We start from the raw sequence: 72,089 nt of genomic DNA on the forward strand, positions 1-72,089 counted from the left end.
TTATGCCACGCATGTGACACTTCATTTACAGTGGAGCATTTTTTAATAGAATGTTCCGATTTTAAACACATTCGTGATAACTACTTTCGAGTCCAGGATATGAAAACTCTTTTCAGTTCCTTGGACCCAAAGGCATTATTCAACTATTGGAAAGATGTCTTTAATCACAACTTACCCTCTTTGACGTTATATTTATTACATTGTCCATATACTCTATTCGTTATCTCTTTTATCATTTCAATCCCCTTTTTATTTTCATTATCTACACATACAATGCGATTGCTTTTAAACATTGTTTATTTTTAAAAGCAGTCGCATTGTATGTGTAGATAATTAAACTCTGATTTTATCTGTTTGTTTGTTAAAAAATATATATATACATCATCATGGCCCTAAATGACCACACCCGTCGATGGGCCGTAAAACCCAAACAAACATTTACTTGTGACTCATAATTAGTAGATACATGTATGCATATTGCTATACAGGGAATAAACACAAACTTTGCTTTGTTACCTCCATGGCATATGTCTTCAGACTGCGAGTGGATCGAGTTCAAACCAACTATACTTTGTTATATTTCAATGGGTTTTATCGCACGAGTCATCAACACTGCAACGATCATTTCACTTCCGAGTGATAAGCATCATGTGTTCATTTGACATACATTTTAACAACGACATGACCCAGCCATTTAGCCTGATTAAAATCATGTTGACAACCATTTTATAGAATTTGTCTTCGAATAAATGAAAAGAATACCTATTATCGTGTCCAAATGTAAACTGCATTACTTATGTCCTCCAATAAGCCCGAAGGAACATGAACAGTAAATATCGGACTTGAGGAAGTTTGTTCATAAACAGTGAATATGCAAGGTTCTATACACAATAATCAAACGTTCAGTTATCTATTTCTTAAAATATCAGTTTAATTTGTATCACATTAAATCGAAATTGGTTTAATGAGGAATAGAAACGTTTTTGTACATTGCCTATGCTACCGATGACAGGAACATAAACTTGCATGGTGAAAGCTCAGTTCAGACTTTGATACACAAATGTGCTCTTTCTGTGCATATTTAGTACATGCAGAGACATATGCATATATTGAATGGAAAATGATGACGTATACATCGAAATACACTTAACACATATTTTGTCCTTCTACTCCAAAATATTATAAACACGAGAAAGCTTATCACTTACTGCTTAAACAATATGACCTGAACATCACTTGTCAAAGATTCTATACCATTAAGTATGCATTTTATTGACTACATCGTATTTTTTGTGTAATCTTTATTTTTTACATTCAGTTTTACATGTCTATAATGTCTACAGAACATGTCCATGGTGGAATGTGTTGCCTTATTACCACCAAGGTCTTAACAGTTGGAAAAGGAGCCATTGAGCCTGTAGGTCCTGCCCCAACCCCACATTGTGAATACCAGTGTACAGTTGGTGTTTTGCACTAGTGTTGTTTGTGTATGACTCTTGCGTGTGACAATATTGTTTATGCAACACCTGCGTTTGTGTATAATAACATAATTGTTTGAGTGCAATACCAGTATAGTTTACATTAAGCGTTGCAAAATGTCTGTTCGTGTATGATGCTTACGTTCGGCTTAATTTTACTACGTGTACATTCTCACATAAGTATATTCGTTGTGAAATGACTTACACAATTTTAAGCACATAAAATGACTTAGCTTATACAAGTTTTGTTTGTGTTTCTTATGACTGTTAAGTTTACAACAAATGTTTTCTGAATAGGACTAGTTCATTAAAACAACAACTCAATATTTAGTTATATTTTATTTGAAATTCCTCTTAGCTTCACCTGGTCCAAACTACATTTACTAGCTAGGTTGTTTCAATTGTCGACTTCTGTTGAAGAACAGTGCTTTAAACGCTTTTAAATTGTCAGAAAAAAAAAACCGTTTAACGCACTTCTCTACAACACAGGACGGTGTTGTAGAGAAGTGCGTTAAACGGTTTTTTTTTCTGAACTACTCCGAAACATACCACTAGATTAAGCTTGACATGTCCTTAGGTGGATGGTGATTTAAACTGAGCAAACCATGAAGGATGTCGTGTGAGGACAGAAGGCAGAGGGCTGCAGGTAGGCAAACTGAAATTCAGCACAGACTCACTGAACCTCTTGTCTATAAGCTATACTATTTTATATTTATTTTCTAATCTAAAAAATGTACGTTCAAAAGCATGCAATGAATAAATGGAAACAAGAGGGCCAAGGGCCTTAACGTTCACCTACGTAAATCTATAAGTACACTGGTAACTCAATTTCATTGTTGAGATGTGATATGGAAATCGAAACATAAACAAAGTGAAATGCAATAGTTGTCATGTCACCAAAGGGACGAACTTTAAAAACCATTTACATAATTTTTTTTTTGCTATTGAGAAATATGATATCCTTTTTTGCCAACCCCTTGGATAGGTCAGGATCTGAATTTCTGATACTATTTTATTTCAATTTCATTATTACTATTCCAACCAAGTTTGAAAAATATCTTGCTGTAAATGGACAAAATATAGTCAGACATGTTATTTACCTATATAAACTAAGGAGAACAGATGAGCAATTTTATAAAATGCACCTAAGGTTATTGTATTTCCACACATTACAAAAACCTTGTGCGTCTGAATGGCGGGATGTTTTTTTTTTAATATCAGCGATTTTGCCTTTATATGGACGTAACAGCCCTCCTCCCATGGGCCTACTGTGTGTTCCCCACATCAGCAGCTAGGCATTAGGGTTAATTTAAATAACAGGCAGACAGCTGGCCATGTGGTAATGACCTGTCCCTTGCTTAAGGTATAAACAACATTAGTGTCCGTTATAAAGGTTGTTAGGGCAGCATGACCACCCGCTGACAGATGCATTTCTTTCAATATGATATCTATATGCCTGATAATCTAGGCAGTGATAATGCATTGACCATTTACCTGTGGTCACTTTGGATTCTGATGTGCTGTACCTGATCAAGTTCTTATTCTGTGATTTTAAGGCAATTAAGTCCATATCAATTAATCCAGTTCATTGTCTATCCATCACGTACAGCTGTATACAGGTAAATCAGTTCAAGGTAAAAACCTACAGGTAAGATACTTTGGCTGTCCCTCGATCAGGAAATGACAGCCCCAGGCACAATTTCATTTCATAACAGTGCCTTAACCAAGTTTAACTAATATTTAACTTGGAATTCCTAATTTAATAAAGTAAAAAAGGCCCTTTTTAAGATATTTAACTTCTCACGTTAAATGATGATTTGTTTGAAAACTAATCTAATTTTTTTTAAATAATCTATCATGAGTTCTGTTATCAGAGAGCAAGGTTGAATACTAACGTAACAAACTTTTCATATCAGATTATTGAAAATGATGATAAGTTTCATTAAACATTTAAAAAAAACATTATGAAGATAACTTTATTGTCATCATGTGACTGATTTCCTGAGAAAATAGAGTGTGATTCATTGTTGTCTATAGCAGAGACGTATATATTACAATACGTCTCGGTCTATAGTAAGTTTGTTAACGGAGTGCCCTCTCTGTGTGTGGTAATTATAAAGGTGTCAACATTCAGTCAAGCAATTCTGGGCTAGTGTACCTATGAACTTACATGGTTCAATGGAAAAGATAATTGACCTTTTACAGCTGACCAATTAGTACCACTTAGCGCCTTTAGCAAGTTACACAGTGGACAGTATATATCAGAGGCTGGGATTAACCTGGCCTAGGGTATATTTGGAAATATTATATTAACGACAACAAGATTTATTAATTAAAGAAAGAAAGGTTTATTGATATTTTTAGAGAAGAATGTGCAGAAAAAATAGAATATTCTCAAAAGATTTTTTTTATGGATATATTTACGATCATTTTGTTCTACAAAACTACCTGCGTAAACCCATACAAAAAGAATATTTGAAAGAAATAAAAAAAACTCCTCATAACTTAAAATTAGAAAAAGGCGATATCAAAACATTGAATCGTCGAGTGTGTATGATGTTGAAGACCATGTCATTCTGATTTGCGAGCAATTGTTTTGAAAACTTATTATATTAAAAAGCCAAGTATATTTAAATTGAAAGGATTATTGAGTGTGAAAAATACAAAAGAAATTAGGGAAATATATAAAATTTGCAAATTCGAGAGAAACCTTATTATCATATATAGGTATAGTTTCACATGTAATTGTGTTGTGAGTGTGTGTAATGTTGTGTAATGTTGTGTAATGTTATTTTGTATTTTGCACAGTTAATATCAGAAATTTTGTTACTTTGTAACTGGTGAGTCGAACGACTCAAAGTAATAAAGAACTTGAACATGAATCAGGCGATGAGGCTACGTATATGTATGACAAAGTATGAAATATTGTAGCACTTACACATGTATTGTGTATTGAGCACAAACAAAGAAAATGTTATGTAGTTTTGCCACTCATCTATTGTGGTGTTGTCTATAAAAACTCTGACAACGGTCAGAGACGTATACATTAAAGCAAATATTTTCACTTGATTTTGTGTGCGCTACCATTCCCCATCACCAGTTTCACGAAAAATTACTTACACTGTAATTATGGAGACACATTAACTTGAAATTTCAGGAAAATGCCATCATCTTCCCTCAACGCCATACCGTTTTCATGTGGAATTAGAGACAAGAGATTGTGAGCATCCTCACATAGATATCCATGTATACCCCCCCCCTCCCCCAAGTGAAAAAAGTTATAAATGAGTGATAAATGTATATATTAAATAAACCCCTCCCCCTACCCACACCCTTTTACTTTGCTCTACTCTACCATGACTAATTGCCCCTGGACCCTGATCAGGAAGCTATCGCCCAAAGCCCACACCCTCCTTGATCCACGCATGTTTAGGTACAAACGTACATGTACAAACGGAGAAATACATATTGTAGATATATTGAAGTTTGACTTGGTCTCAGTCCCTAAGTTATCTGACATAAGACCCCTATACCCTCTGTAGTACACACCCCTCAGGCAGACAGTCATAGTTTCTCCTGTACCAGGATTCAGACAGGTAAGATTTACCTGTAGAAAAGTCAGTGTAGATACCTACATTTTTATGATCGATAAAGAAAACCTATATTCTTATTAATACTAGAGGTACATATCATGAATGTAAAAATTACATATATTTAGTACATATTATTTTTATTATTCATAATAGTTTTCTACATTCACGAGCTTGCCTTTCAAACTGAAAAAATATATATAATAACTCCCGTAACAATATACACGTACAATGTATACTTAAACAGGAATCAATTACATTTTCATAATAAAAACATGATGTATAACAAAAAAACGTGTTTATCTGTGAATGAAATTTAATAAATAGACATGGTATAACCTGTATACATTTCAAATCTCCGATGCATGTATTTGCATGTACTTATAAGTAAGCACATTATCGGTCTCCAAATCCTACGAAAAATCTAAAAGTGTATGGAAGTATTAAATTAAAGACGATATAAAAAAAATAGAAATAGAGGTACTGGATCCTTAACACAGGAGTCTGAAATTATATCATTTTTTATCATTATCATTAGGCTTATTAATTTTTACGTTTCTCGTTAAAAAACCCGTAACAAGTTTACTTACTGTCAATATTAATTAGTCTTTTGTTCGGTAAGCAGGTGTAAATACTTCTGACCATAACTGATTATTATCTGTGTGTCGCGTTGATCTGTTAGCGTACGTCAGGTCTTTGTGATGGATATATTACATGTACCAAAATTTGATCGACCTTTATCTTTATAAATCACGAGACATTTCTGTTTGTTTCACACTCATCCATTATGCAAACGAAATGGCAAAATTTAAATCATTCTTATGTGCTGATCCCCGTAGCCTACAGTGTGTCACGAAGCATATTAGGATGGTAAGTGGGTATTTCTATATTTTATATTATCTTTATTTCGTTCCGCTATTCACGGGTAAGCTATAATAGAAAGTTGGACTGACCACGTAAGTAATGTTCACACACAGTCATTAGCCATTGTTGCGGTAAGACGTGTGTCATTTTGAGAAGGCCGAAAAACCAGACAGAGTCATCGTGACCACCTATGAAACAGGGTAAGTGTTAACTCTGATCATCCTACTATTCTATGTATACTTTTATATTTGTACTTTCATATTTCGTCGGGTATTAGATCATTTAGAGTGTGCATGCATTGTATAGGTAGGCTAGGTACGGGTGCGCGTCACTCATGCGTATAATGTTTACGAGTATGTAGTTCACCGCTAAGGCGTGTGTACGTATGTTACAGAGTAAGATACCATAATAAGTAACTTGTATGTGTTAATTAAGTTATATAAAGCTGATCGTTATGATTTATCATGCTAGTACTACTTATAGTATTTCAAGTGGTCATGCTTTGTAACATTAATCAGTCATTTCATACCTTGTCAGTGTTATTAAGGCATACTTCGTGGTATTGTTCAATATGCATATGGAGACATAGATAATTTACAATATATGTATGTACATATGTTTTAGGCATGCACACATAGCCATCATTAATATATATATATAGTTTTATAGCATAATGGTTTATTTTCTATGTATAGTGTTATACCAGATATCATGATATAGTTTGAACATATTAGATAAAGTGTGCTAGTTTTGGAAGAGTGTGTGTACAAGTATTATTATTATTATTATTCGTGTACATCTGTACTTTACAGATGTCTGGTTCCAACTCGGAGATAAATGGCCTAAGGTGGATTGTGGATAAGACAACCAACTAAACATTGGTTCCACATTGTGAATTTACTCGCCAGACTGCCTACAACATTGGTGCGCCAGAAAGCACGTAGGGGTCGGAGTGACAACACTTATGGGACAGAAAGCTGGTATGATGCTGCGGCTACAGCTTATGTCATTCCTCGTCATCAGCAGATGATATCGGGTGGAATACGGGAAGTCCGGGAAGTTGAATGGTGCTGTCGTCATTTAGACAGATATTGTTTTCTACTGGGACCAGAATTGAACAGTAATTCAGTGAGACACCGGAAGGAGATACAGAACAGAGAAAGGCCATGAACTTTATATATATATATCTTATAGTTTCATTGTAGATATTCATCTGTATGAATGAGTGAATGAGGTGTATGTATAATCATATGTATGTGTATAGTGTATTACTTTGTAAATAAACTGTATATATGTATATTCCTTGTCTGTTGAGCTACACCACCGTTCTCCTACACTNCCCATCTCATCAACCTTCCATTGGTCGTCTTGGAACGCTGAAGATAAATGAGTGGTTGATGGTCTGTTTCGAGGACGAATTCTTTGCCGTACAAATACTGCTCGAATTTTTGAATAGCCCATACTATAGCCAGACATTCCTTTTCTACCACTGCATAAGCTCGTTCTCTAGGCAGTAACCCTCTGCTAGCATATGCCACTGGTAGTTTCTCGTCCATTCCTACTTGCAGCAACACCGCTCCGATCCCGGTATCGGACGCATCAGTCCTGAGTATGAAGTCTTGACTCAGGTCTGGTAACTTCAGAATCGGCTTGGCCGTCAACACTTTCTTCAGAGTGACGAATGCCTTCTCATGACACTCTCTCCATTCTAGCTTATTAGGAAGTCCCTTCCTCGTCAACTCTCTAAGTGGAACCGCAATGACAGCGAAGTTTGCGATAAACTTCCTGTAGAAGCCTACTACTCCTAAGAAATATCTTGTATTTAAGTGAGAGAGAAGCACACACGCATATATATATATATATATACAAATATAACCTAGTCGAGGTTAAACGAAATAATAACCCTCCTTTATACCACTGTAAACCACGAAACAATTTGATGTAGAACCATTGACAAAGCTCTCAGCAACAACCCAGGACGGGTTGCGCAACATTATCATGACCTCGCAATAGAAGTCCTGTGAGCTTGATCCACTGCCTACAGACCTATTAAAGCAATGTCTTGAAGCACTGCTTCCTTTGATTACCGCAATCATGAACAAATCATTGGTTGAGTCAAAGGTTCCATTATGTTTCAAGAAGGCACATGTCAGACCATTGTTAAAACAGCCTGGAATGGACATGGAGGAGTTGAAAAACTACCGCCCAGTTTCAAATCTGTCTTTTCTGTCTAAGATCTTGGAGAAGGTTGTGTCCCGGCGTTTAGAGGTTCATCTCCATGCAAACAGTCTCCATGACAACATGCAATCGGCCTACCACATGGGACACTCTACTGAGACGGCCCTCCTACGTGTACATATTGATATAGCTTCAGCATTGGATAACAAGTGCAGAGCGGTGCTTGTCATGCTGGACTTGTCAGCTGCATTTGACGTCATCGACCATGGCATACATTATAAACGTCTGGAATACTCTTATGAAGTGACTGATACCGCACTATGCTGGATACAGTCATACCTGAGTGAACGACGACAGTGTGTTGCCGTCGGTGCTGCCACCTCACATGACAAAGTACTAGATTTCGGGGTTACTCAAGGGTCGGTGTTAGGACCACGAAAATAGTGTATGTACTCCAGACCGATTTGAGAGATTTGCCGATGACACACACATTTACATGGTCATAAAACCACAAGACAGTTGGAATGCAGTCTCAGAAAGTCTGAAAGCTTGTCTGACAGATATCAGTATCTGGATGAACGCCAACATGCTTAAACTTAATCAGGAAAAGACGGAACTAATCGTCTTTTCCCCAAAGTGTCAGCAAACAATGGCTCTCCAGCTCAAGGTTGGTGCCAGAACTATTGAGACTGTTCCAGCTGTTAAAAACCTAGGGGTATACTTTGACAGTTCTCTGAACATGGAGAAACAAGTGAACGCTATTGCCAAATCCTGTTACTACCAGATCAGGAACATCGGCTGTATTCGGCAGTTTCTAACTGCAGATGCATGCAAGATTTTGGTGCATTCACTTGTTACCTCTCGGTTGGATTATGGTAACGCCCTGCTCTGTGGTATATCTGACAAACTAACTAGTCGTCTGCAGAGGGTTCAGAACACTGCAGCACGGCTAGTTACTCGTACTCGAAAGAGAGAGCACATCACACCTGCGCTTTATTCGTTGCACTGGTTACCTGTACGATACAGGTCGCAGTACAAAATTCTGGTATACACATACAAGGCACTGAATGGAACAGCTCCTCAGTACCTACAGGAACTTGTTACCCTGTATCAGCCGTCAAGATCACTGCGGTCGGAGTCAGAATATTTGTTGTGTGTCCCAAAATCTCGTACTGTGACCTACGGAAACAGATGCTTTGGGAGGGTTTCGGCTACGTTGTGGAATAGCTTACCATCTGCTATTAGGAAGTCAAATACACTGGCCAAGTTCAAGAGGGACATAAAAACTCACCTCTTCACGTCTGCATTTTAGAATCTTTGCAAAGACGTCATGTAAATACCACCCTTTTATTTGTTCAATTATGTGCACATTTCTTGTTAAATGTATGAACGTGATTGCAAGCCTTTGTTGTTTGTTTTAACAATTATAACCATTACTATTATCCATATGTTGTAAAGCGCCTTAGAGTAATTTTTCAAATTATATAGGGCGCTATATAAATGTTGTATATTATTATTATTATTATTAAGGTTAATACTTCAGTAGAGTTACCTCTGCAAACGGTGGTATATTGTCAGTGTTATCAAATGACACAATTCCATCCGATTATATTTGCAATGAAGTATCTGCCTTTCTATAGCACATCGAAGTCAGATATTATATATCACTTTAGCTTGTTTATATGAACGAAAAAGTGCGTTGTTTTATGTTCCAACAGGAAGTTTTACCACAGGTTATAATCAAAACTAGTCTTTACAGCAGAGTAAACAAACACATGTAAACTAATGTGTACAGGAATGCTTGATTGGTGAGTATTGTATGTATGTGTATAGGGGTATGTAGCATCATGTAACTATCGGGTACCGTAGCCTTCTGTACGTGACATATCCTACTAGATCATCTGCTAAATATACATTTAAGAGACTTCCTTTCCCCGTGAACGAATGCAAACGTTATCGTTTTCTGTCCACGTTTATGAACTCTATCTCTATTGAGTTTCAAAACTAAATCAAGCAATATCATTAATATTTTATAATTATACACTATTGTTGATACAAAGCGCTATAGTATATGAAAGACATTTGTTTAGATACGTATGCAACCACAACATATTGGCTGTAATACAGCTTTTAAGGATAGCAAAGTAAGTAATATATTAGGAAAAGGAATTATTGATTACTTTATTGCAATAGGAAAATCATATCAGCATTCCTATTCACAATTAGTATAAAGAAATAAAATAGGCCTCATACTTATATTAAATTAAAGGAAAATGCTCACACATTTTATTCAAATCCAGAGGTACGTCCACTTACGTTCTCTGCACTCCTGACAATTTAGCGCATTGACAAAAACCTATGGCACGTGGTTGGATATTTAATTAGTTTCAGGTAACCAATTACTAGAAAAATGCATGTCCTTTGAAAGTTTAAGAGGAGAAAAACCCGACCTTAAGACCGGCAAATGTAACAGCGACGCTGCGCGTGATTCTGTTGATGTACATTAAGATTCAGAGTATGGAGGCACGGTAGTCTAGTGGAAGGACGCCGGGCTCGTGACCGAAGAGGTGCGTGTTCGAGTCACGGCACGGCACTGTGTTGTATCTTTGTGCAAGATACTTTACTCCGCTTGTTCCAGTCTACTCAGCTGTAAATGAGTACGTGGTTGGGCAGCGCTAGAATTGTTGAATGCTAGCTGTTTGCGCCGAAATATCAGCTCCGGCTGCATGCTCGCCATGGAGTTGAGAAAGATATTGACTGGTTGCAGAGGCCCTATAACCACGGATACTAATGTGTGAACCGCTTTGAGACGACTCACGAACTAAGTTGTGATAAAGCGGTATATAAGAACCTCAAAATATATATTAGCCTACTCGTATCATCTACACAGTGTCGCGTTAAAAATCCTTCATTTCTGTCATGACCTATTCCAGGGACACAGAGAACGTAGGAGAAGATAGTTCCCGGGAGTTTGACGATGCGTCTTAGACTGAAATCGTTGATATGGTAACGGAAAAGCTAAATCGATACTAAAGAATGTTCAAAGCTTGAAAGGTTGATTTATATGGATTACCATGTATTTTTCTGTAGAAAAAGGTAAATTCAAGTATATTTCTTTTTTACATTTATCTTAGTGATGTTTTATTAAGTGTGTGTGTGTGTGTGTGTGTGTGTGTGTGTGTGTGTGCGTTCGTGTAGGTGTGTTGCATGTATGCAGGATGAATCAACTACTCCTGTGTAACTGAGACATGCCCTTTATTTTAAGGATCAGACCATTTTACTGTATTATTATTATGGTATTATTCTCATATGTATTGAGCCAAAATCATAGAGAGTATCATTTAATATGATTAAGCCTATATATGACAATGTCACTGTTAACAATTTTCAGCTAGATGCTAGTTTGTTTTGTCAATATTTCATTATTTTCAGCTGAAGTTTTCAACAATAGGTCGGATTATGTAAAAAAATCAAATAATTACGTGTAGGTTTGTCACTTATCCTCTTTTATTCCTATTGGCCCCATTCCCTCTTGACGAAGGGGGTCAAACCCACCATGTATTCAAACCTCAGCCCCTTGGCATATAGTGTTCTATGTTTATTACACTTTTGCCAGTGAAATATCGCATTCTATCGACTTCATAAAGCTTATATATTTTACACTCTAACAAAATAGCATAAGATAACGGTATCCTCTATTCGCTTCATTCAAAGGCAACGATTTGTTATCATATTCAAATGAAGCGATGGTAGAATAAGTGGTTGTTATGTAAAATGTTTGGTACACACACTTAAGTATTTACATAAATATACAATTAATAACATTTTTATATGCAAACATTGCAAAAATTAGCAGAAAACGTCGGAATTGCGTTGAGTATCAATTTCAAAATGGCGCGCAGCTTTCTTTTCAAGCGTGATTTCCGTTCTTTTTTAATGCATTACATTTGTTATGTTTTATGCTTTAAAAATGTAATAAACAACATAGTTGATGGTGTCTTTAGCAATAACAAATATATTTCACTCGTGTGGCCAATACTTTGATATGTTTCGCTCGAGCTGCGCATTCTTGAAAAATACCAAAATATTAGCCACACTCATGAAATATATTTTGTTATCACTGAAGACACCGTTAAATAGCCTCTACATATGTTCGGTTTTAAATTCCGTTAAAATTTCTCCATATTGATTAATTTATTTCCCTATATTTGGCCTATCCTAATCTGTTCTATCTGTGGTTTGGGGTATACAAAAATGTGTTTCCTTTGCCTATAAAAGTAATAAAGTCACTGTATTACAACAGTAGGAGAAAGATTCCATAAGATGTTTTCTCTATAATTCCTTAGTTGGCCCATCTCTCTGCCCCGCTACTAGTTAGATTGATCATTGTCTCACGTGTGTAAAACAAAGTCAATAAATATTAAAGGTTTACTTAAAACTGTTAAAATCTATTTCATAACACAACATAAAATACAAAAAAGTAAACTTTTGATGTAGCCTATATCACATGCATTTGCTTTATCCGAAACTAATTAATCAAGTATTTGACAAACTAAAGTTAACTACCAAGCCTTTTTGAAAGAGGTATGGCTATTTTACGAAGGGAACTGCAATTACTGAAGCCACATTTTTGTGATAACATTTTTTTTTGTTAATGACAATGTACTGGCAAAATTGTGTCTTATAAAGCAAGCGTGTTCTTATAAAGTTTTCACAAAAGATGGTTATGCAATGCCAATCCAAAATGCATCTATGTTGGACGCGTAAATAAATTAACTTTTTCATCTAAATTTATTTGTCATGTGCATTCATATACGTCCTCGATACATTATAAATACAAACATCGGCAGCAGGCTTACTGGTATATCTAACACAAGACATTATTGTTTGACTGTTAGAACAGTCCCACTTGATAATTGTTTACGTTATTAAGGCTAATGTAAACAAAGCCAAAAGGAACAACAATGATGATGATAAAAAAATGTCCCTCATTTCACACATTGGAATAGAATAAATCCCTGTGGGATCATATGACGACTATTAATCTGGTTTATGCATGTATTTTTTTCATCAGCCGGATATCTGTGAGGAATGTCATGCTATTCAGCAGAGGTGTTGCCTTAGAGAAAAGGAGCGTTCACGATCGGAAAATCGAAATACTTTTTGCTGGAAAGAACAAGGCGTGTTCAAGTGTGCTCTATCGTTTCTTAGAGTAATTATATAATTTGATGTGCATATAATTATGAGGTTGGCGTCACAGAAGCTCAAGCTAGTTATGTTTAGATAAAAGGTGTTATTTCATTTTAAATAAACGGCACATTCAATAGCATTTCTTTTTATATACAGCCCATGATTTAAAATATATCCTGTACTTTATTATGTTAATCATCTTTCAATTATGACATAAGCCAGCCCCCAAAATGGCAGCACTGTAAACAAATCTAAACATACTTTCGCAGGATACTGTTTTGTAATTTGTATTTATATTAAGCATTAATTATGGCTAAATATAACATAAAATATACACAGAAATATAAAAAAAGACATAATCAGCTTCACGACGACTTAATATAGTAAACAAAATGAACTTGATATTAAATGAATGATGAATATCACTTAGTTGTAGAGTGTTGCTGCATGAGAATACACAAATATGTCTGACTCATGGGACCTATGACCTATTGGCTAGGGATGGGGATTAGTAGGTTAGCTACATGAACAAGAACCCGAGTAATATATCATAGTAGACTGACTGATTTTCTCAGTGTTTGTAGTATATATATACTTGGCTATTTTAATGACGTTATGATTATCACGTTAAGGAACCTCTAGCATGGCTCTGGGGTAAACACTTACACACAAGTATAGGATATTTACGTTTGCACTTTCTGTTTTAAATCATCAAACCTTAAATTATAATTTCCTGATTACATGAACAGCCCAACATGTACAATCAGTCATCTCGAAAGAAAATGCCAATAACAAGTTAGTTTTACTTATGAAGTTATTTAGAATGTCCAAGGTACCAGCAATAATACCGAATGTGCTAATGGAATGCAAAAGAAAAACAGGAATCGTTCTGTACAATTTGATGTTTAGATAATGTTACTTACAAGCGACTCCTGGCTGTCTCGTTGTGACGTCTCAGGTTGTAGCGCCAAAAATGTTTCAAGGTTGTCTGAAAAAATAAATAAATATGTCTTTAGATATAATTTATGCAATACGAACAATATCATTTACACTATGTTTTGTCATGTTTTGTTAAGCACTTCGCGTTATATTTGTTTCCGAGCTTCAAATTAGTCTTACTATCAGTAGAAGCTAAATACCATAACATGAATGGATATAAAAAGTATAATGGGTATTGTTTTGTCATGTGCGAAATTATATTTCTTCGAAAATATTTAGTCTGACATAAACAACATAAACAAAAAATGAAAATGATTTTGGATTAACCAATGTCAATGTAATATGGAATGTTCAGTTACATGTTTATGAATTGTATTCATCGATACTCCATAGTGAACGCTTAATTATGATACGTACCACATTGAAAATACATAAGGAGATAGTACCAACTAAACTTCCGTTAATACTTAAGAGTATAATGAAAACGTCAACCTCATTTCTCAGAAAATGTTTTCCTTATGAGATCATGATGTCCATAAAACATGTTCATCAACCTGCATCATTATTCAAATGGTCTTTTAAAGGTTTTGTTTTAATTCACATACATTACCATTCATTACATTTAATATCACACAACAACTACACGCATGATTGACCACTATCAAAATTGGAAGTTAGAAGTTTAGACAATAGCATAGGTTGCATAGTTTTAAAATTCAACACAAACGTGGAATCTCCATATCCATATTTCAATATGAGGAAATACATGACATAATAAGCTAGTATTTTGGGGTCAAGAACTGCGAACTAGCGTTTTTTTTTATAATAAACTTTATTTTTTTTACAACAATTATGAAACAAGTTATTTCAACTTATATTAACTACTCTTGTCGGCCTGGATGTTAGAGCGCGGGATCTTAGTGCGGATGGAAACTGGAGTACCCGGAGAAACCCCACGTAGTTGGGCAGGTGACCCCAAACCTTTTCACGTTTGATCGGGGAATCGAACCACGGTCGCCTTGGTGAAAGGCAAGTGAGCGTTTTACTGCGCCACCCGACCACCAGGAGTTTTTTTGTCTCTATTATTAGGTTTTACACTGCTATCATTCTTGAATGGTTAACCTGATAGATTTACCAAACTCTGAAAGCGAATTCACTTCTGGACTTAAATCGCCGTTTACCACGTTTGCAGCTTGAACATTATAATTTGTCGGTGTAAAATAAGAGGAACATCCTGATGTTGGGGTTGTCGTAGAATCACTTAAACTAAATGTTGCATTTTTTAGTTTGAAACAACTGGGAGCTACTGTTTCTAAAGCCCAGTGATATTTCAACTTAAAAGAACTTGTAGTGTAGGATTTTATCGATTTAAAAGTTGTCTAAACCTTTGTTGACTTTCAGATTATTTTTTGACTAAGTTTGTGACTATCCATACGAACAGTTGTAGAGAGTCGAAGTCTTCAAGCTAGTTTGGTGTATCCTCTTGTGATGTTTATTATACAGATATGGGAAACGAATACAATTAGTTCGAATACAATTGACACAAAACAACTAATTTAAAACCCAGTCATGGTCGTCAAACGTTTCAAAGTATAAAATGTAGACTGATGTAGTTTGAGAGCGACTATGATTGGTCTTCTTAATTGGGTAAGAGGATTTTTAACCTTTGATATGCATCATCATAGAACACATTTCACGGTTCTCCTTTCGAAATAAATCCATGTTTTCTGTGACAAATCTTCCATTTTCTGAACCCCTGCAGGTCGGGGTCACTTGGGGACACAAAAACCACCAAAAACAATCTGCTACACCCATTGCAACATTTTGGATCTTTATCTTCTTTCTACTTTTATTTCCTAGCACCTTGCTTGGCAATACCTCACTGCTGGCGGTAATGTCGAGCGTTCGCCGAGGCGAGGACAGCTATTGGTTCTGTCTCCAGGCTAGGACATACCATTGTCGTTAAAAATGGTAGTTGTTATTCCCTGCTTAACGTTCAGCATTTGGATTAATGGAAATAACTGTCTCATATGGCGGAATGCTGTGCTGGGAGCCTTCGGTATAGTATTTCAGTGAGATATCACTATAAAGACGGTATCATATCCGCGCTATCACAAGGGGGCAAATACACCAACATACCATGTGTATAGCACACATACATACATTACACGCTGACACAACACACATGGAGTAACGTCCTTACAAAATCTTAGCTATTAATAGGGCGTCAAACTAAATATAACCAAACCAAACCCCATTTTCTTAAATCAGTTTCATTCATGCTAAATTGATAACGTATTTTTAAAGATACTGTGATATGTATCCATGCAACCGACATATGTGTTAATTTTTTCTCACTTCTGACCAACTTGTCCAGAAAAGTGATATATTTGTTTATGTGCGGACATACTTGACAGATTCAAAACAACCTTAGATTGTGGTTTGTCTAATATGTAGTTTATCATGCTCGTTATATCATGCGTATCTGGTTGTACGCTATGTCGTATTTTTCAATACAATTTTACATTTTTTTTGAGATTTGATTTTTTTTCCAGACAGTAGCTTAACGTTATCATTTTCAATCTGACATTTTGTTGAGAGTTGTGCATATTGTGAAACATCTTACATTGACTATTTCCACTTTAAGACAACATTTAGTCAACTAATACCTATATAATTGTGTCTTTTGTATACATGCGGCAGTGTTACGCATCCGGTGGATAGATATATACCAGATACTATATTGCACATTGATGTGTACTAATCTGTATGTGTTGCTCTATACCTAACTGCATAGAAAGTGTAAAGATACCAATCATATATCAACTATTCAATAGCGAGACATGAAAAGACAGATATTCGTGCTGCCAGGATTAGCTATGAGGTTTAACTCCTCCATTCGGAATTTATGCATAAGTGTTATTTAAGGGAAACGATTAAGATTCATTGCGTGACACGAAGTTCTATTTTGGCCGAGGAACCATCTATGTTATAAAGGAGGAGTGTTACACCCATTATATTTACATGGTTGAGATCTTAACAGTTTCAATTGTATGACCCGCGGAATAATTTATAAAGAGCGCGGCTAGACCAAATGGCGAGCCATAGTAGCATGATTGTGTTTGTGCAATCATGTTGTATTTAATTTACTTAGGTATTTAGGTCATATATGTAATAAGGTATGCCAAATTACCATCAAAATTAAATTGTTTAAAAAACTGTTTGATCAACTCAGATCGCTTTTCGCTTTTGATACCTTGATGCATCGAATCACAAATGGTGGGAAATGGGGGAGTTGTTGTGTCACCGCTATCCTATTGATAAAACATCAACACCACCTATGTAAAGTATACTCAATATTTATTCAAATCGGTAAAAAAGCATTAAGGTCGTAATATTTGATTGAAATCAAAACGCTTTTGACTTTTACTTGTAATAAATTAAAGATGAAATAGTCAATACTTAAACACAATATTGACACTTACCTTTCCTTTGTGGCGATTCTCGTCCTTCATTTTCAGTTTCAGAATCAGAATCACGGCTAATTTTGCGTTTTCCTAACAAAACATATACAAGCATTTACTTCGTTTGGTCGGTATGATGGACATTATTTCTTATAAACATCACATTAAATTAAAAAAATAATAGCAAGTGACGAGAATAAGATGACACGTTATTTAATTGGATTATTTAATTTATTAATTGGCCTCTATGGCCGTTATTATTAAATAAAATGTGTTTGTAAGCGATATCTTCAATTTAAAGAACCTATGAATAATTAAAATTTACATATATAAATTGATAGTACGATTTAAATGAGTCCTCATTAAATGTATAAGGCACTGATATATAACAATACTATGTCATCAAAATAAGTACATATACAAAATTCACATTAGTAATTTGTTAAAGATGACGTTATATTGCTTTGATAAAACGCAATTATGAAATATACAGGAAGCATCAAAGTTCATATCAAGATCGAGGTTCAAGGGACCTAACTTGCTTTCTTACAAGTTTAAAAAAAACACGCACATAACTAGTGTAAGCAGATGTACCCTCTATGTCCAAGGGGCCGTTATGTAAGATACGCAGTTATCACAAGAAGTTTAACTTTAACATGTTGCTTTATAAATGTTTACATTTCTAAGAAACGCTATTACAAACTATACATTTAAACAAATCTGAAATATCAAAAAACAAAAGCGTTAACATGTTCAAATGAAACTCATTCATTTGTATTATCAAAGGGAATTGGAACACTAAGTGCACTACAGTTAATTTATACAATAGTGGATCCTGTTAATTCAAACTTAAACCTAACAATAAATAAAGTCTAATTTCAAAAAAAAATACGAAAAAACCAACGCTCATCCACAAAAGCAAAAACATCCTCTACCTTACTGTTTTCTGATATCTTTATTATATTGATTATGATATATGACCGTTATTATTTTGAATCCCATGATATTTTATTTTGTTTTTGGCTTAAGTAATAGTTAAGTTGCGATCATTTTTTAATAGCAATCTTGACAAGTCGTTTAGAACCTGAAGCTAGACATAGAGATAGAGCTATCGTCCAAGTAAACACAAATTTATTTGCGATATTTTATTACCAGTAATTAAACATGAAAAGAGCTGATGGTATCGAAAAATAATTCTAAAATTAAACAGGATTTTTTTCCAGTTTCAACATTGAATTTAGTAAATTACAAACATCACCTCACTTTCAGATCGATTAATCATGCATTTAAATGTATCATTTGTATACGACAAAATTGTTATGGTGTTCTCTCATTAGGATAAAAATGAAACAGTCTCCTAGGTTTCATTAGACAACAACAACATAAGCTTTTGTGACGTCATCAATCTTTTGCGTCGTCTTCAATTAATTGTTGTCAATACTTAATTTGTCGTTCACAGAGCTGCTCGAAATAACTCAATAAAACATAACTATTATTTTATCCTATAACACACATTTCTATTGTTGACTAACTTACATAAAGCCCTTCCACAACATTTGCTAAATTATTCAATGCTTAATTACACATTCAAATATATGTTATTAAATAATTATTAGCAAAGGGAATGTGGAACACGAACTTGACTAAATCTATTTTATGCAATAGTGAATCCAGTTGAATCAAACTTGAACTTAACAATACAACAATAATTTTGAAATTCATTATTTAACCACCACCCAGTAAAGCTATCATCCGTGTAAGCAAAGATTAGTTTGCAATATTGTATAATTAGTAAGCACAAATGAAAAGAAGGAAAAAAATGAAACATTATTTTTTTCAGTTTGATCACTAAATTTCGTTAATTAAAATACCGCATCACTTTCATTTTGTAGCAACAACGTCTTGGTCACCAATAATTTCACGAATTTGGTTGTATTCTCCGTAATCAATCTTATTTCTCTTCATTAATGCTATGAATAGTCCCTTCATGTTTGTACCATCTCTTAGGTCAGAATCAGACAGGAGAGCCTTCATTTTAACCTGTTCACAAATGATACGCCATTGACGATCTTTTATCGAAAATAATTTACCTAATTTCTCCACCGTTTCGGAGTGTATTTTAAGAACTTCTGAAGGTGGGTTGTCTTCCGCAGCCAATCCTTGAAATGGTACCTACAAATATGAAAAGAAGTAAACCAACTTACATGATATATGTAATGTATAACGCACAGGACGTGTATTTGACCTCTATGGCACATTTTGATATGGAAATTGATCATCTATTATTTATCATATGATGGAAATATCGTCTTTATATTTTTGTTTTACACATCAACGTATACAGTGATGTTATCTCATCGGGACAAGCAGTGGAAAACACGAGTCTATAATAAGCATGGGGTGAAGTTTTCCATCTATGTTTTGCACCCTTATACTCACATCCGAGTTGTACAAAAAATACAAAAAAGCGTATGGACGACCTTGATAGGCAAAGACAAAAGTACGTGCCTTGATCAATTCCGAACGCCCGGCCTTTATGGTGTGCCCAGTATACTCGTCTTGTGAGGTATGTTGTCGTTACGTTTATTTAATTATGTTCCTGCTTTTTGTTCAACGAATCGTTTGGTATGCTAAACACTGCTGCAATTAATGTACATGTATAACAAGTAACAGTAAACCCTTCTTTTCAATAATGATACCTATCTATACATGATATTTGTAAACCGAGTAGAACAAAAGCCAATGACCACATTGATGCTGGGCTAACATCATTTGTACCCCGAGTATCACTGATAGTTATCACTCAGTTTTAAGAGAGAGAGAGAGCTATACCGTGCGATTTGTAAATGTTGGCGATACCAGGAACACTGGCACTATCATTGGTTTTAAAGGACAAGCTGAAGAGGTCTAGTGAGTGTTTTTGTATGTCAAATTCAACACTGCAATGATACCAAACTCACCTAACTGTAAACACCGTTGTAAGCACAACTGTGCATTTACATGTATATTTATGAGGGAAAAGTTCAAAATAAATTATTTGAAAAATATTTATTCATATATTTTTGAATTGTGACTTGGGCGATACAGAAATTCCTGACAATGTACTAATTGAACTACAAATATTTGTGTACTTTCACTATAAGTCACTACCAGAAGCAATTGTATCAACTGGACTATGAACGAAATTATAATCGTGTCATTTAACGTATTTATAACTTAATTGCGTTCTGCTTCAAGCTGTTTTCCCATATAAATTAAACGGTCTCTTGTAAAAGACGTTTTATATGTACTCGACTTTTTTTTTAAAACTTACATCGTAATGGTCTCTTCCCTTTTCCAACAGTAGTTTCTCTGTATTAGTATGACCACCGGCTACAGCTGATGTTAAAAACTTGTCCTGAAGCAGAAAGAGAGCTGATTCACTTGTCTTATATTACAGATAACCGAAATTGCGAGATACACTGAAGTATGAAAAGTTTATTTTTAATGCTAACGAAATCATACTTGCAGTATGGGACCAGAAACATACTATAAATGTAATTTCACTATATTCATTTTTGATTCTATTTTGATACACACCAGTTTTGATTGAAGCTCCCCATCCTGCTCACTTCGAACCCTATATCTTGAGATTTGGTTAAGTTACTGCTAACCTATAGAGATGATCGTTTACATGATTAAGTCGATATACAACAGTTTATTTGCAACTGTTAAATGTTACACAATACGTCGCAACTGGGAAGAAAATATATAATAAGATCATGCCGTTTTGACATAAAATATGCCATTTATTATTTTGGTAACTTTGCCAACTTTGCCCACCTTAATCTTCGGGTGGTCTCTACACTAACCTTAATTTTATATCATATGATGATGACAAAACGCGAATGTATATCTATACAAAAAATAAAACTAAGAATACATTTTTCCCCTATGCATGATATAAGTAATAGGGTGGAAATTCATGTATCGAAACGGAAGAAATAGAGATTATATTTAAGGGGTTTTTGTATGTCCTCCTTATCTGACCCACGATAGAAAGACACGTCGCTTCAAAGTGCCAGCTAACGGGTTCCTCGTCTAATGTGTTAAACCTAGCCATACATGTTGTATGTTAAATGATATAATACCACAACATAAACTTCGAATAAATAGATTTCTGATGTAGTCTTTATCACATGCATTTGCTTTATCATAAACAATATACAACGTATCAGACAGACTTAAGGTATCAACCAATCCTTATTGTAACCCATATGCATATTTGACAAATGGAACTGAATCGTGTTGGACGGGGAAAAGGTCTGTGTTTATGATGTTTCATATGTATAAAAATGTAACATTACGGTTATCCTTTCAGAATTTCTTAGCACTTGTTCGAGGGTATACTTGTATTCATTGTTATTCATCTAGCTTTATGGGTTTGGCTGCAAACCACAGTTTTATTAACACTCATGCTTTCTCTAGTTGGTTTTGGGACAAACTGGATAGCCAATATTACAATTTGACAACAAATATTTTGACTATCTCAAAACACAATATATTTATGTTTACGTGCGTAAAGAACAGTTTAAATAGATAGTTGTTTAGGTCATTAAGGTCAGTGACAGCAAAACCACAAGAAACACTAATGATGATAATAAAATTGTCATCCATATGGCAAATTGTAATAGTATATTTTCCTACGAGTTCATGCCCGCTCTTCTTCATAGTTACCTGTGTTAAAATACCATTGAGTTCCCTTGTGATTCAAATAAAGGTAAATGGAATCAACCAAAAGTCAAAACCATCAATAAAACCTTAAAACTCGAGTTTTTCTTTCAATTGTATGTGCTACGAATATAAATGTGAACATATTATTTTTTATTTACACGGTCGTCATGGTAATACGTATAACTTAAACATTTTAATATGCATTTCATTGTGTCATATTTCGCATAGCTTTTCAGAAACAAAATGCAGAAATTTTAGCAACATTTTTAAATAAGGATAATTTATTTGCATTTTTGGTTGCAAAAATAAAAGTGTTTAAGTATGCTCTATGGTTTATAAGAATAAATATATCATCTATGAATGAGAACCATCCTGCGTGAGGACACCATATTGTTAAGGGGCTGACTCCAGGGCTCCCCAGCCCTGGCATCCCTTATCAAAATATTTATATATGTATATATATATCGGCTTCGAAGCAGTATATGTGTATACATATATATGAACAAAATGGCTGGGGAAATAGAATATTTGTAAAAAAACAAAAACAAAAATATATATATATATCATCTATCGTGAATCTAACATTGAGGTTTGCGTCAATGAACTTCAAGCATTTTGTTAACGTCAATGTTTTTAAAGTAAGTGTAATAACGTCATTTGGGGAAAAAAATGGTACATTCAGTCACCTTTATTTTGATACATAACTTATTATTTTAGATATATGCTGAATATTATCCTGTAGACCATTTCTCTGTAAAGTGCTTTAAGGATGTACTATTCTGAGATCTCAATAACGTTCAAGTCTCGTTTTGATCTCGTTTAAGGCTTTGTTTGTAATATATAACAAACTATGATCAGATTTAATACCAAACAACTATCCGAAAAATGTGTCAACAAATTAGAATCCTGTTTTTACAGAAATTAAAAACAATGACAAATTCGCCGGCCATTTTGAAAGTGTGCATTTAAAAAAGTGTGTAATTAGATTGTTCACTTAAATCAACATTGTGTCGCGATTTTTGTATTCTTTCAAGATTATGTTCGCTGTACAACTGTAAAATGTTCAATATGATGAAAGTATTATGCAACAAAGTTGAAATTATACATTTCTTGGTATTTTATCCGCATATTAGTTTAACTGAAGCACTTTTGTTTTTTGACCCCTACATGGTAAAAAATATGTCAAATAATTATTATATTAATCTCTCAATCGTTATGGCTGTTTAAAAAAGAGAGACCTATTTTCTTTTGATTTATTGAATATTCAAAAAAACATGATAACACAACGTTTTATATCAAGCGTTTAATCTGCAAAAACATGAGTCTTTTGCTGTTAAAAATAAGGGGAAGGGGATTACTTAAATTGCTCGTTTGGGTTAACAGAATAAGTTTAAGAAATATATTTGATAATTACAAAGAACATACACTTTTGTAAATTCTGCAAACACTCATACATATCTTAAATCATACTTAGAAGATTGTGTAGGAATTTGTCCTGCAACTGGTAAAAAACCAAACAATCACATAAAATCACATACTTTAAGTATTATGTCAAATTGGTATCTTTGACCGATCAAAGCACAAAAACGAACAGAAGGACATATATTGTTTTCATTTTCTACTATCCCATTAAAGGGGCTGGTCGGGGAAAAAATGTCATATTTGCTAAAATGACATACACATGTTTAAAGTATCTTCTTATGAAATATACCGATTCAAATTTTGCTGAAATGCACTCCCTAAGAGTAAAAATTATAATTATATTAAAGAAATCCTAAATCGTCACCTGACAGTCTAAAACTCTTAATTGACCCAGATCAGGGATGTAATTTTACCGCACGTGCGTCATCAACAAGACCAAATGTAAACATCGCGGCGAAAGAAAAAGATGCGTGCAAAAGTCATGACAGGCACGAGGTATCAATTCCGTTATATATAACAACAACATATAGGTAGGAATACTACACTTGCATCATACATGACCTTTGAAAACAATTATTTACGTATAGTGTTGCTGTCTTGTCCGCTAGTTGAGTCCGACATGGCACATGACGACGTGCTATTGTTGTTATCTTCACTGCCTCACTTTCGAAACATCCACGTGACATATATAAATGGATCTGCGCTAAGTTTACGCGGGGCTTCCCCGAGATTTAAGTGGTCAAAACTGGACATTGCAAGCAGAACTCTACCATCATATTGCCGTGGTATAACTTTTGGAAGGTCAGAGAACGCATTTAGACCCATTTATTTAGTATTTTTTTCCCCGACAAGCCCCTTTAACTCCATTTTCCAAAAATACATATAAGATAAGAAGTTTAATCCAGGAAGGTTTTGGCTTTTAAGAGATTCACATCCTGAAGCCAGCGCCCAAAATTGCAGTATCGTAGGACCTGATATTAAATCGTGTGCACGTTAAGAAAACGTTAGATTCGCTCAGGGGTTCACAGATTGTTTTGACACATTTATAATACATTTTAAATGTATAGTCTGTTTATTGTCATAAAACCTATAAAAAGACATGTTCAGACCAACATGTACATGTAGTCGGTCCTGTCGAAAAATAATGTCCTTAACAAGTTTGTATTATAAAGTTATTAACAATGTCAAATCAGATATATAATCATTAATCTCTTCTTGTATGTATTGTGGTACATATACATTGAGTATAATAGCCGCCAAGATCACTGCGGTCGGAGTCAGACTCTTTGTTGTGTGTCCCAAAATCTCCTACGGAAACAGATGCTTTGGGAGGGTTTCGGCTACGTTGTAGAAAGCTTACCATCTGCTGTTAGGAAGTCAAATACCCTGGCCAAGTTCAAGAGGGACATAAAAACTTACCTCCTCACGTCTGCATTTTAGAATCTTTGCAAAGACGTCATGTAAATACCACCCTTTTATTTGTTCAATTATGTGCACATTGCTTGTTAAATGTATCAAAGTTATTGCAAGCCTTTGTTGTTTGTTTTCATAATTATAACCATTAATATTATCCATATGTTGTAAAGCGCCTTTGAGTAATTTTACAAATTATATAGGGCGCTATATAAATGTTGTATATTATTATTATAATTACTTACATGAGACTCATTTTCAGTAAATGTTTGTGTCACCGAATCGTCGTCGCTTGTTTTTTCGGAACTAACTTCTGACTGGCTGTCTTTTAGTGACGTTTCAGCTTGTATCGCCGCGAAACCGGTTTCACTGTTTTCTGATATAAAACAAATACCAGTGTTCTCAAGAGAGTTCAATGTATGAATAGGATTAATATGATTGACACTATGCGTTGACAGTTCGTGTAAAACATTTCGCGTTACAACTATTTCTAAAAGTAGCAAATAATTTTGATAGTCAGTAGAGGCAATATAAGAAAACAAATAAAAGAAAACAACAATTGATATGACAATATATGCAATGTGCATAAATATATTACCTTAACATATTTAGTTTAACAAAAACAACAAAATAACATCTATATGTGTATCGATTTTTTTCCTAGTGAAGCATTGAAAATTAGATTTTTCTATACAAGTGAATTTTCACTAATTGAAACTTCTACAACAACAAAAATGGATTATCCTGATGATGGAACACATATCTGTACCAATCATGGATGACTATATCCCGGAAGAAATTTTAATTTCACAATTTTCTTTTCATTGAAGCGAGCACTACTATGTATGCTAGCAATTCGAAATATTTGATCTGAGGAAACTGAAGTCAAACGAAATGCGTTGGAGCGTCTCAAGTCCCACCAGGTCTTGGTATTAGCAGAAAAAATAAGTTATCATGGTTATTTCTGACAGTGACAGTGATTATTTCATAGCTTCATTGAAATCTTAACTTAATGCATACTCCTTAAAATAAGTAATTTAGGGAATTTCACAATAAGTGCTTCCCCCCCCCCCCCCCCAAACTAACATACGTTTTGAAGAATGTCTAGACACGCTAGCGATAAAGGATCCGAATCAGGTATTGCCAGCTTGATATATCACTTTGCATTCTTGGAAGGATTTTTGTTGATTAAAAATGTAAGTAACATAATATCTAACTGTGTCTTCAGCAAACCCACATTTGTTTCACTCGTGTGGCTATGATGTTACTTTTCTGCGCACTCGTGAAATATATGAAAATATGAGCCACATTCGGTATCACTGAAACACTGTTAGATATCATTTACATATCAAATATGTTTCTTTCTCCTTTTTTTGGTGGTGGTGGTGGTGGGGGTGGGGGGTGTTGATGGTCGNTATCAATCGTATATGATGTACTATAGTCACTGATAAATCATGTCTTATGCAACGGTATCATACATACCACTATTGAAAACACATAGGCAGGTAGCGAAGCTTTTTCCGCCACCAAATCTGTTTGCAGCATGACATACATAACGCCCTGCATCATCAACTTTTATGTCGTCAATTACCAAAGATGGTGACTCAATAGAACCTCCAAAGTATTTTTCGTTGTCAATCTCAATGACATGTTCTGTTTTGTCTTCGTTTTCGATTCGGAACCATGCAACTGAGGTGATAGGAGTCGACGTCAGCAGCCTGCTTTTCAAGATAGCTATTTCACCGGTTGCACCAATGTATGCAGCTTGGTCGATGCTTACCATCGGCAAACTCACATCAACGGCAGCTGTAAAATAGTGTATTTACAATTATAATATGATAGTTAAAACAAATACGACAAACATTTTATTTGGTGATAAGAACTTAGAGACAATAAATCAAAAGACCTTATCTTAAAAGCAAATCAAAACTAATCGTCGTATGCTTAAAATAATGCAACCCTTCTGTTTTGAATGTAAACATTGTTGATATAAAATATGTGTTGTGCCAAATTTATAACAGAAAAAAAGAGTTTTGTCGAGATGGTGTGCTGATTTATCATTTGCTTATTTATAGTCTAAAATATCTAAAATATTTGTGAGCTGAAATGTAAAAGGCTACATAAATGCCATGCTATTTGTTTATGATTCCAAATTTGATTTTGTGCACTGTTACATGTTCTGTGTTAATAGTAGTGCATGTGACCACAAACAACAGCTGTTAATATTAGAATAAACGCCTGTTTTTTCCATGGGACTACTCTTAAAATTGTAATCCCCATTTTTCAGAAAGCAATTTGATTGTCTTTCGAGTTGTCTCCCATTGCCTAAACTAACCTCGCCCGCTGTTTATTATTATTATTTTATGTATCTTTGTCTTATTGTCAATCTTAAATTCGAAATTTTAAGATTGAACTATTTTAAACTACAATTTAGTATATTTCCAACAGTGATACGTTCTGTCGTCTGACGAACCGACGATCACAAAGCTCAAACTGACAGTTTTTCGATGTCACACATGTGTCCGCACAGTGATCAAAATAGTGATGATATAACGAATTAATCTATATGTTTACAACATTATAATGTATCAATTAAGGTGAATTTACTTACACATATAACGTGTTATCCATTAATTTCCACGAACTGGATAAATGATGTAAATTATGTTTTTGATTTTCCTTCCCATTGATAGTGAATTGGAAGTATATGGAAAGAATATGGAGTTTTCGCAACGGCCGCTCATGTGGTGTGTAAGCAAATTAATTGTCTAACAAAATTCTAGATTCAATCCTATATGAATACTTTGTAAATATATTTAATGATTTTCCGTTTTCCTCTACGTTCACTATATTTGTATGTTGTTAATCTCTATATTTAAAGTAGGAAAACAGCATGTCTTAATAATAGGACACATGACCTTATTGTCAGGATGAGAACGTCTTATTAAGATTATGTCATGTTCCCGGAAATACTTAAATTATCAGAGCTAATTTGTCATTAAAAGCAATACCAGTAACAAATGCATGGATACAAGTTTGGCGTTATGAAAATAAGTTGTAACGCTTGGCGTTATGTATATTATACATAGAAAAAAAAAATCTCAAAAATATGTATAAGTCATCTATTTCATATCATGTATTTCAATGATGCCACTAATCTGATGTTGACTTAATGTATATGGAAATATACATACTTTCTTCTTGTATTATATTAATTGGACCACATAATTAAAATGAAAATAATTAAAAAGTGAGTTGACTGTGATCAAATCTGTGCTGTCTGCGTAGCGAAAAAAAAGGGGGGGGGGGTGATCGTAAAAAAACATTGTTTTTACTGGCTTTATCGGTGCGTGTCTAAAGTAGAGGGAATACAGTGGTGGTGGGTGAGCGTAACAACAACATTTCATCAATCTCCGAATCATGAATTATTTTTCAGAAAGTTACCTAATTTTCATCGAGTGCTCTGCTCGTCATGGCATGCTTCTGAAAACTAGGTTGTTTATATAATAAGAATATTCGTTTATTTAGATAATTTGCCGATTGTTTTGCGTTATTGTCTTGATTTATGCTGTGCCGAATAGAAATAGATAAAAAAAAAAAAGATAAATTAGGTTGTTTCTGTCAGATCCAAATTCTATTGTTAGGTAATCTGTGCCTCCCATTGGAGATGGTTATTGGTTATGTATACAATCAATCTATTTTTATTCATTGCATTGAAAAAAAATATCTCTCTATTTCTCAATACTAACGTCAATACACTTCTTGTGTTCTTGGTTAGCATAATGCTATTCAGAACGTGGTGTTTTAGCAACGCATAACTTGTTTGAAATCGTATCTTACGAGTTATGTATTGCTAGTACAGTTTGGATATATTACATTGTAATCGTTATTGCAATTGTTTTACACATCTGTTGGGTTTTATATTTAAGCAATATAACTCATCAGTAAAAAATATGCTGATAACATAGACATTTGTTTGTTTGTTTGTTTGATTTTGTTTAACGTCCTATTAACAGCTAAGGTCATTTAAGGACGGCCATGTTCACATGACATTGATCTAATGATACAGATTCTTGCTAGAACTTTATAATACTTATATTTTACCAATAAACTACGAAGAGTTTTTTCATATTCAACGCACAATTCCCACTGTATGTCACAATTCAGGTTTGTATACTTAAGGTAGGCATTTCGATCAGTTGCTGTAAAAATAACTTTTAATATATATATGTATATATTAATTTACCGTCGGCTGTCTTTTTCATTTTGATTTTCAGAGAATTCTGTTGTATTTGTAACGGGTTTCCGGTTTCATCAGTCAGAAAAATAGATCCGTCTTCGAGACCTGTACTGAATCGTTCTGCTAAGGCCAATGCAGATTCGTCCAATGGATGTGTAACACCAGTTATGTCAAATGACACGATGATGCAACCTTTGAAAAAGATAAACAAACATAAAATAAAAACATTAATCAATGTATCTAGATGATATTATAAGATTTGTGATAGATGTACATATTTTTGACTATACAGTTTACTTCCTATGATAATTCTCTACTTAAAAAAACAATACGAACACAATATAGCATTGACGACACTTCTGTAACGCATCAATATAACACATACTATAAAACAAGTATCTAAAGCAAAACAATATATTGCTGGTAGCATTGAATAACGAATTATACTTACTTATGATAATTTCAAAGTTGAAAGTCCTCTCTTTGAAACCTAAAATATGCTGTATTTGTTTCTGAAGACATTCTTTATGCTTTTTCATGCCATTTTTTACAATGAATTGAACAGTGATTACCCTGGTATCCCGGTCCGTGGTTATTTTGAAGTCTTCAACAAAGACACACAATTATATAAGTTATGGAGCAGTCGTATTAAGATCAGAATAATTTACTTCAGGCAAACACGAATTGATGAGTAATTATTTGTAATCAAATGCTACAAATCACAGGCTAACAAATACCCCATCATAAGAAAATTGTCAGAGTAAAGTCAATTGCGTTGCACTTTTCATGAATCATGTTAAACATTCATGAATAGTTGTTTTAACCAATAATGTTAAATGCTGTACACTTAGTTTGGTTAAACAATGATTGCTAATGGGGCACAAATATACTTAACTGATCATGTGTGTAAGGTTTCCCTGGAATTTGTTTCAAATTTAATGCGATTTTAAAATGATTGAAACAATAAAACGTAGAATAAAAATGTATATCATTAATAATATAATATGTATTATGGCTCTACCAAGATACCTTCTATCCCTCCAAGGGGTTCGACAAACTTGTTTATTTGATCTTCTGCCTCTTTCATTGTATTTTCCAACATTTCACGAACAGTCTTTTTCAAAGCATCTCCGGCAGCTGCATCTAGGTCAGGATTGAATAAAAAAAAGTTTAAGTTTAAAACTAGAATTGGTATATAGAATTAATTATTAGCAAGACGTCATGTTGAATTTAAAGGTAACAAATACAAAGGTTAACAAGTAGACACTTCTAACCAAAATAATACCGAAAAGAGTGTTACTTAACTTCAACAAATGTTATTGATAATCGTTATCGATTGGATTGAATAGCAGGCTTAAAGCCCATATTAAGTTCTCCACATATTACAACACATGTTATTCAAATAATATCCGGTAATTGATAGAAATGGATATTATGCAATATACAATTAGATAACGTTAATCATATATTTTAACATTTTACTTTATATACGTTTTTTGGAATTTGATTATAAATTGTGTAATGATATAAAAAAAAAAAAATACAAGCTGCTATATATAAAAAGCAGCTGAGGAATAAGCACCGAATCAACCCCTGAATTTCTGACTCTAAAGTCCATGGGTCCATCACTCTATAATCTTCCACTCAGGAATTGATTGCACATGCAGCTCTCAGCCGCACTCCTTAATCAATGCACGTTATTTCTTTAATGTTTATGACAGATGAAATCCGAACAATATGAGGGATGATATTGTATAAGTATTTTTTTTAACTATACTTCTCACAAGTCATAAGTGTCAATTAAGATGCACATCTCCGCAGAATATATGATCATATCAACACAAGTACATGTATACATACTAAATGACATATACAACTATTGAAATAAGACTTCACAAATATGATAAATCATCATCCGTGCATGCGCACAAACCACATTGGCATTGGTGTTAAAACGGTAGAATTATATTTTCATTGCATAATTATTCAAATGTACTTTATCGGTATGTACGCATAAGTATATACAATTTAGTAGTGGGAAATTATTACGATGATAACAAGGTATCACAAATAGTACAAATCCTCTAATGTGTTGTGGTGTGCATAATTTTGTACATACCACTTGTAATAAGTTGTAAGTAACCTGTTGTTATACTTGACTTTCTATCAATAGTGATAGCAACTTTGACCTTGACCTTATGAAACACAAACTTCTTAGGGTCTTCTTTTGCATGTCCAAATCATTAAATTTAATCAAGCTCTGTAGGGATGAGCTTTCTAGAGTGATGACAAAATAAGCCAATTAATAGTAGCAGTGACCTTGACTTCGACCTTGACCGCAGATTGTTGAAGCATGATCACTTTCGAGATATTCGCATACATGATGATTAAAAGAGAGCGTTACGTTCATATTCCAAAGTACAAGGTGTGAAACTTTCCTGGTGGAACTTTAGTTCCCGAATTTGCTTTAATCCGCAATAAGCACCGTCATGGAGTGATTTAATTATATGCAACCCACGATCAGTAAAACTGCATCACTCAAGAGAAGAAAGCGAGGAACAACAAAATAATGTTTGACCATATTGTGCACATTTTATTCGGATCTTGTGATTCAATGATAAATTACTCGTGTTTATGAGACTTGAACATGCTGGTTCCGTTGTGTAAAATTCTTAAAATTGATGAGTACAAAAAAAGTGATGTTTTATAGAATTAATGAAATGTGTTCATTTGTTATCAATCATAATTCACCGGGTTGCATAGAAAAGAACAAAATGGAAACAATCCCATCCCTCGTACCCATATTTTTGATGCAACGATACAACACAGCTTATGCCACAGATATTATATGCTTATTCATAATGTCACATGTTTTTTTTAATTATTGAGAGGGAACTGCACGGCTTGCCGCTCATTTTGTTAATTTTAGTCGTATATGTCCATATTTTAATAAAGGGAATTGAGTGCGTTACGTTTACTCAATTTTAATCAATTTTTCCATGTTGTATATGGAGATGTTTCCAAAGATCACTTAGATAATAATGATTAAACGTAAAAACATTAACAGTACTGCATTAACGAATTATGTACAACAGTGTACACATATAAAATGATTTCCAATCCACGTTTGGTTTCGGACACCAGTATGCAACACATTGTTTCCCTTCGCGATAATAACTCTTGTATATGTAAAAGAAATCGTTTATATGCACTTTCTGTATACATATTAATATTGCCGACACCAATCAGGTCAACTCTATATCTTCCCTGTTGATACAAAGTATAGCTACTACATGTAGTTGACTATGCTTATATTGTTCGTGTCAAAATACATTATATTTAATACTTGTTATCACTGTCAAGTTACTAATTGGACGAATTACATTTTATCAAGTAACTAAAATGTTTTTGTTTATTTTCTTAAAATTGGTTTTTGGTTACACCTTGGGTTTCCTCTAGACGTTAATCCCCATTTAGGTGTGTGTCTGCTGTATTGTAAATGAGAGTACCTGTCTCTGGTTGCGTGATTGTAACATGGATCTCGTCACTCTGTCCTGTCCCCGCGTCATTTGTAGCATTGCAGAGATATATGGCCCCATTGTCCTCTTCGCTAGCCATGTCTATCGTCAGGGAAGGTGAGTCGATAGATCCACCGGAAAAGTTCTTGTTGTCTTTTTGAATGTCTCTGAATGAAACCTCTCCTTTCCTTTTTCTTTTCCATTGCACATTTCTGATTACAGTTGTACTTGTAATACCACATTTCAGTATAGCAGGTTTTCCTTTTGTCAGACTGTATAATTTGTTGTTGATTATCAATGTAGGGACACCTGAAAATCGAAGGCTACATTATTTTCTTGGAACAATTAAGACCATTAAATACCAAATACACACATTATATTTTGATGTCGTGTAATGAGATATGTATCATGTTAGTTATATCATATGGTTTAGTGAAATTGAACGTTATGTAATGATTTTCAAATGTATTTTTTTCTAATTTTTTTTTTATGTCTGAATAATACGATCTGTTAACCAATATTTTATTGATTGTTTTGATTATTGAAAAATAACATCATTGATTGAATTTGAGAACGCTGGAACATCATTTAAACAACAGGTTACAAGCTTTTGCTTTAGTCATGAACAATTCTGTGTGTAGTATCCTACACCTGGTTACTTAATTCCTTGGTAATATCATACAAAAACAACCCTATAACGATAGGCAATCTTTGGAGACATGAAAAGACATGTACATTCTTGCTACCAACATTAGTGTTGATGTTCATCTTCTACCCTGGTGATTGAATAACGGTTAAGATCACCAAATTTGAAGGATATGACAAACTTTCAACATGATGTCTCATTGGGTCCGCAGAATAAGTTATTGCATAAACAAAAATGGTAGCTCTTCTTAGGGATAGGGTTTAATATCTCAACCGTTTCAATGTTCTGACGACATGAGTTGACATATTTATTATATAATCTACACAGGATGACAGCGGCTGTGATAAAGATAGCAGTTAGACAGATTTAGCATGCGATTAAAGAAAATTAAACAAAAACAAAAACTGAATAGATAATTAAAATTCAAAGAAAAAAGAATGGAAATTAAAAAAAAAGAACAAAAACTTGTTATTTAGATCAGAATACAGCATACAAATCAGGTATTCACATGAAGCATCACTAATGCAAATGAAGTTTGAGTAGCTCTTGTAGCTGTAGAAAAACATAGCTGAACCTTAAAAATATATCAACAAAAGGGAATGCTGTAACAATTAATATTAAATGTACGGATTGAGAATCACAGTCACTGATGTGTCTGGGTTTTTACTTAAACAGAAAATATATAGATATAATCACAAGTTTTTTATTCGTTTGCCCGCTATGATCAAAGCAAAGCTTTGCATTATTTTGGATTTGATAACAAAATGTTCAACACGGCAAATCAATGTTTTTGTCCGCTTCCGTCGGACACAGTGTCACCACTGTCTGATCTGCATAGGTATCAGTTTCGTTTGCTCGTGGATTTTTATAACAATTATAGTTCTATCCCTTCCTGATTGACATTGTTGAAAGGACTTCATTCATAAACTGTTTTTATTTATCAAATCTTATCCGAAGTTCAAGTCAAGAATGTTTTACTATTTTTTACATTTTAAATATGTAAATTTTGTTTAGATCAGAGTCCAGCATACAAAGCAGGTGTTCAGATGCACTACCGATGAAGCATACCTATTGTAACTGTAGTTAAAGTAGCTCTTGCAGACATAGGTTAAACTTAAAAACAGATCAACAAATGGGAATGCTGTTATATTTAGTATTATATGTAGGGAGTGGAATAAAAAAATAAAATGCAACTAAGGTCCATATTATGGTTGAGGCAAATGCAAGAAAAGAAATTTAGTTAAAATAGCTTAACCTTAAACACATATCAACAAATGGGAATGCTGTTACATTTAGTATTAGATGTGAGATTGCAATGAAAAAACTAAAATGCAACTAAGGTCCATATTATGGTTGAGGCAACTGCAAGAAAAGAAACGTCTATGTCTCACCTTTGCGACATCCGTCGCAGGTGAGACAAAATAGGTTGCGGCTAATTCTCAGGAACGAAGATATTTGACTTGTGGTTACTCTTTCAAAGAACGTTCGATATTTAAAACACAGTGTCACTACTGTGTGATCTGCATAGGTGTCAAATTCGATTGCTCGTAAAGTTATATACACTTAAACCTTTTAGTTTGTAAAAAAAACACAGTATTGCCGCAATATCAAAATTCTAGATATTGCCTTTAATCTGTTTTTAATCAAAACTGTACTCACTTTCCTCTGGAAACACTGTTTTGTTGGGGTTTTTTGGGGTGGGGGTTACGGGGGTGGGCAAAGTTTAAATGTGTTATTTCGGATGGCAAATTAATAAAGAATATATATATATAGATAGTTCCTTTTATATGACTTTAAACATTCTAATTTGATTAATTGGTACGTTTGTTAAAAATGAATGACCTTGACTTAGTGTCTAGGTCACAAATGTCAAATGTTTAAAGATGAAGAATGCGAACTCACATATTGGCTCAAGACAACATTTTTGGTTTTCGTGAGGGGTCAAATTTCGAATGTTCTATTTTGACACTTAAAAAATTACTTTAAAAAAGCTATACAAAGTCATGAGTCATGGTATTTTGTTCTGTCACATGCTGGGATGATTGTCTAATGATATATTTCAGTAAATTACCTTAACCTTCTCTTAAGGTCACATGGTTCAAATGTGTTAAACTATTCAAACCACTCCTTCTGACGATGATTAGTTAAGGACAGTGGCATGCTTGTATGAAGGGTTTGAATTTTGTCACAATAAATGACATTGTCTTTCATTTTACAAAAGTAAAGGTCATAACAATTTTAATTCTTTTTTGCAATATAAAAGCTCTTTTGTATTAATTTTTTTACCCAACAAGGCATTAATATTCAACAATCTTATTCTAGTATTAAACGACCTTCACACATATTTAAGGTTTTGAATAATCAAACGACCAGGCTGATGATTTTGCAATGTTAAATGCTAGGAATAAGACTTGTTTTTAAATATCTTTAATTAACCTTAATAAAATTGCAAGACCACAGGGATCAAACATGTCAAGGTTTTGAAATCACCTGTCCTAAAAAAAAGTTCAATTTAACACGCAGTGAAACTCTACAGAATAAAGGACTCAATCATAGACACGGGAAATAACAAATGCATAGTTTATCTACGGGATGACAATGACATTGATAAAGGTGAAAAGATAAAGTCAACTAATAACAAATAATAGAAGAAAGCCTATTGTATCAAATTTTCTTTTAAACAAAAGTAAAAGATATAAAAAGATAAACAAATATAAGATAAAAAAAATCTGTCAATAGCACTGTCTATTTCGTCATCGGTACCCTGGGAGGGGGAGCAGGAGAAGATCATACAGTGACAAAAAGGTTTATTGTCGTATTTCTAAAGCATATCCGATTGTGAAAAGCCCGTTAAAATATTAGGCAAGCGTTTATCGTATTTATGTCTGTTCGTGTTTTAAGAAAACTGATTTTACGATACTAAAACCTCAATATTTGATAGATGTAAAATTTGAATTCAGACCAGACATGCATACATTGTTATGCAATAGGAAATGTTTCGAGTTCATTTAATGACATTTTGTTCTCTTCTTTCCTTGATGCTTTATTTAAATCTTAACATTATGGTAAACAGTGCATACATACCTGTATTCAAGGCTTCTTTTATAAGTCCTGTATAGCGTTCAATTATTTCCCCAGCATCAGCGTTGTAGTATTTAAGAATATCACAAATTGTTGTGTACCTCCCGTACTTAATCTTTCCTTTCTCCATCAATTTAATGAAGAGTTCAAGCATATTTGTGACTTTTCCTAAGTCTGAAGCAGTGAGGAGATCCTTCATTTGCACCTCGTTACGAGTCTTTGTCCATGACCCTTGCTCAACAGGAAATAATTCGTCTAATTTTTTCACCATATCTGTGTGAAAAGTTCGAACTGATTGAGGTGGTTCGTCTTTCGCCGCCATATCTCGTTAGGGTAGCTACAAGTATATGATCACTCACATTGAATATTTTTGTAAGATATGTACTGAATTTTGTACCCGACATCAGTGGTTTTGTCAAATTATGGTAACATAAAAATCTTAAAAAATATTTGATTTCACACATCAATTTTACCTTCATTTTATATACAATTATATTTCCACATTGACAAGCATAGACAACCATTTCAAATAGTATTATTCTAAACAAGCATGATGAAATTCAAGTTCATAATAAGTCTTCGCCTAAGTTCTGTTCAAGTTGTACAGTAAACCTATAGGAAAGCTATTGGCACCCTGATGGTGACTATTCCACTTATCATGATATCTGAATGGTTAAGTACAAATGTATTTATCACCAGACATATACAAATATTTCCATAATAACAAGAAATATAATGTATATAAGCGACCTTTAATTGTCTACATATATGATATTTATCTATGATCATTTGAACATGTTTCGACCCTGTTGTATGCAATTATGTACTAAAGAGAAATCGAAATCGTTCCTCTGTGTTGTTTGTTTACTAATAAACAATAATTATGTAGTTACAATTGTAAGTACATTGCTAATTTTTGTCTTATTTAACGATGCATGAACATGCATGCCATGTTTCTGTATTAATTAATAATGGTATGTTGGCTAACATGCGATGTATAACTATCCTTGACACACACCTACCATATTTATTTGGGAGGGAAGTCGTTATATATATTGGAGGAATGTGTACGTACATATGATGTACTTGTTTCGTAGTCCAGTAAGTAGTAATTTTCACTTTCCACACCAGCAAATTTGATTTGCATCGTAGAATCTCAGATACTAAGATAGTTAATTGCTTGCTTCCTAGCTAACTACTGTTTACTGTGCGAAAGGACACATGTCATTTTGTAGTATTTAAAGATGTCTTACATGTACAGTACATATAATACTATTATAGGACTGAACTAAAGCTGGACTATAAAACAAACATATTATACATTCTAATATCAGATAAAAGGACACCCGCTAATATTAGTGTGTAGGGTGTGTGTCAGGGCTGGTAATATATTCCATTATGTTAGCCAAAATATCTATCAAAAGTGCAAAAACGCTAAATATTGTAATGAGCATGATATTTGGTTTAGATCCTTTTTGATTGTAAGATTATTGTTCGGTTTTAGTGTGAATTTAGGCACGATTGGAGAGCACATATGATTAAATTAATATGGAACATGGTCACAATGACCTAATTATCGACTATGTACTATATTTTTCGGTTTATGTTGTTTTTCCAGCTTCAGTGTGTTATATAATGCATACAAATGATGAAGAAAATTTCAGATCATAATAATTATATAGTTTTGTTTAAAAGAGGTCATTTATGATATTAGTCCCCACTTTACCCTCGCATATATCGGAATGGCCTTAATTTCATGTCATATCACGATGGCATAACCCTAAGGTAAGTATCTTCAAAATGTATAAATAACGTATCGATGGAGGCTCACATGTACAACCCTCCTTTTCTTTCTATGTAATTACTTATGTGTAGAAGGGTGTAATAATGTATTTGTTAATAATGTCGATCACGGTTCGATTAATAACTACACCATGGCCACACGTTTTCCTTGGCTTACCTAAGTGTAAAGTAATGACATTTTCCTTCACACGGTTGAACCGTACACATTGAATACACTGAAAACTGTCTTATCGACACCATTCATTCAACAGGAAAGCTATTACAATAGCAATAAATACGTAAAGACCTGTTTCAAGTAAAAGCTCTTCGATTTTTTTTTTGTTTCCGACATGCTTGCTTTTTAACTGATTGTTTTTCCACAAATGTTTCATATATATTAACAGAATGTTCCGTTGTCCAACGAATTACATAATAAAATGATTCTGACTGACTTTTTAACGGCATGAAAGCATCATGATGTCAAGATCTAAATTATGCTCAAGTCTTTATCGGGTTGAAAAAGAACGTAATTAGAAGATATAAAAGAGGAAGACTAACCTCCACATTACTCACTAGTATAACTGAACCCTGGCACATTTGAATATGACCCCAAAAGCAGTAGTCAGACGTCATTACACGTAGTATGTTACGCGTAGCTGATCTTTGACCTATTTTGGGGATTCGCTAAAGTGAGGTTAAGATTAGGAGCAACATTTTTGAGAGGATGATATTTACTTCGTACCAGTATGAAGGGAGCTGAGGAATCCTGCATACGCTGATGTTTGCACGTGGGATTAACTGTCCTGCATTGGCATTATATATATTATAAATATTTATGGACATATTAACTTAAAAAAATATCGAAGACTATGTGTCATCTAATATGTCGTTTCAATGTATGAGAAAAGTTACGTACCTTGTTAAATTACAAACACCAGTACGTGTACCTAATTATGTTCCTGTTTTTTTTTTCAACGATTCGTTTAGCATTCTCCACACTGCTATCATTAGTAACAGTTTTTACCCTGTTGCCCAATAATGAGACACCTTTATACACATGACTTGACATAATACTGGGATTGCTATACAGATACGTTCTCGGTAACACAAAGATAAAAGGATGTTTATAGTCTCTAACATAGTTGGCTAACATTACGCGAATATCACTGTTGTTTTTCAGTCAACTTAAATATAGAGGCACCGTGCAATTTGTGTATGTTTGTGATATCAGAAACACTGACATTATCATTAATTTACACAAATGCAAGTAAAACAGGTATAATGCATATTCCTTGATGAAACAATCCACACTGTAAGGATGTTTATTTAGTTCACATTGTTCCTAACACTCTTTTGGCACAGCTGTATAAACAGGTTTACAAACATTTTATGAGGGACAATTTCAGTTATCTTGTGCACAAAACCTTTCACCTAGCTGTTTGGTAACGCCCGAAAGATGCTTCATGACAGATTTGGTTAAAACAATTAACCAGACACGAGGAGTAGTCTTTTATAGATTTAAGATTCAATAACTCTTGTTTTGGCGTTCTTCATCAGCCTCGTCGAAAACATATCCTTCCCTTATACAATTACAATAATCAAATTCAAATCCTAGTAGCACGAGTATATTGTCTTTTAGTACTGTACCTAGCAAATTTGGTAGCTTAAGTGTAATTGTCTTCTTTAGTAGAGTTATAGTGTAAATGGTAACAAACTGGAGATATTGTTTAATCTTATGAACCAGGAACTAAGTCTCGAAGGGCAAAGCCGTATGTTTCTAACGAAATGGTTTGATTTATTTCGTAATATTTATCAATATTATGCGTAGATTCAATATTGGGATTTCGGCCATTTCTTTAGTACATAGGAGCAAAACTCCTGAGCTGATTATATTTTCCTGTGTTTATAAAGAAATTGACAGTCTATATTGTTTCTGTAGTTTTTGTTTGAAGTACAATTTTAAACCATTATTTAAGATATTTGGTCGTTGGCAATTTAATTTTACAATAATTCCATTATTCAATATCTATTATCTGTCGTCAAAGAATACAGAATTTACATCAATTAAAACTGTCAACCTCAATGAATCAACCCTTTTTCTCAAAGGCGCCACATTATCCATATATACAATACTGAACTCACATATCAAACAAATGGCAAGATCAAATTCGGTTTTATCCTCATTAAAAGGGGTAAATTAACAGCTCATTCTCCTTCATTGAACCTCACTCTCTGCTTTGTTGTTTAATATTCTTAGTCCGTATGGAGAAGGATTTCAACATTATTGTTTTGGACAGAAAGTAATGTGAGATTATCAATTATTTGCACGTGTAGAACACCATTTATATACTAGCAGAAAAAAAAACCTGTGCATGCCTAAAATGTGTTATACAAATAAATGTGTATGACGTAGAACAACAAGGTCTTCAGGGACAATTTATTTGTTATTTATTAACAGTTACATTCCATTTTCCACGTTATGTAATCAATAAGTTCCGCTCAGGAGTGACGTACACACAGCATGGGTCAATACTGGGTTTACAACTTTAATACCTCGTATGTCCACCGTTTGCCTGAATGCAAGCCTGGCAACGTCGACGCATGGAGCCTATCAGACGGTTCAATAATGCTTGTGGGGTGGCATTCCAGATATGTACCAACGCTGCAGCCAAATCAGCCAACGTCACCGGTTGATTAGGTAATGCCCGTAATCTGCGCTTCATTTCATCACAGACGTGCTCAATGGGCGACAACGTCAACGTTCTGCTGGGCCAGAAAGTCCATAGCGACACGCGCTGTGTGTGGCCTGGCGTTGTCCTGCTGTAGCGTAATGTGACGTTGCTGCCCTTGCACGAATGGAACGACGTGGGTTCGGAGGAATTCGTCACGATAACGTAGCGCGTTCAAATTCCCGTTAGCAACCACCAGAGGCGTTCTCCCGTTGGCTGTGATGCCGCCCCAAATCATAACGCTGCCTCCGCCGAAAGAACGTCGTTGTACCACACTCGCGTCACGGACACGTTCTCCAACGCGACGATACACTCTGGAACGGCCGTCACTACTATCCAGGTGGAGTCGCGACTCGTCCGTAAACAAAATGCCTGCCCTATCCCGTCGAGTAAATCGCAGATGCCTTTTGCACCAGTCCAGATGTGATACACGATGACGTGGCAGAAGAACTGGGCGGATTGCAGGACGTCGCGGACGGATAGCTCGTTAACGCAATATGAATATGGTTGTCCTGTTGACATGATGTCACACGTGGACGTCCCGCACGAGAGCGATCGCCGACGTGGCCAAACTGTTGATGTCGTCTACACAAATCCCGGATTGTGTTTCGATGGACATGAAAACGTGTAGAGACAACGGCTTGGCCCATACCAGTTTGAAGCATACCAATAATCCGGAGGTGATCATTTTCATTGAGCATTGGCATAGCATTAATCACAAATTAAAACGTTATAATGTTGTTTTTACTGATCACTGGTCTCAACAGAGTGACCCAACAGTTGAAAAATAAACTTTCATTGTCGAATTGGATGGCTGGACGAGAAAAAAGTGCACACTGGTCAACGCCTATAGAGAGGAAAACTCACGGGAAAAACTGTCAATGACACACGGATAGTGTGTATGTGTCATACTCGGTCATGTGTGTGGATTTTCATATATATACAGTTGTTAATACATGTTCTATAACAGTTCTCCGCATGCACAGTGTCTGTGTTCCGCTAGTATACTTGTAAAAATAGAGTCGATCTTAGTAAGAGCTGCGAACTACCGGTAAGCTAGTATGTAAAGCACCTAATCATGTACTTATGCTTATTGGCCTGATCGTATGTTTCACTGTTCCTTATTTACAAAGGATGCAATCTTTTAACAAGAGTTAATTAAATGAACACATTTCAGGCAGGTATTTTAACATGTGGCGTGTTAATCAGTTAACATCTAATTTAGAATGCCATAAAACCTGACACGTAGGGAAGCTTTTGTATTGTAGAATAAATTGAAATTGAACAGTCGTCTGCCTTACCGTGACCTTTGGTGACATTCAACAAGATGATTCGAAGTTTGTATTGCATTCTTACATCGGTTCTTTTTATTTCTGTCAGCTTAACAATTCATTATATTCTATTTTCAAAGGAAAACTATTTTTAAAGGGCGCGTTCAACCGTTTCGCCACAACGGGGTTATGTACGGTAATTGATCAGACAGTGATAGAGTCTAGTGTGCATAATTGTCACGTTATAGACTCATTTTACTGAGAAATGAAAAATCACTTTGAATCATAATTAGTAGTAAAACATAATGTTGTGACTTTAGGATGGATATTTTTCAAACAGAAGATCGCTTCATATATACTATAACCATCCGGACTTAAACTCCGAAAGGTAAACAAAAAAGTATATTAGACCTTTTAGTGTGAACACTTATGTTGATATGTCCGAAGTGTACTCCATAAAGGATATGCGATTTGTTAACGGAAAATGTTCTAAGGAGAACAATATTTTTTGAAGACACTATTTGTAACTTCATTTCTTTATTTATAGAAACCAATATTATATAGTTACCCATAGATCATACAGGATTTCAATGATAAGCAAGGAACGCATTCCTTTTTTAAAACATAGAGTTACATAATAAAAAAGTATTTGAAAACAATAAAGTAAAACAAAAACTTGTTAGCTTGTTAATTTATCCATATCTTCATACATAGAGAGCAGCAATACAATTCACTTACATAAATATATATTTCATTTGCTAAGAAAATTCAACATTTAATATACATTAATGGTAATCTTAAACGAATAAAGAAATCAAAAGACACAGAAATGTTGACACACACATACTGATGGATAAGAAACTAAATCTTACAAATTCGATGTCATCACCAAATGGTAGAACAAACAAAAAAAATATTAGTATTCTTACATTTAAAAATGATGTTGAAGACACGTTGAAAATACTTTTTTTCGTTTTTGTTACATTTACTATATTCATTCATATCCTTCTGCTAGGCCTTCGAGGCTTCTTAATCATTTGCTTTATAGAATATGTGATTCAGGTATATTAAAGAATCAGTCGATACAAATATGGCTGCAATAACGTAAAACCTGATAATATTAAAACGGCCATAACTCAAAAAGTTTGCATTTTACAGTATGAGTGCAAAGCATAATTTGTAGGTATTGTTCGTTTATTTACATGTTTAAGAAACGAAGTCGGCCACTGATTTTCAAATTTTTGTTTTGGCGGGGGGNGCAATTTGACATCTCTGATTTTTTCTGTAATGATTGCCGTTAATATGGCACGCAATTTTAATATTTCATTCGACGTATGCATAAAGCCGATAATATGTTAAACCTGTGTTCATTTTTTCTCAGAAAGCATTTTTGCGTTTAATGTTAATTTCGGTTTTAGGTAAACAAATTGATAAAGTTCTTGAAGGTCTAGGTATAAATGATTTTCACTTGAAGCATCCAAGGAATACTTAAATTGTTGAAATAAAGTAATAATTACTTAATTCCAAGATCACTGATGTCAAATGTTTGCAAAACTAAAATGTTTTCAGATCAGTTCGTAAACAGTTTAAGATAGTGACTTTGCGTTCTGGTATGATGTGGACGACGTCAATGCTCTTATATTTTCCTGAAACTATTTCGTTATTAGCGATTACCTTTTGGTTATTGGTAGGAGTCAATTTGCAAATTAGCTATTTCATATTAACAGCTTTAAAAACAAGTTTCTTCTCGAGTTCTAAGAGGCCTTGATTCTTGGAATTTGATTTGTTATATGCTGTGATGATTACCTACCAAGTATATTTAAATGAATGACGTTCAATTTATCTGAGGTCATATGGATCAATTATGTGAAAATATTGAAACCACATTTTGTAGATAACCAATAAGCCTAGGGGAATTTTGTTTGGCTTTATACTTTGTCCAAACGAATGACCTTGTTCTTTTAAACGTGATTTCAAAAGTGAGGTTAAAAACCGTATTCGTTTCTTTTTATTTTGCTTTATATTTTGTTTCTGTTTTTGTTTTGAATTTTTGCAGTTCTCTAGGAATTTAAATGCTTTAATACTTTTTTTTTCTGAATAACACAAAGGCATAGGGAGTTGATTTGACATGTTAGTTGCTTAAATAAGAACTATGATTTCCTGGTTTTCTTCTTATGTTCACGATAAAACCTTTATCAATGTTCACGGCCACAATTCCTAAATAAGTAAAAGGCCTAGGTGCATGGTATTTTGTTTATCTCAAGTTTAATTGAATATAACTTGTTTAAACAATTTGACCTTTCTCTCAGTCTGTCCACTCTTTGCTATATATTAAACGATAAACGAGGCAACTATTAACAAAATTCTTTCTTGTACTCATTACGTCTGGGGTAATACCATTTAACCAGTACTATGAATGAAATACAGGCTATCAAACTTCTTTAGACATTGACCTACTTGGACGTTCATATAGGTCAAATAAAAAACTTTAAATGTTTTAATTAATGTATATTATATTACTTCAATAGTGAAGTTTCCTTTTCCTTTGTCATCGAATGGGATTGGGGCAGGGGGTAAAAACCATCAGGTTACAAGATTTGTTTTCATATGTCAAATGCAAATCATATCCGATTGTAAAAAGCCCGTCCAAATGGATAGGAAACAATTGAAAGTAATATTTTTTTCTTTAAAATGAACTATTTTAAAAGTATTAATTACTGACGGGAGTATACCTATAGGTAAAGTATTTAGACTTGATCTACCTACATTGTTATTCAAAGGAATTGTTTCCAATATGAGTTTTGTAACAACGCATGCTGTGCTCTTTTTTCTATGATGTTAATCCATATAGTAAGTATTATATGTAAATCTATTTATTGCATGTTCATGTATAAGCCCTGTGTAATTATTAGTTTAGCGACAACGACTTGGTTATGAAGAGTTTCACTAATCTCAAAGTAAGAATTAGAGGCACGGAAGTCTAGTGGTAGGACGCCGAGCTCGTGACCGATGGGTTGCGGAATCGAGTTACGGCATGGCACTGTGTTGAATATTTGAGCAAGATACTGTACTCCACTTGTTCCAATAAACTCAGCTGTAAATGAGTACGTGGTTGGGCAGTGCTAGAATTATTGAATGCTAGCTATTAGCGCCGAAATATCAGCTCCGGCTGTATGGTCTTCATGGAGTCGAAAAAGATATTTGCTGGTTGCAAAGACCCTATAATCACGGATAATAATTTGTGAACTGCTTTGAAAAGATCGATGAACTAGGTTGAGATAAAGGGGTATATAAGAACCTCGTATAATTATTATCATTATTATTAAGAATTCAAAAATTGCTCTTTACTAACCTTACTGAATCCTATATTTCTTCTTCAATTCCATAAAACAGTCTTCTCTGTTTGCAACGTCTCCATGGTCCGAATTGGAGAGGATATCTATTATATACACATAGTTCCGAAAAGGTACGCCATTTTTGAAGTGAACCGAAGATAATTGTCCTGGTTTCTTCGCGATATCGAGATGAAACTAGTGTAGAACTTCTTGAGATGGTTTGACTTTCGCTGCCACAACTTAAAATAACACCTAAAAGTACATGAAAAAAACAAGATTCATACACATGAATTACCAATACACTGTACTATGTACTTGATACCAATGGCACGGTTTGATGTGAAAATTAAGGGTCCATTGTATCAATTCATAATATAGAATCATAACTGTCAATAGTATTGTCCCTTTTCACGCATCAGCGATTAACTAATCATATATTATTATTGAGATACAGTCAAGTTAACGCATCGATTTGTAATATATGAGTTATGCACTAAAACCCAAGTAATGTTTTGACTTTCTTGATAACCACAATTCGAACTCTCCTTAGATCTAGAGGAGTTTTTATCAGAACAAGATATACAGCCTGACTATAGCGACTTAAACATTTTGTACAAAACTGTTTTATATCTCTGGTCGTATGAACATAACCCGGCTCACCCTGTAGTACACATTTCTGTACTATAGATGATTCGAGATCATGTCCTTTTGATGCGGTTATCAACACATTGATGTATAATTAGTTACATTGCTATATATTTTGCTGTTTAACGATACATGTTTGCATTATTGTTTAAGTATCAACACATACAGTCCTTGATCAAATCTCCTTGATGTGTTTAGAAGAAGGTCTTATAGTAATTGCATGCAATGCTGATCATGGTTTGATGACCTCTCACGTAATGATATCAGCCTTCACACAATTGAACTGTACACTTGATATACACTTAAAGCAGTCCTGTCATAACACGCAATAATTACACCATATGCAAACTTTTGTTTACTTATCTAAGTATAAGGTAATGACACAAGCCTTCACAAAGTGGAACCGTATACATAATATACACTAAAACAGTATTATCGACATCAGTCATTTAAATGAAATGCTGTCATAATAGTAATCCATACCTGTTGACCTTTTTCAAACACTAGCTCTGTAGACATTTTGTTTCCTCTATGTTTGAATATATTACCCACATTGCTTTTCCTAAGTAAATGACGCATAATTATAAGATAATGTTTTGTCCGTTGTCCCGTAAATAACCTACTCAAATGGTCCTGACTAATATTATAACGACATGGAGGGAATTTTTGTACTTATCTATATAAGGATGTAAAAAGGATCTTCCCCATTTACGAGGTGATAAAAAGGGCAATTGAACTCCATATTACTTACTTCCATAATTGAACCATTACCGTTTGAATATGACCCCAGAAAAGAGCAGTTACGCACGCCCGATTTCATGTAGCATGTTACGCGTTGCTGATCTTTGACCTATTTGGAGGATTCACCAGTGTGAGGGAAACTTTATATTCAACATATTAGAGAATATGATAGTTCTTTCTTACTGGTATAAAGGTAGCTGACGACACCAACACACAGTGTTTAAAAACGAGGTATAAAGGCGGGACTTACTGTTCAGCAGTAGCATTATATTATCATAAAGGTATTTCTTTACGTAAAAACTTCAATTACAAAACCAAGTGATCTGACATATCAGATTTATCAGAGATGTAATGTACCTTGATTAATGGCAAACACCAGTCCTTTGAGGTCTGCTCTGTCCTGTAATGTCTAGGTTCAGTAACGTGTACCTAATTATGTTCCTGGCTGTTTTTCAACGAATCGTGTGGCATGGTCAATACATCTATACTTAGTAAGAGCTAACCCCGTTTTCCCATAATGAGAGCCCTTTATACACAGAACCTGATATGATATTGGGATCGCTATAAGCATGCGTTATTTGTCTAACATATATAAAACAAGAGGCTTTTAGTCAAATAGCCCGTTGGCTAACATTATATGTACCCCGAGCAGCACTGTTAAGTTTTACTCGATGAAAAGAGGGAGATGGCGTGCAATTTGTGTATGTAAGGGTACTAGGAACGCTAACATTACCGTTAGTTTGGCAAAAACAAGCTTCAGATTTTTAGAAAATAGTCCTTCATGACAAAATCACACTGTAAGGATACATAATCACCTTATTGTTGATACTATCTTAGTACAGCTGTATATACAAGTATATACACAAGCATGATTATGAAGAAGCATTTCAAAATAAATGAATTGAAAATCGAAGCTATCTCTCGAACTTTATACTTCATGGGGTTCTGTCTAAACCCCACGCGATGCGATTTACAAAAGATCAACCCAAACCGAACTCTATTCTTTACAGCTATCTCGGTCCCAAGCCCTTTCATTTAGCACGATAGCATCAGCTGCTGGGTAACGCCCACCATCTAAGGACATTTTTTAAGTCTTCAAGGTATTTTAGTATTATGATAATGGCGTGAAGTTCATAAACCTATACTTTATTTTGTATTATGTTGTATTTATACATTATACTAAGAACAAGTATTATTGTTATGTTTACCGTCCTCACAATAACACACACCTACATGCAGAACACACAAAAGGCAATCCCAGTGTATGCCCCGAGTTGGATAAGGCATAGTTTGCTTCTAACTATAATATGTAGTAGTATACAGGAGGATTATTCTTTCCATCAATCTGGAATATTAGACGCAAAGAAAAAAACGTGTGTCTCCCTCTCATATTTTAAAGTTATAAGTGTAAGCAAGTTTTCAACTTAGACACGATCAAATGTCTTTGTTATTAACTTATATACAAATTATAAATCCATTAAAAACAGGAGGACAGCAAGATGCCTTTTGGACAAAATGCATACATTAAAACAACAGATAAATTAACAAAAGAAATGTCATATTGAGCAACACATCACACATTACAACACCTTTATCACATTTTTACTATTGAGATAAAACGATGTCTACTAATTATTCTCTTATTATTCTATTCATTTATTCTGACCATTTAGAGAGCGAAGATTAGTGTATAACCAAACAGGGCAGTCCTATGTCTTAACATATATGACAAGCGATGGCTTATCTGTTTATTGTCGTTCGTGTATTTATAAAAAAAAGGATATTAGCGTAATAATCTTGATTTCTTGAAAAATACCAGTTATATTTCACTCAGGAAACATAACGGTTGGTCATTTATAAAACCACGCATACTCAAATATATTGGTGTTTACTTAATGCACATTATATGTTATAATACACACAATACTGTTTGAAGGTAGCCCAGTCTATTAACATTCCGTGTGATTGTATAGTACAAGTGTAGTCTAGTGTCTTACATGTATTTTAGGTTCTGTACGTCTGGACGCCTTGCACGATTACATATGTCACGCGATATGGCTTTCTGTGCGCCCTTGATATATAAAGGCACGTGACCTACATTGTGTAAATGCTTTGTCAGTTGACTGCAAAATAACTTATCATTGTTGTTGCTTTTTCTGTCATTTCATATGTTCACACAAAGCATTTGTGGGATAACGTCTGTACCAGACAAACAAGCATCGTCGCACATGCTCCCGTATCCGTCATATTAAATAGTATGTTACAATCCATGTAGGTAGGAGCAGATATTCAACTTTATTTGGATACTTACATTTCTAGTATTTAGACATATATGGTCTCATTTTGTTTGCATTTTTACTAGATTCATACTGAATGGTTTGTGTTCGTTTCTCTTCTATTGACTGAACCATAAACAAAAGTGTCATCAAGAGTGTCTAAATAACCATTATCCACTTGATAAATATATTTTTTATTTCTAAAAGTCCCCAAGGCATATCGCAGTGATATCAAACCCGTAGCTTACTGACATAAGAATTCTCTTGTTGAAAAAACAATCTTGACTATCTTGATAGTTCCGTGCGTAAAATGTGTCAACATATTTTGACTAAGTTCTGACAGCTGTGAAGAATGTTATTGATGCAGCTTTTTTTCTAGTGCGCATTCGTAGATGCCCTACCATAACAACGAAATTGCGTTGCTTTGCAGAAAACATATGGTGTTTCTGGACAGTTAGCATACATACATGAAAGCCTCCGCATGTGCCAAACAAAAATTCCTTTCTACAAAAGAACACTGGAATGACATTGTTAAAGCATGTCAACTTTTTATTTGTTTTTTGCATGCGGAGGCTTTCTTAAATTGAAAAGTGTTTACTGAATTTCCAGCAATAGCCAATTGTCAACCAAAATATATGCAATTGTTGTGAATGTATACCATGTGTAACCTGTGGCTTGTTAATCGGTAAACATCTTACACAGACAACGCTTTACGCGGCTAATTCTATAATACCAGACCTTTGAAACGTCGGGAAATAAACACCTTGTTATTTACTACTGTATCATCCATTGATCAAACAAGGCGTGCATAATTAACCATGCAACAGGTAATCCCTTTAACTCTGACAGTGAGCAGTCACCTGTCATACAGTGATACTAGGTGGACTTCTACATATTGAAGGACATGCCAGGAAATGTGTAATACATTCTTACACCGGTTATTTTTTTCCTGTTATCTTAACAATTGATTTGATGCAATAATAAATGGGACTATTTAAAAAATTATTCAAATATAAAGATTGTTTCTGAAATAAACGCGATTTCTGCATGTAAAAACCAAACACTAAGTATTAATATTGTAGAATGCAGACATGTTTTTCTTAAAGTTAAGCTTACAGACACTTGTCTCTTAAAATAAGCTATACCATTACATGTCCCGTTCCAGCAGGCTGGTCACCCAGGAAAATTATGTTATGTTTAGCCACTGAACGTAACGTTAGATTCACTCTTCATTTAAAAAAATGCAGAGCAGAAGACCGAAGTACGATTTTAAAATCGTCAACCGTACAGTGTTTTGAAATAACACGTCTATTATCTGTAATTGTTAAAACTATTTGTGAAGGGTCCATTACCGAAATAGATCATACATTGATTGCTAGTGTGTACAAACTTGTACAGATTTGCCACGCTTGTAGACATAGATATAATCCAAGTTCCTTTGCTGCCTGCAAGTGGGGGATCGAAAAAGAATACTCCTGCTGTTACCCACTGCCGGTATCGTAAGAAGCGATTCTTGTGGGAACCCCCTGCATAATTGGGGATTTGCTTTTGTCTACTTGGGGACACAAACACGACCAACATAAATCTATTGCACCCATTGCAATATAAGGGATCTTTCTATTAAATTTCTCTACACTTTTAACTACCTTCCATTTCCTAACTGTTTGCTTTACTGTTGAACGTTTGCCCAGTTGAGAAATGCAATGGGTTCTGTCCCAAGGCCGGTATCTACCAATGCCCTTTAAAATGGTTGTTGGTATGCCCTGCTTAATGTTCAACATTACTGGCAAAAACTGGTTCACCTGTTATCAGTATAATTTGACCGGGCGGAATGCTATGCTGGGTGCCTTCGGCATTGTATTTCAGTAAGATTGCACTATACAGTCTGCATCAGCTTTGCGCTACTACAAGGAGGCAATTACACCAGCATATCATGTCTCCAGAACGCAAACACTCAAGCATGCATACAAAATACACTTTGAGGCATGTCCTTAAATTACCTTAGCTGTTAATAGGACGTTAAACCCAATGAAACCAAATCAGTCGCTGCCAACAAACGTAAAATAAAAACTGTATATGCGTTTACCCTGTATGTTTGTGAGTATTAGGAGAAACTGCAAGAGTTAGTAAGAGGACAAACAATTATCGTAAAAGCTAAGCACATATTTGACAAAAGAACCATCATAATTGACCATGTGTTTTTTTTAATTATTTTCTTTTAATTAATCAATGCAAAAACCAGTAAAACCGATCAATTATTATTTATATAATCGTTCTTTCTTTCTTTCATATTCACATTTTAATTCATTCTTCTGGTCTAGCACACTGTTCTTACTTTTTCTCAAAATTTACAGAGAATATCAACAAAAAAGCATACAGATCTAGTATCTTCACTACAAACCGTGTATTCCGTCTTTGTGCATTGCAGAGGTATCTTCTCTTGTGAGCAGGTACTGATTGTTACGTCAATGGGGTGTGTGAGAAAATTACGTCGTTGTCTCAAAATTTGACGCAACTCTCACAAACGAATGACGTAACAACCAATACCTGCTCACAAGAGAAGATAACTCTGCAATACGCAAAGACGGGATATCCTTCTGTTTCAGAAATATTTGAAGGAGCTCGTACACCTACCAGCCTACCTTGGTCAGCGGCAGATAACCCCTCACATGTGCTTTTGACAAAAAGGATAAATACATGTGTCCACATAAATCTAAATAGATAAAAGAAATATATTTTTCAGGGAAGAGAGGGGGAGGGGGGGGGGGGGTTAATCCGCTTGTTTAAAAAAACAATTGACAAATATTATAAAGGACTATACACATCAATCTTATAAAGATTGATTCGTCTTTCCAGATGACAGATGATATTTATAGTATAATTTCAAAACATAGTCTTATTTATTTCTTAAAGAGGTGTATTCAAACGGATGCATTATACTGCAGCAATAGAAGTAGTAAAGACGAATTTGTGTTGTCGAAGGGGAAGACTACAGAAGAGATATTAAGTAAAAGCGATTTTAACAGTTTCGTCATTATTCTTAACAGAGTGCAGTCGCTCATATAATGTACTATACTTTTTTTGAACTGATAAATCTTTTTTTTTTTTTTTTTTTAAAAAGATTGATTGCTAATATCATAAGCAAGATATGTTATGCTTAAAACTTACGGGATCAGTTGTGACAATACGGGTATACCCGAGAGTGTGTTTGTTTCTTCATTCTCCCATACATTAACTATTGGAGACACAAAATGAAACATATGTAACTTGTATTACATGTTTACCAGTTGAATAGTGATATTTTTCACAAGTGAAAATCAAACACTTTTGCTGACTTAACCAATCAAAACACTGAATACAAACTACCATGCGAAACATGTGTTTCTAACTTGTCTTTAATTGGTTGAAATTATAATTCTCACTCAAAATACAGGGTGTCAATGACAGGCAACATATTATTGCTTTAAAACATTTGAGTCACAAGATACAAATGTGTGATTCTTAAATGACCCAGGCATAGACTTTATTCTAACTTTGCAATATTTCAGACGAAACCACTTCAGAAACCGATATTATTATTTTAAAGTGTGTAAAGAAAAAGCAGTAAGGGTTTATATTGGTGTTTTCCCTGAAAATTAGGGGGTACCCCGATATTTGATGTCATAAGTGCAACAGATCCGATGAAAAACTATTAATGTACTTGCCCCATTGATATTATTTTAATTGCTAGCATGTCTGTAATCATTAAACTCATTTTTCATGGAATTCAATACAGTAAGCGAAATATAATGGAGCTTCAAAAGGAGAGTTACATACAGTCAACCACCTTGAATTTAAGAGTTAAAGTTTGTTAGCGCTATATCTCAGAAAGTACCATAGGGAATATTATATAATTTCACATGGATGTTCCCCATGGTACATATGTATGCATATCAACTTTTGGGACTGATCACATGATCACAATGGCCGACAGACAGCCATCTTTAATTTGAGAAATACATTTTGTTACCTCCATTTCTAAGAACGTACCAAAGGGATCTTTGATATGTAGTTTCCCTTAGTCCTTAGTGCTACATGTTAACTTATACGACTGATCAGTGAAACAAGATGCCTGTCAGGTTAACTAATTAAACAGATAAGAGAAAAGAAGAGGAACGATTGCACTGACATAGAACCTTTTGAAGAAAGCACGATGGTGGGCGCCAAGATCCGTCTGGTATCTCTTGTTTGTTTGTGTTTAATGTAAACGTCTGTTTTCGGTAGGGGTCAAAAGTTCAAATGTGCTGTTTTGGTTAACCAATTTACATATACAAATCTATATAGCTCTATGAGGCCTAGGGTCGTTATACGTTCTTAGTTATGCATTTCGAATCTTGGGATTGATCACCAAACGAAGATGGCCGACGGTCAACCATCTTGAATTTTAAGAGTTAAAGTTTGTAAGCGTTATTTCTCAGAAGGTACTAGAGGGAATGTTCTCAAATTGCACATGAAGGTTCCCCATGGTATATAGGTATGCATATTAATCTTTTGGACCGATCACATGAACAAATATTGAACTGACACAAATTATTTGAAGATGGTACGATGTTGGGCACCATGATATTGATCCTAAATGATAAACACATTTATATATATTTAGCTACAGTCCTCTATATTTTGCTATTTTTTGCGATACAAGCATCATACTTTTTCTTTTTATCTAATTATTCATGTTTTAACCAATTATAATCCTTAATCAATTCTCCTTAGAACTCGCGATCACGTATGAGACTTACATGCAATGTAGATCATTATTTGATTAGCTCTATTAAGTATACCACATGCAAACCTTTTTGTGTCTTCCCAATGTATAAAGTAATGATATCAGCCTTCACAGACTTGAACCTTACACTTTATAAACACTTAAAGCAGTCCTGTCCTCAACAGTCATAACTCTTAATAACTACACGATATGCAAACTTGTTTTGACTTACCAAAGTGTAGAATAATGACACACGCCGTCACAAGGTGGAACCGTATATTTAATATACACTGAAACAGTCCTATCGACACCAGTCATGTAAATGAAATGATATCATAATAATCAGGCATAACTGAAGATATGTTTCAAACACTACCTCTTTTGCCTTTTTGCTTTCAATATACTTAAATGTAAAAATCTTATTTCCTCCATGAATCAACGTATTACCTACATTACTATTAATAAATGCATGACGTATACTTATAAGATAATGTTTTGTCCGTTGTCACAGGTTTAAACCGTATTCTTTATATGCAATAAACAGCGTTATCGACGCTAGTTATTTAGATGAAATGCTGTCATAGTATAAATACACACCTGCAGATCTGTTTCAAACACTATATAGCTCTATTGACATTTTGCTTTCTATATACTTGAATGTAAAAATATTCTTTTTCCACGAATCAACATATTACCCTTATTGCTATTAATATATTCATGACGCATAAATATAAGAGAATGTTTTGTCGGTCGTCCCGTAAATACCTACTTAAATGATCTTGACAAACATTATAAAGACATGAAAGCAGGAAATATTTTATATCAAATGTATGTCCCAGTCTTTATAATGATGTGAACAGGACCTTTCTAATATTGACGAGAAATTAAAGTGGAAACCTCACCTTCGCATTACTCATTTCCAGAATTGAACCCTGGCTCATTTGAATATGACCCCAACATGCGGTATTTACATATACCACTTTACATGCAGCATTTTACGCGTTGCTGATCTTTGTCCTTTTTGGGAGATTCATCAGAATGAGGTTTAGATAAGGAGCTAAATATTAGAGAAAATGCTAGTTCTTTCGTACCAGTATGAAGGGAGCTGTCGACGCCTCCATATAATGTTTAAAAATGAGGTCTACAGCGGAACGTACTGTCCAGCAGTAGCATTATATATCTTATACGTTTTTCTTTACGTACACACTTCAAAATAAAAAAATAAAAAACAAGTGATCGGATATGTCATTTCAATTGATCAGAACAGATACGTACCTTGACTAATGACAAACACCCGTCTTTTGAGGTCTGCTCTGTCCTGTAATGTCTAGGTGTCGTTACGTGTACCTAATTATGTTCCTGGTTGTTTTTTCTACGAATCCTTGGCATGCTCCACATTGCTATTATTAGTAACAGCTTACGCCGTTGTCCCATATTATGACTCATCTACTATGCTCACGTAGCTGATTGAATGATATTACTGGTACCCGAGTGTCACTTTTCATTCGACTTAAAGGGAAAGAAACCGTGCAATAAGTGATATCAGAAACACTGACATTATCATTGTTCATTAATTTTCAGTATTATGATAATTAAGTAAAGTTCATAAATTCATATTTGATGTCATATTATGTTGTATTTATTAAATAAGATATACAAAAGTAATATTGTTTACTGTCCTAGCAACAACAAACGACTACTGTTTTTTTGTTTTTGTTTTGTTTTTTATTGCTTTGTTTTAAAGTTCCCCAAGCAGAAAACACAAAAGAAAATCCCCGATTCTTCATTGAGTAGGTGGAGGCATGTTTAGCTTCCTGCTATAATATGCAAAAAGGAAGGCTGCTTTTTCCTTTAATTTGGACGAGGGTACCCAGATGTGTTACCAATTTTCGGGTAATTATTTTAATTAGTCTTGTAACAAAAATCAAAGTTATATTACTTTTACTTTCAACTGACCTTTCAGAGAGCGAGTATTATTATGATTGTCTGTTTATGAGAGATCATATATTTATATGAGATGTTATTAGCATACTTTTCTTGATTTCTTGATGAATGAATTATATTTCACCATGAAACATAGCGGTTTCGTTAATAAAACAACCGATATCCTGAAAATACTCAGGTATGACTATCTGTATTAGAGATTTTAATACACACAACATTGCTGGTGTAGGTTGCCTAGTCAGGTAATTCCGAAAAGGTACAAAGGTAGTCAAGAGCCTTATTTTATGTTCTGTACAGCTCGCACGATATCGAGTGAAACGTGATATGACTTTGTGTTTACGCCCTTGACACAATAAGACCCGTGACCCGCCAGTTGTATATCAATTACAATAGCTGACGCGTGATGAAAATGGGTCATGCGACATTATTTGTTAAACTCGTCAACCTGTGTACAAAATCCAATGTTATTCTAATTCTGTAGGTTTCCGCTGACAAATGAGCAAACCTAACACCAAACCATATAAGTTATATACTTGCCAGTTTAGATGAACCATTACTACAATTCGCACATATCAAATACAATCTATTTTTTGATCTTATCAACTGCTCTGCCATATTTTATATCTGGTTCTATTTGTTGTTTTCTTAAGTTATATACTACTATTTCGCATTGTGTATTTCCCAATAAGTACAATCAGTAACGAAAGTATTGATGTGCTTCTTTTATATGATCAATATTTCGTAAGTATTAAAATTTGTGATGTGAATGAGCAAATTAGCAAATTCAGAACTGCTAACTGCATGAAGTTTTCCTGGTACTTAATGAATGGTAACACCCATTGCACTGTGTGTGCTATAGAGCATATAACACTTCGTACAATAAAACCTGTTATTAATAGCAAGATGTTCTGGATAGATGTGCTCTATTCATCGAAAACGTTCGCAGTAATTCGCCAAACTAGTGACACATGGCAGTTATGTCGCAAATAATACGTTTTTGTTAAGTTTACTTGATATCACCACCGCTTTTAAGATCCTTTATTTTATCATTTCAATTTTATTCTGTTTTTGTAGTTCAGTGCCGATTTTTTTTTTTCTCACGATATTGCGTATTTTTAAAAATTTACTTGAATGAGTTTGATTGCCGTCAAAACAAATGTTAAAAAACAAAGTATGTACAGTTATGCGTAGTCTAATCCACATCCGGTTTCTACGGTAGAAATGTCTGCAAGCTATTTAAATATTAATAAGTAACTTACAGTTCGTATATTACAGTTGAAGTATTATTTATTTTTTGTTTTGAAACCACTTTTGAAGACATGTTTAATATTAGTGACAACATTTCTAGTAGTCATACATGTATCCAATAGCACCTAACAGACGTTAAGGCTTTGGGTTTCTTTCATAGTTAACGTCTTCGTGTTTCCAAAATAAAACACTTAATTTTTTCACTTACATTGATCGGAGTGTACGTCGTAACAAACGGTACCCTATATCTGTCTTCGTTTCCAGCTCTTTCCGAGTAGATGAACTCACGTAGGTTAACGCAAAAACCACACCGCAATAATTTCCAATTTTACAGTACATTCTGTTTTTAGCGTCAGTCAAAAAATTGAATCCGATAATACTTTTTATAAAATGGATTAATACGATATCATCAAATTATGCACATGTTTAAAGGGACGACGTAATTAACAGAAACAGTATCAATTCGAAGGCGTTACTTACAATTTCCTGCGTTAAATATGTTTACATAATGATTTAATAACCCATTAATAATGAGTGATAATAAATAATGTGAACAGCATATGTATCTGTTGAGTATGAATTTTCACAACAATTAAAGACATAACAAAATGGTTATGCTACTGAAAGGGGAGCTTGGCTAATTGCGGTAGACATATTGATATGGTAATAATATTGTGATGTAACGAAGACCCTTCTCCCCAAACTGATTCGTGCCCAATTACACAACAGGGGTTTAGTCTTTTTATGTATCAGCATGACCAACATTTACAAGGTATCATACTGACAGTATATCATATGGTGAAAAGCAGTGGAAGGGCAATGATATCCAGAGGTGATTTCTACGACAGTGTGGTGCTACCTCAAAGCAGTTTAATATCCAGTATATCATCTGGTTTGGATTGGGTGAACATTTACCTACGATGCGCACCTTTGTGGGTATTACCGGAGATGTGTCCTCAAGCAAAGTTGCAACTGGTAATTCGAACTGAGTCGTGACAAAGCCACCGACTGTCATTAACACGACAGTGTATAGTAACTTAAAGCAATATAGGCTATCTTTGTCCGCACGTCGTTATGAGGAACACATACACATTCATAGACTACAGGACTTACCTCGCCGATGTCAAATTGTTTTCGTGTATTCATTGTCTATAAAATAAAAGCATTTGCCAATCAGTGTCTTCAGTCCAAGTGAAAATATCAGACTTGAAGGTCAACTCAAGATTTGATATGAAAAACATCCTGGATTTTTTCACTGTACAGTTTTTGGAACCTATCGTCTTACTTAATATAATGGATTTTGAAATATATTTGGAAGGTAAACTATAGAGTGTACATTGTATAGATCCGTAACAACGTGGGACGTCAAAGAGTTCCCTACCTGACTTGTGGCGTGGCTGTGGCGTAGATGCGTATAAATGAGATGTGACGTAACGGAAAATACCCATAAAAGGAGTGTCATGGCATATTTCAAACTCACTCTGTCTATATGAACTTTTTACCACTTATTTAAATTCGTTCTCGAAATGCAGCTCCTTCTGCTTTGTCTACGCTCGTAACGATTTTGGTCGGTTTCCCGTCAATATGTTCTTGCACTATCTTCTCCATATTTCTTGATTCGACTAGTAAGATGGCTATATCACGTTATTTTTTCAAGCCTACTCTCAATGTCACTTTTCCAGTAAGGGATTTGAGGCAGGTTTGTTGTTGACATCTCTTATATACAAGTGGACGTCATGTATGTGTTCTACACGAAAGGGTGCTGAAAAGTGATTATTATATATTATTTTGAGAGATTTATTAGTGAAAACTCTTATCAACAAGGATTACTCTTCATCACCCATGACGGTGTCGTCGTATAGATTGCAACACACGAAACGAATCGGGTCTCATATAGAAGAGGTTACATATCATTAAAGCTTCATGGACAACTCATACAGATGATTGTCCTTGTGGACTCGTGCACTGTCTGAAAACTTGAGAACCATGCGCATGCTCATTTTTTGTGATTATTACTAAGTTAGGAAGTCGTTTTTTTATTACGATTGAATTTCCGATTTGTTGATCCAAGAATGTAATTGCATAGACCAATGTAGCTAAGATACCCGTTTACCATTTCGTCTTTAACAGTTTTCTTTCAATACCTCGTCGACTGTTTGGTCCTTCAGTCTGTTCTGAGGACGAGAGGCTCCGATTAAAACATATTTCTTAAATCTTTGCTGATGGCCGATGCTGTTTTTTGAGCTTCCTGTGTTCTCTTTTGTTTAGCCCATGTGTTATTGTTACTCAACAGGTGACGAGTCATCGTTAACCCTTATTTTATATTTCCTTTTCTTCAACTATTGGTAGTTTTCAATGACCACTAAACGAAACCGGTTTCTGAATTGGTCAGTGACAATATAACAAATATAACTCCATATAGTGATGCAGTGTATTTTATTCACTTTTCTGACATTTTCAGCTTGAGTGCCCTCGATTATAAACATTTATATGTGCAGATTGTCCTGTATATACACACATCTTCTGAACACACGATCGTCTACCCTAACTATAATGATGTCGTCACAACTCACCTGTGACCCTCTACTCGCAGCCCTACAATAATTGCAGTTAAAACCCGTTATCTGGGTTACTCATCTATGACGCTCTACACCGATATCACACCTGATATAAATAAACATGTCGATGGTTGTAATTCCGTGGACCCTTTCGGGGGGTAAACATGGGTACTGAAAACATAGATATGTGGATTTACAGTTACCCTGAACCTTTAGTTCCCCAACAACGATGTGAATGTTAAGAACTTCTCCCTAGAAAATCGTGTATGCTTCTGACGAATATCAACCCCTCAAAGTAGCATGGTTTAGTAGGACACTCTCAAACTATGATTATCAAACCTCGAAACAACAATTATTTGAATATTATACAGAGAGTTTCCATAATGTGATTGTTTAAGACGGTCTTATGGCTGCAGTTGCTGTTTGTTCTGTGAGTGGCTCAGAGTCAATATATCTGAGGATTATGGTCAGCTTTGGTAACTAATACATGCTGAAAGAACAATGTACTGAACTGTCCTATAGAGTTATCTCTTTGTATTACAGCAGCCTGTTATAGGGCAGACATTCATTTTGTTCTGTTTTTGTAGTTAAGTGCCGATTTATTTATTTTCCTGATATGGCTTATGTTTAAGATTTGTTTCTTTAGGTGTCAGATTTCCCTTCTTTGAAAGCAGTTTACAGATTATTGTTTTCGTATCTTTTTATATTTTTCGATTTAATTTTATAGATATGGTTATGCCAACATGATCAATTTGTCACATTTGATTTTTTTCTGTAATGATTGCTGTCAAAGTGGCACGCAGTTCCAATTATTTGATTCGATATATATATATATATAGACGATAAAATGTTGAAACGGTGGGGTTTTTATCTCAGAAAACCTGTTTGTGTTAAATGTAGATTTCGGTTTCCGGAACAGGCCAAAATTAAAATATTCCTGTTTTGGTCTACCAATTTACGGATACAAATATATATAGTTGTATGATGTCTAGGGTCGTTATAAATATATATGTCTTGAAGCATCCTAAGATTATTCATTTGTTAAATAGAGTTATATTTACCTTATTCCAAGATCACTGATGTCAAATCTTTGCAAAAATAAAATGTCTTAAGACCAGAAAAGTTCGAAAACAGTTTATTATAGTGAATTAATATTCAAGTATGATGTGGACGACGCCAATGCTCATATATTTACCTGCAACTATTCTGTGGTTCGCGGTGTATTTTTGTTTCTTTGTTAGGGGTCAAATTTCAAATCTGATATTTTAAAGTATCAATTTAAAAAATAAGTTTCTTCTCAACTTTGACAAGGGCTGGATTGGTGATATGGCTGCAAATATGTCATTACTGACAATTTTAAAATATCCATTGCTATGAAAGTATTCATTTTACGGCATGCGTGCAAAGTATTATTTGTAGATATTGTTTGTTCGTGTATATGTTTCAGAAACGACGTCGGCCAACAATTTTCAAATCTACTTTTCATTTTTCAACCCTTCAGAAAAGATCTGAAAGACTGCTATATGTAATGCCGACAAGATCAATTTGACATTTTGTATTTATACTGTAAAAAATACCGATAATATAACACGCAATTTTCAATATTTCATTCGATATATAAAAATACCGATCATTACATAAACCTGTGTTCATTTTTTCTCAAATATTATATATGTGTTAAATGTAAATTTAATTTCGATAGGGGAAAGTTCATAGATGCTATATTGGGCAACAAAATTACAGAAACAGATGTATCTAGTTCTTCCAAATCTTGGGTCTTTACACATTTATTTGTAATTGCTAAGATTCATATTTTTTCACCAAGATCACCGATGTCAAATGTTTGGATACTTCGGAAATTGTTTAAGATAGTGACTTTTTATTCTGATATGATGTGCACGACGCCAACGCTGTTATATTTTCCTGGAACCATTATATGGTTAGCGGTCAATTATTGGTTTTTGTTAGGGGTCAGATTTCAAATTTGGTATTTCATAGCAACAACCATAAAAACAAGTTTCTTCTCTTCTTTATAAGGCCTGGATTCGTGATGTTTGATCTGTCACAGGCTGTGATGATTGCCTACCAAGTGTTTCCAAATGGTTGACATTCGATTTCCCAGAGCCTAGGCATCAAGTGTGTTGAAATATTCAAACCAAATCTTGTTCATAACGAATAAGCATACGGTGATTTGTTTTGCCCTAGATCTCGTCCAAATGAATGACTTTGTCATTATTAAAACATGATTTGTCATTATTTCAATGATGAGGATTGCTTTTCATCATCGGTTCGGGAAAGGGATAAAGACCATGAAATTACAAGGTTTGTTGTAAATCCAAATCATATCCCATTGTGAAGGTCCCGTCCGAATTGACTATTTCCAGTAATTATGTTTGTTTGAAGGAACAAATTCTAAGATATGAAACCTTAATATATGACGGGAGCATACGTTATATTCAGTTCGGATCTGCCTACATTGTTATTCATGGAAATTGTTTAAAAATATTGCATGCTCTTCTTTCTATCATGGTATATGTAAATCCATATAGAAAGTATAATATATGTTTGCCTGTTTATTGGAGGCCTCTTATATAAGACTTATGTAGCGGTTATTTTTGTATAGCAGCAACGTCTTGACCATTGCAAATATCACGAATATCAAGGTTTTATGTAGCGCTGCATTTCTTCCTGCAGCTTTCGTCGTTAAGAATGTCACAAATAACCCTTTACTCCCCTTACGGAATCTTATCTTTATTCTTTAATCCTATGAAGAAGTTTTCTCTGTTTTCAATATTTTCTAGGTTAGATTTAGAGAGGATATCAATTATTTAATTTTCCAAATATTGAAACTTAACTGTCAAACTTATTTCACATGCACCTTTATTTTGCATATACAGTAAGTTTAACACATCGATAAACATATCACATACTCTAAGCAAACACGACGAAAATCAAGCTTATAATTAGCCTTAAACGTTCATGTATGTTAAGCCACTTTGTCATCTCCGAGGTTTGCACTAAAAAATAAGCTTTCTTATATTGAAAATTGGAGGTTTCAGCAGATCTGGATGGGTCAAGGGTATTTCTTTAGGTATATTTATATCGTTGTATAAGACACAAAACCCAGAAAAGCGACTTTTAAATTTCGTACAGAACTGACAGACCTCTCTGGTCGTATGAATGTAATCCGACCTATCCTGTAGTACACATGTGTGTGCTATTGATGAAGTGATATCATGTCCCTGTGTGTTGTTGGGTTATCAACACATTAATGCATAGTAAGTTACATTGCTAAAAAGTTCGCTTTTTTACGATACATGTACATGCATCATTTGTTTTAGTATCAACAAATATAGTTCTTCATCAAATCCCCTTAATACTCGCGATCAAGTATGTTTAGAAGAATTTAGTATCGTAATTGTATGCAATGTAGATCATCGTTTGTTCTTAACTCTTAAAAATTACACCATAGGCAAACTTTTTTCGTACTTCCCAAAGTGTAATATAACGACTAAAGCATTCACAAGGTTGAACCGTTTACTTAACATACAATAAACAGTTTTATCGACATATGATGTAATAGTATACAGGAGGGTTTTCCTTTCCATAAATCTGGAATATAAGATACATAGAAAAAGCCGTGTATCTCCCTCTCATGCTTTAAAATCAAGTGTAAGCAAGTGTTAAACTTAGACACAAACAAATGTCTTTGTTATTAACTTATATACAAATTATAAATCAATTAGAAAACAATAAGGCAGCAAGACGCCTTTTAGACAAAACGCATAAATTAAAACAACAGATATATTGACAAAAAAAAAATCAAATTGAGCCACAAATCACACATCAAATTCCCTTTATTACATTTTCACTATTGAGATAAAACGTTGTCTACTAATTATTCTTATGATTCTAGAGGCGTATAAAACACTTTTTTTATATAAATTTCATTCAAAACAGACCATTTAGAGAGCGAGGATTGGTGTATAACCTAACAGGGCAGTTATATGTCTTAACAAATATGACGAGAGATGATTTATCTGTTTATTGTCGCTCATGTATTTATAAAAAGTGTATTTGCGTAATATTCTTGATTTCTTGATAAATACCAGTTATATTTCACTCTTGAAACAACGGTCGTTTATTTATAAAACCACGCATACTCTATATTAGTTTGGTGTTTATTTAATGTACATTAGATGTTATAATACACACAATACTGTTGGTGAAGGTAGCCCGGTCTATTTATATTCCTTGTGAATGTATAGTACAAGGACAATCGATTGTCTTGTTATGGATGTCTGGACGTCTTGCACGATTACACATGTAACGTGATATGGCTTTCTGTGCGCCCTTGATATATAAAGACACGTGACCTACCTATTGTAAATGCTTTATCAGTTGACTGCAAAACAACTAATCATTGTTGCTGGTGCTTTTTCCGTCAAGTTGTATGTAAACACATAACATCGGTAGGATACATTATGTGTAAGACAAACAAGCATCGCCCCACATGCTCCCGTATCCGTCATATTTAATAATAATTTGTTGTAATCCATGTAGGTAGAGCATGTATTGAACTTTATTTGGATACTTGTGCTTCTAGTATTTAGACATGTATAGTCTTATTATTTGCATTTTTTTGCTAGATTCATAATTGATGGTTTGTTTTCGTTTTCTTCTACTGACTGAACCGTAAACAAAAGTGTCATCAAGAGTGTCTTAATAACCTTGATCAACTTGTAAAATATAAATTTTCTTTCTAAAAGTCCCCAAGGCATATCGCAGTGATATCAAACCCGTAGCTTACTGACATAAGATATTTGCTTGTAGAAATAATAATATTGACCTATCTTGATAGTTCAATACGTAAAAAAGTCAACATCTTTTGACTAAGTTCTGAAAGCTATGAACAATGTTATTAAGACTGAAACTGCTGGCTAGCAAGAAAGTTTTAATTAAGGACTGGGGCGTAATTGGTAACATTTGGCCTCGTAAAATGTATAAAAATTTCGACTTCATTTTTTTACCAATTTCTGTTATAAACATCACATTAGTTAATTGGGGCTATCTTTATTGAAACAGCTTTTTTTCCAGTGCGCATGTGTAGATGCCCTAACATAACAACGAAATTGCGTTGCTATGCAGAAAAACCAAACATATGTGTTTCATGACAGTTAGCGTACATAAATGAAAGCCTCCTCATTTGACAACCAAAAATTCCTTTCTACAAAAGAACACTGGTATGACAATGTTAAAGCAAGTCAAATATTTCTTTGCTTGTGGCCTATGGAGGCTTTTCGAAAATTAAAAAGAGTTTATTGCATTTCCAACAATAGCCAATTTTCAACTAAAATATATGCAACTGTTGTGAATGTATAGACCTGCATAACTTGTGGTTTGTTAATCGGTAATCATCTTACACAGACAACGTCTGATAAGGCTTATTCTATAATACCAGATCCGTAGGAAATCCTTTGTAACGTCGGGAAATAAACACTTTGTTACATACTACTGTGTTATCCGTTAATCAAATATGGCGTGCATAATTAATCATGCAACAGGTCACCCTGACAGTGAGCAGTCGCCTGCCATACAGTGAAACTTTGTGGACTTCTACATATCGAAGGACATGCGTAGGAAATTTGTAATACATTCTTGCACCGGTTGTCTTTTTCCTGTTATCTTAACAATTGATTTGATGCCATTATAAATTGGACTATTTAAAACATTCTTCAAATATAAAGATTATTTCTAAAATAATCGCGATATCTGCATAAAAAACAGTATGTATTTATATTGTAGAATGCAGACATGCTTTTTGTTTTTATAGTTAAGCTTACAGAGACTAGTCTCTTAAAATAATCTATCACCCAGATAAAAAGGATAAAATACATACAAAAAAGAAAGAACAAAGGAAACACATATTTTGTATACAATATAAATAATTACAAATAAAATACATGCGATAAATTGCAAAGTGGGAATCGGTCTGACATGAATCGTTCTTCACTTGAAGTACTGGCTACCGCTTAACTACTAATGTTGTTTCTCCCATATTAAATTATTGCATACATGTAACATTGGTCTGCCGTAATCCTTATCTATTATAAACTCACATGTAATCATTATGGTGATCGAAGTTCGACAAGACAGGTCATTGAGGTCTGACTATGCCATTACATGTTCCGTTCTACCAGGCTGGTCACCCGGGAAAATGGTGTTATGTTTAGCAATTGAACGTAACGTTAGAATCACCCTTTATTTGAATAAATGAATGTCAGAAGACTAAAGTACGATTTTAAAGTCGACAACCGTACAGCGTTTTGAAATAACACGTCTATTATCTTTAATTGTTAAAACTATTTGGGAGGGATCCGTTTCTGAAATAGATCATACAATGATAGAGTCTAGTGTGTAAAGTTTGTTTAGATTTGCCACGTTTGTAGACGTTTGTAAACATCTCTATTCCGAAGACAGTCGCTGCCTGCACTAGACACAATGTATGTTTAACTCGTAGATCGTTTGTGTTAATTCCTTTTTAATTTGTTTACATATGTATTAAATATATGAGTTTTTTTTTAATTAAGTCTAACATTATACATCTCAAGTACAATACATCTCCAGCACACACGCAGGCATACACACATAGGGAGATATTAGCCATGTGACATAGGACTAGTAGTTAGCGCCTGATAAGGCAGCTCCTGCGAATTCCTCAATGTTGTATTGATTAATATATATGCTAATTGTATTGACTGTAAAACATTGTATATCTATGTACTGTAAAGCGCTTTAGAGTGGCTTATGTTAGCTAGATAGGGCGCAATATCAAATGTTGTATATTATTATTATTATGTATGTTCCAAACATTTGGTGTTTGTGTACAAATATATATGTCTGTGTGTACACTTATGTAAATACATTCATGTTCCAACTGTGTTAAGTAAAAAATGCATAAGTGTTAAACAGGAGAAACAAGAATAATAATCATTATTGAAGACACAAAATAATACATCTGTAATTTTTATTACATAATTACCAGTTGAATAATACAAATAATGTATTCTAAAAAAGTGATATTTCCACTAGTGAAAATAAAATAACTGTTCCTGTCTTAACCAATCAAAACACTGAATACAAACTGCAATGTGAAACATGTGTTTGTAACTAGTCTTTAATTGATCGAAATCATAATTCTCAACAATATTACTGGTTGTCAATTTTCAAATATTTGAGTCACAAGATAAAGATTTAAAAAATACTGTATAGTCTTGTGGATTTAATATTCATACAGAGCCAACATCAATCAAATACAGTGCTTCATTTCAAACGGTGAAAATATCCAAAACGGCCTCTTAAGCAAAACATTAAAAAACAGTTACAAACAGAACAAAACTATTTAAACGCAACGATTCTGTAAACTTTCTTAAAGAAAAACTTAATTTATATCGGGACTGATTTTGTCCGTTTTAGGTATTGATACAGATATTTTATATGAGTAATGACAGGATGAACAGTTGATGCTTCGAACATGTTATTATGACAGTTCACAATATTTCATATTGGAAAACATTGTTGTTAGTTTGCCTTATGTTAACGTAAATACACTGTCGGTGATATGTTCTGAAAGGATCGAATTTATACAACAATAAATTTAGATGTCTTAGAATCAAAAGCATTTAATGTTTAGATTTAAAGAGCGGAAATCCTTTAAACGTGGACCATGCATGCCAATGTACCGTGGGATCTACTGCTTTTAAAACATTACAATCTCAATTTTTCACCTAAACAAATACTTTACTAGAAATAATCGTATATTTTTTGTATAATTAAATCATCAACTTTAAAAATAGATAAAACAAAAATACATCATAATGTGCAGGTCATATCTGAAGGCAAATTAAAACAAAAGTTTCAAGTCAGCCGTCTTTGTTTGCTTGACGAGAACAATATTTAATTAACTATCAACTTTCTCTGATAATTGATATTGAAAAAAAACAATAAAGACTTGTCAATGTAAAGTGGGCCCTCAACTATAAGGACATGCGCAACCAATTATCGTCTAGGTACCCTTTTGTGCCGAACCTAGCTGGAGATAAGATTCCTACCATGAGACGAAGTCACCACCTAGTTGCCTAAAATGGTGTTGTCATTGCAATAATCGATAATGGTTTTCTACTTTATTAACATTTATATTTCATCCATATGGTAGCATAATCCACTATTTCTACTCTTGGTTTCGCACTTATTAAAAATAGCGGTATTCTACCATACTCCTGAGATGTATAATCTTTTCAACAGGAACAAAATACTGACATGTCCATCTATTGTGATGATGTATTAGATCAGTTACAAGGAGCGAAAGAGAAGGCACAGTCGACTTACCGATATAACGGAAACGGTGCAGATTATACAGACAAGCAAACAGGAAGACTAGAAGGAAACATATTGTCTTACGAATACACAACAAAAAATGTAATAGAATTCTCAATAGGCAAATCAATGATATGTTTAACTGACTAGAATGATAAGAAACATCAACAGAATTAAGTGCAGATATTAGACTTTAAGCAAAAGTAGGGTCAACGCCAATGAAGTCTTTGCATTAGCATCGGCCCCTGCTTGGAACTTTAAAACAAGATAAAAACAAAACAAAGTATTGGTATAGGAAGCTTAAATACGGAACAGTTTGTTTCATAATTCATTTTTATGACAAATGGTACCTCATTAGCTTACAAATACAATTCCTCCTAAAGCATTTAAATGACATCAGGAATCAACAAAAAAATTGACAACTGATAAATATGTCATATGATACTTTTGTTTTTTTAAAAAAAGACATAGCTTTCTTTCAACTTTTGCTTTAACAATTGTTGTTTTCATTATCAAAGTTATTTAGGTCTTGTTATTTGGCAAGTAGGTTGTTCATGTAAATGGATATAAGTTTTGTAAACTGTGTCAATCTTAACCGTCGTTCAAGGTACCACAAATCAAATGTGCTCAACTAATTTTTGTATGGGGGGTCAAATAAGGATATCTTTTTTTGCTTTATTTGTTCAGAATTAAAGATATAAAAATTGTAATATTCCTTCTTATTTTGTTAAATGAATTGGCAATAGGCAAGCAAAACAAATAATAGCAAGAGGTACAGAGGGCCTGTATCACCTGGATTTTTGCGAAACCATGGGGAAATGGTCTCAATAAAAGTACTTTGGCAAATATTTCGATCCATGGAGTCTCCTTTACATAGGAATGTCCAAGACTAAATTGAATTGTATACGACTCTATCAAAGCATGCTACTGGAAAAACATCATCACCTGGTGTCTAGGAAGAAGTTGTTTAATGAAATCTACATATTTGACCCCTGTGACCTGTGATATCTACATATTTGACCCCTTTAACTGCTTTAAAGTACTTAGGGAAGCTTTATATCACTCTGTCCGAGGTACTTACAGGGCAAAATAGCATTGGTCTGGGCCTCTTGATTATTCAAAAGAAGAAGGATTTAAATCATTTGACCCTTGTGATATTTTAATATAATAACCACCGTTTTGAGGAAACTGTATAGCTCCCTGTACAAGGTATCTACCTACTGGGGTACTTTTTCCTGTGTTTTTGGGGAGTATATTTTCCCTGAGTTTTGGGTGAGTATGCTTTTCTGTTTATTTTATTTCTATACTCACAATACTGTTGGTGAAGGTAGCCTAGTCTATTGATATTCCGTGTGATTGTATAGTACAAGGACAGTCTAGTGTCTTATTATAGGTTCTGGACGTCTTGCACGATTACACATGTAACGTGATATGGCTTTCTGTGCGCCCTTGATATATAAAGACACGTGACCTACCTATTGTAAATGCTTTAACAGTTGACTGCAAAACAACTAATCATTGTTGATGTTGCTTTTTTTTTGTCATGGTGTATGTAAACACATAACATCGTTGGGACACAGTCTGTGTCAGACAAACAAGCATCGTCGCACATGCTACCGTATCCGTCATATTAAATAGTATGCTGCAATCCATGTAGAACTTTATTTGAATACTTATATTTCTAGTATTAGTATCATTAGTTGCATTTTTACTAGATTTATATTGTATAGTTTGTGTTCGTTTTTCTTCTACTGACTGAACCGTAAACAAAATGGTCCTCAAGAGTGTCTAAATATCCATTATCCACTTTTAAAATATATATTTTATATCTAAATGTCTTCAAGGCATATCGCAATGATGTCAAACCCGTAGCTTACTGACATAAGATATTTGCTTGTTGATCTCCTTTGATAGTTAAATGTGTAAGATAAGTCAACATCTTTTGACTAATTTCTGACAGCTGTGAAGAATGGTATTAAGCCTGTAACTGCTGCCTAGTCAGAAAGTTTCAATTATGGACAGGGACGAAATTGGTCATTTTTGGCCTCATAAAAAGTAAAAAAAAATAACATGAATTGTTTTACCAATTTCTGTCATAAACATAATTTTGGTTAATTGGGACTAACTTTATTGATGTAGATTTTTTCAAGTGTGCATGCGTATAAGCCCTACCATAACAACGAACTTGCGTTGCTATGCAGAAAAACCAAACATATGGTGTTTCTGGACAGTTAGCATACATAATTGATGGCCTCCGCATGTGACAAACAAAAAGCCCTTTCTACAAATGAACACTAGTATGACCATGTCACATATGTATTTGTTTGTTGCATGCGGAGGCTTTCGTAAATTGAAAAGTGTTTACTGAATTTCCGACAATAGTCAATGTTCAACCAAAATATATGCAATTGTTGTGAATGTATAGACCTGTGTAACCTGTGGCTTGTTAATCGGTAAACATATTACACAGACAACGTCTTATCAGGCTTATTCTATAATACCAGACCGTAGGAAAACCTTTGTAACGTCGGGAAATAAACACCATGTTATATACTACTATATTATCCATTGATCAAACAAGGCGTGCATAATTAACCATGCACCATGTAATCCCTTTAACTCTGACAGTGAAAAGTCGCCTGCCATACTGTGATACTTGGTGGACTTCATATTTAAGGACATGCCAGGGGATTTGTAATACATTCTTACACCGGTTGTCTTTTTTCTGTTATCTTAACAATGTATTTGATGCCATAATAAATGGGACTACTTAAAAAAATCCTCAAAAATAAACATTAATAATTAAACGCGATTTCTGTATGTAAAAACAAAACAGTATGTATTTATATTGTAGAATGTAGACATGTTGTTTGTTTTTAAAGTTAAGCTTACAGACACTAGTCTCTTAAAATAAGCTATTATAGTATAAAATATGACAAATAAAATAATGCGGGAAATTGCAAAGTGAGGATTCGATCTTACATGAATACGTGCTGCACTTTAAGTTCTGACTACCGCTTAACCATTAATGTTGTTTCGCTCGTAAACAAATCAATATTTGGTTTCAATTCTTGCATGCATGTAACATTGATCTGCCTTATCTAATTATATACTACCCGTTATCATTATGGTGATCGGTCTGACTATAACATTACATGTTCCGTTCCACCAGGCTGGTCGACCGGGGAAATGGTGATATGTTTAGCCACTGAACGTAACGTTAGAATCACCCTTTATTTGAATACATTTGAATACATGCAGGTCAGAAGACCAAAGTACAATTTAAAGTCGACAAACGTACAGTGTTTTGAAATAGTACGTGTATTATCTGTAATTGTTAAAATGATTTGTGAAGGGTCCATTACCGAAGTTTAGCATACATTGATTAGAGTCTAGTGTGTACAATCTTGTGTAGAGTTGTCACGTTTGTAAACATAGGTATACACCCTATTCCGGTAATACAGTCGCTGCCTACAGGTTGGGAATCGAGAAAAGAATAGTCATGCTATTACCCACTGCATGTATCTTAAGAAGCGATTATTGTGGGAACCCCCTGCAGAATTGGGGATTTGTTTTGTGTCCTCTACTTGGGGACACAAAAACGACAAAAAATTCTGCTGCTCCCATTGCAATATTAGGGAACTTTCTATTCTATTTCTCTACACTTTTAACAACCTTTCATTTCCTAGTATCTTGCATGGCAA

At 34.1% G+C, this 72,089-nt stretch overlaps 1 protein-coding gene and 1 long non-coding RNA gene across 2 annotated transcripts; one reads left to right on the plus strand and one right to left on the minus strand.

The window, feature by feature from the left end:
• Positions 1-5,944: 5,944 nt before the first annotated feature.
• Positions 5,945-7,229, plus strand: LOC110453774. The gene is made up of 2 exons (XR_002463309.1): positions 5,945-6,132; positions 6,745-7,229. It is a non-coding gene; the product is annotated as an uncharacterized LOC110453774 (long non-coding RNA).
• A 12,355-nt stretch (positions 7,230-19,584) lies between these two features.
• On the minus strand, positions 19,585-56,453 carry LOC110453773. Its single transcript, XM_021502909.1, has 11 exons — positions 55,535-56,453; positions 45,871-46,105; positions 36,740-37,073; positions 33,001-33,318; positions 30,521-30,634; positions 29,943-30,095; positions 29,498-29,683; positions 26,734-27,057; positions 25,497-25,627; positions 21,017-21,100; positions 19,585-19,875 (listed from the first exon to the last, which is right to left on the minus strand). Exons 3-11 carry the CDS (start codon positions 37,056-37,058, stop codon positions 19,585-19,587), a joined length of 1,920 nt encoding a protein of 639 aa, XP_021358584.1. The 5' UTR covers positions 37,059-37,073; positions 45,871-46,105; positions 55,535-56,453.
• Between the last annotated feature and the right edge of the window lie 15,636 nt (positions 56,454-72,089).

The sequence above is a fragment of the Mizuhopecten yessoensis genome, unplaced genomic scaffold (genome assembly GCF_002113885.1).
Source record: "Mizuhopecten yessoensis strain PY_sf001 unplaced genomic scaffold, ASM211388v2 scaffold7497, whole genome shotgun sequence".
NCBI lineage: Eukaryota > Metazoa > Mollusca > Bivalvia > Pectinida > Pectinidae > Mizuhopecten > Mizuhopecten yessoensis.

Excerpts from the sequence above, each read along its gene's own strand:
- LOC110453773 (XM_021502909.1), bottom strand. The coding sequence starts at position 37,058 with ATGGCGGCGAAAGACGAACCACCTCAATCAGTTCGAACTTTTCACACA. Across the intron at positions 30,635-33,000 it reads AATCACGCAACCAGAGACAG|ATGCAGCTGCCGGAGATGCT; the intron begins GTACTCTCATTT and ends ATCCTGACCTAG. Across the intron at positions 30,096-30,520 it reads ACCCCTTGGAGGGATAGAAG|ACTTCAAAATAACCACGGAC; the intron begins GTATCTTGGTAG and ends TCTTTGTTGAAG.